At 50.9% G+C, this 70498-nt stretch overlaps 2 protein-coding genes and 1 long non-coding RNA gene across 4 annotated transcripts; all 3 read left to right on the forward strand.

The window, feature by feature from the left end:
• The first annotated feature begins 3814 nt into the window (after positions 1-3814).
• On the forward strand, positions 3815-15835 carry ndnf (neuron-derived neurotrophic factor). Its single transcript, XM_064334289.1, has 4 exons — positions 3815-4243; positions 10505-10693; positions 11656-11780; positions 14394-15835. The coding sequence occupies exons 2-4, from the start codon at positions 10506-10508 to the stop codon at positions 15782-15784; spliced, it is 1704 nt and encodes a 567-aa protein (XP_064190359.1). The 5' UTR covers positions 3815-4243; position 10505; the 3' UTR covers positions 15785-15835.
• Positions 15836-15987: 152 nt separating this feature from the next.
• Positions 15988-16872, forward strand: LOC135254257 (uncharacterized). Its single transcript, XR_010329787.1, has 2 exons — positions 15988-16394; positions 16500-16872. It is a non-coding gene; the product is annotated as an uncharacterized LOC135254257 (long non-coding RNA).
• Positions 16873-23593: 6721 nt separating this feature from the next.
• On the forward strand, positions 23594-59323 carry prdm5 (PR domain containing 5). Of its 2 annotated transcripts, XM_064334338.1 has the most exons (16): positions 23594-23948; positions 24856-24939; positions 25439-25561; positions 30199-30367; positions 30571-30751; positions 31506-31601; positions 32975-33096; positions 37703-37782; positions 40494-40578; positions 41507-41664; positions 43013-43106; positions 45442-45602; positions 47294-47387; positions 51560-51597; positions 54759-54813; positions 57140-59323. In XM_064334338.1, exons 1-16 carry the CDS (start codon positions 23850-23852, stop codon positions 57307-57309), a joined length of 1809 nt encoding a protein of 602 aa, XP_064190408.1. In that variant the 5' UTR covers positions 23594-23849; the 3' UTR covers positions 57310-59323. The 2 variants fall into 2 exon arrangements, 1 of the variants encoding a protein (XP_064190408.1); XR_010329780.1 differs by lacking the exon at positions 51560-51597 and having other exon boundaries at positions 23595-23948; positions 54735-54839; positions 57145-57287.
• The last annotated feature ends 11175 nt before the right edge of the window (positions 59324-70498 follow it).

The raw sequence follows: 70498 nt of genomic DNA on the forward strand, positions 1-70498 counted from the left end.
TTGACGTTGGGAATCTGAACTTGCCCCATGGAAAGGGCACAGATTTGGGTAGAGGGATGCTGGACATTAAAACTTCCACACAAAAGAGTCCATATGCAGTATATTATCCATTAAGTGCTGGTGAGTTTTTAAAGGACCAAGTCTCTAATCACAAGAGTGGTTACTTTAGCGTTACACCACACGCCCCCCCACACCTCCCCCCCTAAAGCCTGTACAGCTTCTGGCCCAGAATGAGCAGTGTGTCTGCTACAGAACTACAGAAACAAACATAAGTAAATAGAGGTTAAACGCACCTTGTTTTCCAGCAGAACTCCTCCTCATTACGATAATGCAGGATGTGCAGGATAATGCAGGATGTGCAGGATGTGCAGGATAATGCAGGATGTGCAGGATGTGCAGGATAATGCAGGATGTGCAGGACGTGCAGGATGTGCAGGATGTGCAGGATAATGCAGGATGTGCAGGATAATGCAGGATGTGCAAGACGTGCAGGATGTGCAGGATGTGCAGGGTGTGCAGGATGTGCAGGATAATGCAGGATGTGCAGGATGTGCAGGATAATGCAGGATGTGCAGCGGCGCATCGATCCTCCTGTGTTTCTGAGGGCCTCTGTGGCAGTAACTTAAGCCTCAGGCCTGGGCTAATATTAGCCTGGGTAATGGAGCGATGTAAGGTGCAGTAATGGGGGTAATCTAAGCCTTGCTAATGGGATACTATGAGCCAAATGAGAGCAGAATTACGCGGCTCTCACACAGACGGTTGTGTTTTTCCCAGCTCTTCCCAGTTTTCCCACAGCAGTGATCTGCTGCTGCTGCTGTGCTTCTACTGCGGCTTCCTGATTATTTTGGGAGCCATTTTGACTATTCTCTGCAACTTACTCTCACTTTCATTAGATCCCACAGTGACCAGTTACCTGCTTCCACTAGATCCCTCAGTGACCAGTTGCCTGCTTCTACTAGATCCCACAGTGATCTGTTCCCTGCTGCCACTAGATCCCATGGTGATCTGTTCCCTGCTGCCACTAGATCCTACAGTGATCTGTTCCCTGTTTCCACTAGATCCCATGGTGATCTGTTCCCTGCTGCCACTAGATCTCACAGTGATCTGTTCCGTGCTTCCACTAGATCTCAGTGATCTGTTCCCTGTTTCAACTGGATCTCACAGTGATCTGTTCCCTGTGTCTACTAGATCCCACAGTGATCTGTTCCCAGCTTCCACTAGATCCTACAGTGATCTGTTCCCTGCTGCCACTAGATCTCTCAGTGATCTGTTCCCTGCTTCCACTAGATCCCATGGTGATCTGTTCCCTGTTTCAACTGGATATCACAGTTATCTGTTCCCTGCTTCCACTGGATCCTGCAGTCATCTGTTCCCTGCTTTCACTGGATCTCACAGTAATCTATTCCTTAACTCTGATCAGATTCCATTGTGATCAACTTTGCGCCCCTCCATTCTGATAGGTCCAGAGGTGAATGTTTTGAACAGGAAAAGCAAGCAACTGCCTGGGGATTGGGGGCCCCTAAGGGCCGAGTTTTAGGAGTTTTGAGTAACGTGACCAATGGTGGAAGTTGGTCAGCATCCACCCCCCACACCCCCCCCCCCATCTCCAGAGTTAAGCCAGGATAGATCCTGCACTGCAGACCCGTCATTTTGGCGCGATCAGGTCTCTGGCTCCTGTAAGATCCCACAACGATCCGGTGTCGGCTAATTCATCCCAGCCTCTCAGTTTGGCTTCAGTGCCGGCGTAGTGTTACACTCCAAACAACTCAGTCAGATTATTCATACGTTTGTGTGCTACCATTTCATTGGCTTAGGAAAAAAAGAAATCTTATCAAAACTGTATAACAATGATAACCTGCTTCCATGGATAGAAAATGTGAAAAAGTGAATGTGTACAGTATCCATGTCTGTATTACTGTCTCAGACACAGATATTCCATTGCTGTGAATCTGACTGTTGGCTTTGGCCTTGCTTTTGGCAGTCAGAACATCTTGAAAAAAGTTATCTTTGGAAGAAAAAGCCTTCGTTTAGTGCCAGACCTCAGAGCTGTTGGAGCCCTGCTGTGTGTGCGTGTGTGTGCGTGTGTGTGCGTGTGCATGTATGTGTGTGTGTGTGCGTGCGAGAGAGAGAGAGAGAGATCCCACGCATAAAAACAAAACTCTCAAAGGAGGCCCAGGGTGACCTGCAGTACCTGACAGTCTGTAAGCGCACCCCCGGGGAAACGGTGCTTAGTGCCCACCACAGCGACGCCGCCAGCTGCGACTCCGGCTCGCGCTCGAGCTTCCGCACTCTGCACCCGGGAGAGATATCTGGTTCAGAACACGCGGCTGGCCGCGCTGTCTACGTATGACATAACAGGAGGCTTGAGGCCAATAAATCGTGCATTTGTGCAAGAACGACTCCCTGCAATGTCTCCGTAGCCGCGGAAAATGGGTTTCCAGTGGCGCGCGGGATATTTCCTGTTCTTTTCCTTCATCACAAGAAGCACGATCTACTGGGCGCTCTGTCGCATCCGCCAGATGGCGCTGGTGCACTTGCGTACCTGGGAAAATGAGGCCATTCTGTAAAAACCTAAATGAGTAAGTTATAAATGATCACAAAATAAGGGCAACAGAAATTCCGTGATAAAAAAAATCTAATTTAGGATGACAAGTGTTCATGGCACCCGTTCCACTTAGTTTTGAAATAATGAAGGCAACAATCAATTAAACCAGACGTGTTCCCACACGGTATATTAAGGAGGCAATAAAGGTGTTATTAAAACTATGCAAAACGTTTTTAAAATTTTTTTTTTTAAATATTTGTGTTTAGCTTAATTTTCAAAAGCAAATCAGAATCCCGTGCCCATTGTAGGCTATTATAATCTTGTGCGTCCGATGACGTACCCAAAGTATTTTGTTGTTGTCAAATCATACGTTTACGTGCAGTAACTTCCAATCACCGGCAGAATTTTGTCAACGGCTCTTATCAACACTAAATATTTACCTCCGCGGGTTACGGCCTCGGTCCAGACAAAAGCGGCGCTGTCCCGCGCGGGTTTTTCGCGCACATGCGGAATGGCTGCCTTTCGGGCTGAACAAACACGTCGATTGCAGTCCGCGGGGGCAAGACAAAACACACCCGAATAAACAAAAGTGGGAAAAGTCAACCTTTTCGCCTGTTTACATCAACGGGAACGGTGTCCCACTGCATTGTTCAAGAGGATCCGCTATTCATTTCACCCCCACCCCATCCCATTCAAGTCGCCAATCAGATAGGCCTAGGCTGTGGCGAAAAACTCTGCCCCCCGGAGATGCGTGACTTTGGGAAGGGGCTACCCAAGTTAAACGAAATCACACAGCCGACAAATAGCAAAAAAAAAAAAAAAAAAACATTTCCCAACAGGAAAAATATGTTGGGGGGTTCCCCGGCTTCAAAACGTGCGATCAAGCGTTCCTGCCTCCTCGGGACGAGTCCTCCAGTCGTTTACTAGAGAGAAAACACATCCAAAGCGTGTAGAAAGCTGGCGGTTTGGACTTTTTTTTTTTTTTAGAAAACTGTTAAATTGAACTACGATCCAGAATAAAAGTAGGCGCATTTCTTTGTATAATAAACAAACTAGGTACGTTTCTATTCCTGTCAGAGTTGTAGTTATTTTACTATTAAAATGTCTAATGCAGCCAGTTCCTTGATAAGCTGCTGCACGTATGTAAGTGTCTGTAATTGTTTTTCATTCATAAAGTGATGTCAGCTGAAGACCGATTCTCTGATAGGCCTCGTCTTCATCCAACCTGATTCCTGGTTGGTTTTTTTATGTTTTGTTTGCTGGGACTGGGTGTCCGGTACAAGTGGGCTGGGTTTGGAGTTAGTGTTGAGGAACGGAGAGGGAGAGACCGCACTAGTTCGCTGCGCAATTCCGTTGGAGTTTCAGTAGCACCAGCGCGGCAGGGGTGGAAGCCTCTTGACAAATTCGGGATACTCGACCGACTCGGGACAAACTAAATTCGCCTGATCAGCGACCAGCATCTCATCCATGATCCGACTGCTCGTAAACTCCTGGAATCTACCGGCCCCTGAAAAGGACAACTTTGTTTAGTTTGAATCCAGCCTCGGTGTTTTGTAACTTACGATTTAATTTAGTGTGCACTTGATTTCCCCGTTTTTTTTCTGCTTCGCTTTTTTTTTGCACCATTGTCTGCGGAAGCAAGGACAGGAACATTTCAAGTGTTTTCGTTTTTTTTGCTCAGTGTGATATTTCTGCAAGGTAAGTTTCCACGAAAGCACCGTAGATTCCTGAAAGTAGCCTTCTGCGTAGGCTACTGTGACATGTACACGGGACTTCACGAGGTACATGAGACAAATGTCATATCACGAAGCTAGAATCAGTTACTTTGTCCAAAAATTAATACGCGAATTTTGTATTTGGCGTGGACACAAATTTTGTATTTCCACGATGTTTGCTGAACGGTCGCGAAGCCAATATCTGTGGAAAATCGCTGTATTTAACATTGAGGAAAAATTAAGCGTAACTCGCAGAATAAAGAATAATTGCCTTTGAAATGGTTGCCAACGTAAGGGGATGGGGTTTTGTGGTTTACAACTCTAGGAAGCGACGGGTTTCAAACACATTTCAGTCAAGCTGGGGCTAGCAGGAGTTACAACTTAAGTTTTTTTTTTTTTTTTTTTTTTACTTTTCACGACCGCTTAATATAAAGGACAAACTTTTAAAGAAGTTTAAAAGTGGCCTACGAGCGTCAGAGAGTGTGAGCGGCCGCTGAGACGAAGCGTCTCGCTCGGCATTCTCGCAGGCGAGTTCCCATGCACCCTGGAGCGACCCACCGCGCTCCGGACCAGCCCGGACACAATTAGCATTTGTAGGCTGCTCCTTCCTCAGCGTTCGCATGCATTATTTATGGTTCTCTTTTTAAACCAGCCATCTACGCAAAGACGGCGGAGATTAATGATCTGATACAAAGGTAATGATCTGAATTATTGACGCGGGGTGGGGTGGGGGTTTGTCTGAATCTTCCGCAATTGAGCGGTATCCCAAGAAGCCCGCTGTCCGGGCACCTGCGCGAGCCGCTGGCCACCATCCCGTAAGTCCCCGAGCGCCGATGGGTCGTGTTCTTTATTTTGGAGTTGACAACCAAATTTTCTTTATCCAATTAGACAGTTTAAGAATAGGCAGTGATCGTTTAACTGACAGAACCCACTCCCTAATAAGCAGTTGCAATTACGAGCAGACAGCTTTACCTTCTATTGAAACATTGAAAACGTGTACACTCGCGCGGTTGTGTTGCTCGTGCGCTCGAAAGACGTATTTTTTATTTTTTGCGAGAAACTAAAAAGTGTCTCGGGCGTTCATCAAAACAAAAGTGAAATCACAAAACAATTAGTACTATTATCAAATTAACATAAGATTTTGTTTGTTTGCTTTGCGTTCGCTTCCTCTCAGATTTTGTGAAATTCAACAGCATAAGCATCCGAACAAGGTTAAATAGCCTGATACTTCGAAACCGACTGTTTCCGACAAAAAATAGAGTTTCGGGTGTTCTGTGTTGTGATTAGGAGCACAACCCTGCCTGGCAATTAGAATATGAATTTGAATCACTGAATATTGTAACAAAGTGAACCCGCACTACCTCTCTCGCTTTCTCACAGAGTCTCATTCCTGGACACTGGATAATGAACAAAAAAAAAAAAACTCTGAAAATGGGAATGTCTGTGTTGCATACCGTAACTAAACCTCGATTTGCATATGAAAACTCGAGCTGAAAGAATTCCACCAGTGTTGCTATAGCCATTTATACATCCTAAAAACGTCCTCCACTGGAAAGCGACAGTCCCCTGCGCGCAAACAGTTTACGTCGCCGAGCCTTTGTCCGGGCAGATGGGACATACAAACGCCCTGGAAGTTTTTTCCGTGAGCGCATCTCGACCGGAATATGACTTCAGTTAAGCAGCCACTCGCCTCAGCCCCGTCTGCACACGCTAACAGTAGACTAATGGTCTGGATGTGCCAGTTCTGGTATTTAATTAATAATAATTTAACGGGCAGTGAAAATAATATTTAAAAAATCGGGATAGCGTTTGTCCTCGTGAGTCCCCTCTGGCTCTTTGATTAATCAAATGCGAAGTGACCGAAACGTTGCCGTTATGACCGAAACGTTGCCGTTATGACCGAAACGTTGCCGTTATGACCTGTCCTGGACTTTAATCAGTGGAGTATCAACGGGGAGGCGTTGGGGTTCGCTCCCGTTGCTTTATTGGGGGGTGTTTGTCGTCTGTGCGGCGTTTCTCCTTTACAATGGGAGCAGTGAAGTGTCTGTCCGCTCGCAGCCGCCGTCGTGTGAATGCGTCGCTTGTACTTGAGCAGTAGAATGCGCTGCCCTACCGACCTGACCTAGCCCGCAAGTAACATTCCAGGGTGCTGTGCTAACTCCGCACTTAAAGATCACACCCCCAGCCTCGCACGCACACCACACACACACACACTCACAAGCGCACACACACACACACACACACACACACACACAAGCGCACACACACCCACACACACCCACACACACACACACACACACTCACAAGCGCACACACACCCATACACACACCCACACACACACACACACATACACACACACACACCCATACACACACACACACACACACTCACAAGCGCACACACACCCATACACACCCATACACACACACACATACACACACACACTCACACTCATACACACACACACACACACATACACACGCACAAATATACATACACACGCACACACACACACACACACACTCATACACACACACCCACGCACACATACACACACCCATACACACACACACACACACACGCACACTCATACTCCTAGCCTGTAGCTCGCTGTCTGTCACGGCCCCCCAGCGGGGGTTCTGGGGGTTCCTCTCGCCCTGCTCCTCGCCCCCTGTCCCGGGACGGCCCAGATAAGAGGGGGGCTGTGAGGCCAGGCGAGCAGGCTGCCGCCCCCCCCCAGTCTGAAACGGCCGTGTTTGTGCTGAAATTACAGCGTCCCTTTTCATGCTAATGCGCTCCATGTGGCCGTCTGGAGGGGCGCTGCCCCCCAAAGACCTTTTTTGAGGGGGGGGGGGCGGGGTGTTTGTGGGAATGACCGACCTGTATCTGGCCACCACCCCTGATCTGCTGTGTACACACACACACACTCACTCTCACACACACACACACACACACACACACACACTCCTTCTCTCACATGCACACACACACACACTCACTCTCTCACATGCACACACACACACACACTCTCACAGTCCATTTATACAGCTCAGAATTTCACTGAAGCATTTCAACCTGAGTGCTTTGCTGAAATGAACAGCAATGCCTCAGCTGGGAGGCAACCCCAGAGCTGTGAGCTCAGCATCCTGAGTGCTGTGCCACACTCACACCGCATGCTGCTGCTGTGCCACACTCTCACCGCTGCTGTGCCACACTCTCACCGCATGCTGCTGCTGTGCCACACTCTCACCGCTGCTGTGCCACACTCTCACCGCATGCCGCTGCTGTGCCACACTCTCACCGCATGCCACTGCTGTGCCACACTGTGCCACACTCGCCCCGCATGCCGCTGTCACTGCTGCCTCTCTTCATCCCTCCATCTCTCTCTCACAATCAAGAGTGCTTCAGTTTCCATCTAAACAAAAAATAAAATAAATAAATATAAAAATGAACATGTGAGACGGGATAAATGAGCTGACAGGCCTGTGGTGAGCCCAGCGTTCACATTTTCCCTCCCCAAATTACACTCACCCGTCCCCCTGCTCTGTAATTAAACATTAGGCTCGATTTGTTCCAGATGCCAACTTTTGAAGTTTAAAGCGTCAGGGTTTTATTTTGATGGGGACCCTGAGAACCTGTGCTTCTCCCCCGTGGGTGCGGTAAATCCAACCCATACCAGACCCAGCCCAGCCCAGCCCACACCAGAACCAGCCAGACCCAGCCCAACCCACACCAGAACCAGCCAGACCCAACCCAGCCCACACCAGAACCAGATTCTGGGAGATGAGGACAGGGTTGAGTTATTACGATGGGTAAATTCTGCTGGCAGTTCTTGTGCAAACCTCATGAAAACTAGTCTAATCCGGTCACTCAGTCAGCAGTGAGGATAGCACATACACCTGACCTGATAGGTCGCTCATACTCACAGACTCCACCCACTTAGCCTGACAGACTCCTCCTCTTCTGCCTGACACACTCCTCCCCCTCAGCCTGACAGACTCCTCCCCCTCAGCCTGACAGACTCCTCCCCCTCAGCCTGACAGGCTCCTCCCCCTAAGCGTGACAGGCTCCTATTTCTCCCACTCTGTGGAGTTAAGATAATGAAGACATCTTTGTTTACACTGAAGCTGCTTATATGCCTTTTTAACCACAGTCCAGAGAGAGAGCAACCAGTGGCTGTAACAGTGTCTACCCACCCAGCGCTGACTTTAAAAAAAGAGAGAATTTCACAGATTTAATCTAATAATTACTTTTATAAGTTCTCACTGAAGACCATTTATTTTCATGTTTGTTTTACTGTGAACTATAATTATATCTACAGTGTTTGTCTCTTACGTTTACTACTTTAACAGTAAACTGGATTTTTTCTGACACTGCTTGCATGTTTTACTTTGCTAATATTTGCCAATCGTACGTCATTTCAAGAAAGCTTGTCAGATTGAAATAAAAGCAGGAGTGAGAAAGGGAGATAGACAGTGAAAGGAGAAAGAGGAGAGAGTGAAAGGGCGAGAGGAGGGGGGAGGGAGAGAACGATAGAGAAAGGGAGAGGAGAGAGAGAGAGAGTGTAAGTGAATGAGTAAGAGAGCGAGCAATGCAGGTCCTTTTTCCGTAAGCGTTCCCCCCCCCTCCTCCCCCCGTCAGATAAAAGCATTTAGTCTGACTGTTTTATCTGTGTTTATATCACAAAGCTCAACACCACCAAAACACTGCTGAGAAGTCAAGAGGCACTAAGGGCTTCTTCCTGCTCTAAGTATTTTATTTTAAATAATAAATACAGACAGAAAGCACCCCCCCCCTCTACTCCTCCTCCCTCTGCAGCTTTCATTGCCTGCCCCCCCCACTTCCCCCCCTGCCCTGACCCCACAGCCCCCCCCCTTTCACACGGATCTAAAAGAGAGACACAAATTAGCCATTTCAATTTCCAAGAGATTACAATGAAATGCTCTCATCCTGGGAGGGGTGTTGGGGAGGGGGGGGGGCTGAACGTCTCTTTTGTAGGGGGTCATTAAAAGGACAGGCCTTGTTTCACTGGCGGTAAACGGCACTAAAGCAGTGGGATAATCGCCCATCATTACTCTGATTAAATCAGCAGGGATTTGCTTCCCCTAAACTGGCGATCGATGTGGCAGGATCGATTCAGCACAGGGGCTGTGTTCCGGGGATCTGCTCCTGCTGCGTCCGGCCGTCTGCTGACACACTGCGCTGCGCCGCTCACTGTGCACACACTGTCTCACACACTGTGCTCACTGCACAGTCTCACACACTGTGCTCACAGTCTCACACACTGCGCTCACTGTGCACAGTCTCACACACTGCACTGCGCTCACAGTCTCACACACTGCGCTCACTGTGCACAGTCTCACACACTGCACTGCGCTCACAGTCTCACACACTGCGCTCACAGTCTCACACACTGCGCTGTGCTCACAGTCCCACACACATTTGTCAGTTGTCTGAGTGTAGGTGTTGTCAGTTGTCAGAGTTTGGGTGTTGTCAGTTGTCAGAATGTAGGTGTTGTCAGTTGTCAGAGTTTGGGTGTTGTCAGTTGTCAGAGTTTGGGTGTTGTCAGTTGTCAGAGTGTGAGTGTTGTCAGCTGTCCGAGTGTAGGTGTTGTCAGCTGTCCGAGTGTGGGTGTTGTCAGTTGTCCGAGTGTAGGTGTTGTCAGTTGTCTGAGTGTAGGTGTTGTCAGTTGTCAGAGTTTGGGTGTTGTCAGTTGTCAGAATGTAGGTGTTGTCAGTTGTCAGAGTGTGGGTGTTGTCAGTTGTCAGAGTGTGAGTGTTGTCAGCTGTCCGAGTGTAGGTGTTGTCAGCTGTCCGAGTGTAGGTGTTGTCAGTTGTCCGAGTGTAGGTGCTGTCAGTTGTCCGAGTGTAGGTGTTGTCAGCTGTCCGAGTGTAGGTGCTGTCAGTTGTCCGAGTGTAGGTGTTGTCAGTTGACATCTTTGGTCACTTGGCTGTACGTTGCTGGTCATGTACTGTGGCTGAAGGGACCTGATCCCTGTGCCTTCTCTCAGCTGTCTGGGGGAGAACGGTCCGTTTCCTGAGGCTGCTCCTGGTTCTGACTGGGTTCACCTGGGTCTGTGTGTTTCAGGATGAGGCTGCTCCTGGTTCTGACCGGGTTCACCTGGGTCTGTGTGTTTCAGGATGAGGCTGCTCCTGGTTCTGACCGGGTTCACCTGGGTCTGTGTGTTTCAGGATGAGGCTGCTCCTGGTTCTGACCGGGTTCATCTGGGTCTGTGTGTTTCAGGATGAGGCTGCTCCTGGTTCTGGTTCCGGTCGTGTTTCTGGTGGGCGGTGTCAGGGCCCAGAAGCTCCCGACGCGAGACGAGGAGCTGTTCCAGATGCAGGTTCGGGACAAGGCCCTGTTCCACGACTCCTCAGTGGTCCCAGACGGGGCGGAGATCAGTGGCTACCTCTTCAGGGACACGCCAAAAAGGTATGTCCCATGCACCCCCCTGCAGGTACACCCCCCACCCCCCCGCCCCCACAGCACACCACAAAAAAACACCCTCTTTGTGCCAAGTAGACATGTTTTTAAAATACTTGAAGAAGTTGCATGATGGGATACCACCTTCCCGTGAGCAGGAATGTGGGTTTAATGAGGCTGGAGGGCAGTCCGTGCAGGAGAGGAGCGGAGAGTCTCATAATTGAATTAGCGTCTCTTTGACATAATGGTGCCCCCACACACTCGCAGCCTGCCGCACTTTCGCTCTGACCCCTGTCAGTCATCAGCGTAATGAGCCTGCCGGCCTGCTTCTGTCGGCACGGGAACCGGGGGGGCCGGGGGGGCTGCTAGAGTTAATGACTCAGAACCTGATGACGCACTCACTCTCTCACACACCCATACACTCACTCACTCATGCTCTCACTCACGCTACACTCTCACTTTATTATAATTTCATTGCTGTAGCTTAGCTGGGTATTTATATTGCCAGTTCTATAGCCTAGCTGGGTGTTTATATTGCCAGTGCTGTAGCCTAGCTGGGTGTTTATAACACCAGTGCTGTAGCCTAGCTGGGTGTTTATAATGCCAGTGCTGTAGCCTAGCTGGGTGTTTATAGTGCCAGTGCTGTAGCTGAGCTGGGTGTTTATAATGCCAGTGCTGTAGCCTAGCTGGGTGTTTATAGTGCCAGTGCTGTAGCTGAGCTGGGTGTTTATAATGCCAGTGCTGTAGCCTAGCTGGGTGTTTATAGTGCCAGTGCTGTAGCTGAGCTGGGTGTTTATAATGCCAGTGCTGTAGCTGAGCTGGGTGTTTATAATGCCAGTGCTGTAGCCTAGCTGGGTGTTTATAGTGCCAGTGCTGTAGCTGAGCTGGGAAAGGAGCAGCTTTCCTTCAGAGGTGGTACTTTTGGACGCAGCGGTCTGGGCCCTTATGCTGTGGCTGCCATCTTTTCTCAGGTACTACTTTGTGGTGGAAGAAGATAACACGCCCCTGTCCGTTACCGTGACGCCGTGCGATGCCCCCCTGGAGTGGAAGCTGACTCTGCAGGAGCTTCCGGAAGAGTCCAGCGGAGAGGGCTCAGGTGAGTAACGCTACATCCCGGAGAGGGAGGGGGGTGGAGGGGGGGGGGGGGGTGAGGGGCGGGGGGGCAGCTTGTGTTTAACTGGCCGTCAATCACTATTGAGGCTGAGAACGCGGTGCCTGCACAGCTCTGTGAGAGACACAGAGAAACAGGGAGAGAACTACAGAAACAGAGAGGATAGAGGGAGGGAGAGTGAGGAAGGATAGGGAGGGAGAGAGTAAGAGAGAGAGAGAGAGAGAGAAAGCTGGTAGATGGAGGCGATTGAGAATGAGGAAGAAGAGGGAGAGTAACCATTTTGGGGGAAGAGGATTCCCTCCAAGAAAGGAAAAAAAGGAAAGAATTCCCCCCAATAAAATGAGAGATTTGCTGAGAATGCTGTCTGCTCTTCCCCTGCGATCACAATCATCTCTCTGCATATTTGGATTGCAACGGTTGTGATCCTCTTACATTTCACCCCCCTCCCCCAGCCTTAAAACAGCCCTCTGCCCCCCGAAACCCCCGCCCCCCCCTCGCCCCCCCCACCATCTGGACCATCTCTCAAACACAGGAAGTGCATGTGTGTCCCCGCTCCCCCCGGAGCTGGCCTCTGTGCAGCTGAAAGCTGAGCTCCGTCTCGCCCCAGACGTATCCCACAATGCACTGCGCTCCAGTTCAGCCGCCGTATGCTGGGAGAGCAGTGACACGGTTACACACGCGGGCCGCCAAATTCACGTTTCCCCGTTTGCGTTCCCGTTCCCGGCGCTGTCTGGGCTGGGGAGAGCCGCCTGGCTCTGTCGGGGCGGCCCGCGTAGCGTGGCGCTCTGGCGAAAGGTCAGGGGACGTTTGCGAAACGTTACGGGGCTGTTGCGGAAGGTCAGGCGACGTTTGCGAAACGTTGCGGAGCTGTTGCGGTAAGGTTCGGGGCGCTGGTTGCCCCGGCAGCGGGGGCAGGCGAGGGTGTCTTTCAGCAGCTCTCTAAATTACACTCTGCTGATGAAAGCTAAACTTGCTCGCCCTCCCCAGGAAAGGGGGTCCCTCTCTCTCCCTCTTAGTCTCATACTCCCTCTTTCTCTCTCTCTCTCTCTCTCCCTCTTTCTCTCTCTCACTCTTAGTCTCATACTCCCTCTCTCTCACTCTTAGTCTCATTCTCCCTCTTTCTCTCTCTCTCTCTCTCTCCCTCTTTCTCTCTCTCACTCTTAGTCTCATACTCCCTCTCTCTCACTCTTAGTCTCATTCTCCCTCTTTCTCTCTCTCTCTCTCTCTCCCTCTTTCTCTCTCTCTCACTCTTAGTCTCATTCTCCCTCTCTCTTTCTTTTTCATACTTTAGGGCAGTGGCAGTGTGTTGAGTATAGGCAGGGGGGGTGTTGGGTAGGGGCAGTGCGGTGTGCTGGGTAGGGGCAGTGGGGTGTGTTGGGTAGGGGCAGTGGGGCTGTGTTGGGTAGGGGCAGTGCGGTGTGCTGGGTAGGGGCAGTGGGGGTGTGTTGGGTAGGGGCAGTGCGGTGTGCTGGGTAGGGGCAGTGGAGGTGTGTTGAGTACGGGCAGGGGGTGTGTTGGGTAGGCGCAGTGTGGTGTGCTGGGTAGGGGCAGTGGAGGTGTGTTGGGTAGGGGCAGTGGCAGTGGGCTCTGTTGGGTAGGGGCAGTGCAGTGTGCTGGGTAGGGGCAGTGGGGCTGTGTTGGGTAGGGGCAGTGTGGTGTGCTGGGTAGGGGCAGTGGAGGTGTGCTGAGTAGGGGCAGTGGAGGTGTGTTGGGTAGGGGCAGTGGGGGTTCTCTTTGGCTTGGCTCGTGATACTGTTTGCAGGGAATCGTTCTCCAGGCTGCAAACTCAATATTATTTTATCCCCAGTTTAAAAAAAATACAAATAAAAATACATTAAAAAAAATTCTGTTATGAAAACATGGTACGCAGGAAGGCGGCGGAGCTGTGCCAGGAGAAACAGCGGCCTGGACAGACTGACGGCTCCAGGCGTCGGCTCGTAAATGAGTAATCGCACCCGCGGCCAAACGTCTCTGTGACTTCATCAGAACCTGCAGGTCTGACCGGGTCTAAAAGCTGGCTTTATGAGCAGCACGGCCTGTGCACCTCGCAAATCCCGGGAAACCAGGGAGAAGGCCAGAGAGGGGAGAGCACAATCATCTGTTAAAGCACAAATAAATGCATTCATTTACAAAAAATGAATGAACTGCTTCTAAAAACCGGACTTGTCAGAGCTTAGTCGCACAACAAATTAGCTCCTGTTGCTGGTGCTGGAGTGTTTTCACAGATTTTTATTGATGGTTTTTGTGTGGGTGGAACTAAAGGCCTTGTGTTGTTTTTGCTTCTTTAATGGTGAAGTGTTGGAAATGCTATTAGCGATGATGGTAACAGAACTTCCCTTTCAGGAACAGGGCACTGTGTTGTGCTGCTTTCTGTGAGTGTTTCACGCGGTGTGTAAAAATCCACTCTGTGGCATCGCTACAAGGCCAACAACACTGAATTAATACAGAAGGAATGAATAGAGTCGTTTTTCCTGGATTGCAGGATATTTATGGGAAAATCCTCACGGGAAAATCCTCACGTTATGAAAATCCTCACGTTATGGCTTTTTGTGTGCGTGCGTGTGTGCGCGTGTGTGTGTGTGTGTGTGACTCCTGCAGGTCAGGCCGAGCCGCTGGATCAGCAGAAGCTGCAGGTGACGGCGGACGAGGGCACGGAGCTCTTCTCCTACAAGGGGAACGACGTGGAGTCCTACGTCTCGTCCAGCTCCCCGTCCGGCCTGTACCAGCTGGAGCTGCTGTCCACCGAGAAGGACAGCCACTTCCAGGCGTACGCCAGCACCACGCCGGAGTCGGACCAGCCGTACCCAGAGCTGCCGTACGACCCGCGCGTGGACGTCACCTCGCTGGGCCGCACCACGCTCACGCTGGCCTGGAAGCCCACGCCCACGGCTGCGCAGCTGGGGCAGCCGGTGCAGTACTGCGTGGTCGTCAGCCAGGAGCACAACTTCAAGAGCCTGTGCGCGGTGGAGGCCAAGCTGGGCGCGGACGAAGCCTTCATGAGCGTCCCCAAACCGGGCCGCGACTTCAGCCCCTTCGACTTCGCCCACTTCGGCTTCGCGCCCGAGCGCAACGACCTGGGCAGGGACCGCCCGGCGCCGGCGCCCCGCGCCCCCGCCTACTCCCCCCGGGCGGCGCGGCCCGACATCCGCAAGGTCTGCATCGGCAACAAGAACATCTTCACCGTGTCGGAGCTGAAGCCGGACACGCAGTACTACTTCGACGTGTTCGCCGTCAACGGCGCCACCAACATGAGCACCGCCTACGTGGGCACCTTCGCCCGCACCAAGGAGGAGGCCAAGCAGAAGACCCTGGAGCTGAAGGACGGCAAGGTCACCGACGTCTTCATCAAGAGGAAGGGCAGCAAGTTCCTCCGCTTCGCCCCCGTCTCGTCCCACCAGAAGGTGACCTTCTACCTGCACTCCTGCCTGGACTCCGTGCAGGTGCAGGTGCGGCGCGACGGGAAGCTGGTCCTGTCCCAGAATGCCGAGGGGGTGCGGCAGTTCCAGCTGAGGGGCAAGCCCAAGGCCAAGTACCTGATCCGGCTGCGGGGGAGCCGGAAGGGGGCCTCCATGCTGAAGGTCCTGGCCAGCACCCGGCCCAACAAGCAGCCGTTCCCCTCCCTGCCCGAGGACACCCGCATCAAAGCCTTCGACAAGCTGCGCACCTGCAGCTCGGTGACCGTGGCCTGGCTCGGCACGCAGGACCGCCACAAGTTCTGCGTGTACCGGCGCGAGGTGGACCCGGGCCAGGGCGAGGACCAGCGCCGGCGCGAGCAGAACCAGTGCGCCGGGCCCCAGGCCCGCAAGAAGTCCGACAAGGTCCTGTGCAAGTACTTCCACAGCCCCAACCTGCAGAAGGCCGTCACCACGGAAACGATAAGGGGCCTGCAGCCGGGGAAGGCCTACCTGCTGGACGTGTACGCCGTGGGTCACGGGGGACACTCCGTCAAGTACCAGAGCAAGGTCGTCAAGACCAGGAAGTTCTGTTAATGACTCCTGTACATAATAAATATATTATAAATATATATATATATATATAAATATATGGAGAAAAAAAAAGAAGATTATTTAACTCTGAGTGGCAGCGATATTCTACTTAAGAGCGTACAGTACATGCAGGCCGCAGCCTGGGGTGGGGGGGGGTGGGGAGGGGGTCTTATGGCAGCAGCCTGGGGGGGGGGTCTTGTGGCAGTGGTCGGGTTGTTTTTAGGGACATGTCAACGTTGTACATGTTTGTGTCACTCCTGGGATTTTAAGACTGCTTGGGTGTGGGGGTTTGGGGAGGGGCCTAGGCCAGGGGCGGGGTGCTGTCAGGGTCAAATGTGTCCTGAGAAGGATAGTCACGACACCACCCCTTTGCCAGGGGGATGGAGGGATTGTGGGGTGGGGAGGTTGGGGTGGAGGGGTTGGTGGTTGGGGGCGGAGGGGGTGCAGAATGCCATCTCGTCTGTCATCATTCTGTGTTTTTTCTTCACCAGTGCATGAACTTTGCATTTGTTGGTCGGCTGGTCGGTCGGTTGGCAGCTCATTTGGTCTGTCAGTCGGTTGGTCGGTCAGGCGGTCAGCTGGTCGGTCGGCAGATCGGCTGGTCGGCTGGTCGGTCGGTTGGCAGCTCATTTGGTCTGTCAGTCGGTTGGTCGGTCAGGCGGTCTGTTGGTCAGTGCGGCAGTCCAGCTGGTCGGCTGGTTGGTCGGTCGGTCAGCAGGTCGAAAGATCAGCAGGTCGGCTGGTCGGTTGGTCGATTGGCAGGTTGGTGGGTTCTGCAGTGAGTCCCTGGCTGGCCTGCATATGCAGCACTGCGTGTTAGAAGAGTTTTAAATTATTTTATACCTTTTTATTTTTTTTGTTTGTTTGTTTTTGTAATGATGATTATTAAAATTGTAAATGTATGAAGAAACGGATGTTCCATGGTGCTGTGCATCCACGTTCTCCCAAGATTCCTGTCTGCTCTCCTGGAAATGCTTTGTTCCCATGATGGAGGTCAGTGTGTTATGATCCTGTCTCCTGTGTACAGAGTTGTCCTACCAATATCCATGTACATAAAATCAACTAAATATATATAACAAGTAAAGACCACATGATCATTTGTGTGTGTGTCTATGTGCGTGTGTGGGTATATATGCGTGTGTGTATGTGTGTGTGTGTGTGTGTGGGTATATATGCGTGTGTGTGTGTGTGTGTGTGTGTTCGTGCACGTTTGATCTTTTTTTGGAGCTGTCATGGATATAACAACAGCTATCCAAAGGCTCCTTACTGTGTGCAAATTCAAAGCGGATATGCTGGATTAGACTGACTTGGCACAAAGTTCTTGGGAGGAATAAGCTTGGAATGTCTTGGAAGTACACTGGGAGATCAAGTCGGCTTTGCAGGCAGAATCAGGTACTGGTTCATTCCTTTATTGAAGTGCACTTGATACAGAATATATGTACTGTCTGAAGAGATGGTGCATCCAATCACCATATACCATAGACATAGTTATCAACCCCCCCCCGCCTCCCCACCCCACCCCGACTGCCTTACCCTTCCTTGGGAAGGGAGGTGCCCCCCCCTCCCCGAAGCCTAAGACCCTTACATGTTCGTCGTAGCTCTTAATAATTAAAGAGTGCAGCTAATAGCCAGTCCTTAAGGCCCCATTAGCATGTGTGCTTTGCTTAGCCTGTTAGCGCTGCTCCAGGAGGATTACAGGGGGACCAGAGAAAGGCGTTTACGAGACCTACGGGGGAGGGGGCAGGACTGGGTACCCCTCCAGCCTTGGCCTGCCTCTCTCTTTCTTCCCCGTATGGCAGTTTAGCCAAATTCAGTTCAATTCCACATCACTCACTGGCATGAAATACACTCGGGAAATATTGCCAAAGAAAACAGAAGTATTACAAACCCCTCTCCCCTGCTCTCTCTCTCTCTCCCTCTCTCGGTCACTGTCTCTCTCTCTCTCTCTCTTAGATGCACATACAAGCTTAGTATTTAGCAGTAGCTGCGGTTTAGCAGTAGACGTACCTACTGTACAGGTTTAGCATTTAGCAGTCACTGCAGATGCATGTTTAGCCTAAAGACACACATACAGGTTTAGCATTCAGCAGTAGCTGCAGATGCATGTTTAGCATTGGACACACATACAGCTTTAGCGCTGCAGATTTGGTTTAGTTGCAGGGGAACCCCCCTCCTCTCTCACACAGATCCCAGGCCAGGGTGTGCTGATACCCCTCTCTCCTCTCTCCTCTCTCCTCTGCATCAGAGTGCTCACATGTGGAAGGGTTTACTCAGCCACGGCTGTTTATAAACAGGCAGACCAAGCTCTCTGCATGCAGGACACGCACAGGAATACCCAACCAGCTGAGCTCATAAAACACTCTGTAACTGGCTAAAGTTCTGCTCTATATTATTATTATTATTATTATTATCATCACGTTTTATGTTGGTTTTGGGACTGTGACTGCTGATTATTTTTTATTTCATCTTTTGAGATCTGAAAGGGTTTCTGGAATCTGTGTTTTTTTTAGGGGGGGCGAGGGGAGTGGTGTTTAAGGTAGTCTCAGGGGGGAGGGTGGGGGGAGGGAGGGGGTCACCATCGGGGGGACAGGAAGTGGAGTGGGGGCCTTGATGGAGGTCTGCTGAAGGAGACAGACAGTGGAGCTGGTTCCCAGATGAACCTCCAGGTGTCCACGTTCCTGCACTAACCAAAACATGAACTCATGCAGTTTGGACGACTGTGCAAGGCAGCATTTGTGCAACATTTGGGGGGGGCGGGCGGGGGGGGGCAGGGGGACAACATGAAATATATACTTTTTCAGCCAAGTGAGCTTGGCAGACTGAGGCTTCTGACTCAGGGCAGCAGCAGCAGCCATTAGGAATGAAAATATTTGCTTTTTTGCTAGAAAAAAGTGAAGGAAAATGTAAAAGTATTTATGTGTGAGAAATGTTCTGGTGAGCTGGGAGAGTGGGAGGATGTGTGGCTTTCAAAGGCCACTGGCAGTCAGGGACACACAACTGATCCAAACCTACTGCTGATCTGTAGAACATGCACACACACACACACTTACAAACTCACTCACACACACACACATACGAACACACCAATCTCATCACAAATTATGCCATGCAATAACCTTTTAACCAATCACATAACAAATAAAGTCATGCAATAACCTTTCAACCAATCACATCGCAAATAAAGCATGTTGATCTGCTCACATGATGTTACTCAAATTCACCGCTTCTGTTTATGAATTATTTTTGTATTTTTGAGATGATTCTGTCGCCGCGCCGAGAGTTCATCCGATTTAGGCCGTGTCTGAGTTTCATTTTCGCCCATTCATGTTTCAAGTTACACGTTCGCGGTCAGCTTAAACTCATAAAAGTGAAAAGCCAAGTTCACCGAAATGGGGGTGGGGGGGGGGAGGAACCTGTGATACATGTGAGCCTTTTCCAGTTAAGCAAATTATGTTTGCCTTTACAAAAAGTAAATAGAATCGGTCCTTTTTTGATTCCCAGGATTTGCCCGGGGGCAAAGACATGGTATTAATCGTTTTGGAGGGGGTGGGGTTGGGGGGGGGGGATGTTTTTGTGATTTGTTGTGCGAGGGGTTGTGCGTTCCCTCGTCAGCGGCTGGACATGTGGTTTGCGTTGGGGGTCATGTCAGTGTGATTTGTTCCGGATTGGTTGTCACTAACTGCCCAGTGTCTGCCGGCCCGGCGTGGGGGGGGGGGGGCGCAGAAAGGTGGAAATTACCAGCCCATAATATGAGCGGCATGTGTAACCAGGCAACCGAGGTTTGGACACAGGCCCCGCCCCCAAGCCAGGATTAGCCGGATTGGACCAGACCGGCGTTGATATATCCGATGGACATGCAGTGATTTTACATAAACACCCGCACCAAGATCAACACAGTGTTTAAGTCAGGAAAAACACCCCACAAAAATGCTATACAACCTATAACTATAACTATAAAGTATAAAACTTCATCTCAAGCACGCCTGCGTGTAGGTCAGAGTTGTCATATTAAATTTTTCCAATTTTCAGGAAACCCTCCCCCCCAGTTTCTGCCCATGTTCACTGTCCTTTACAATCCCGACAATCCACTGTCGTATGTGTATGTTTATTTTTGAATGCATTCACTGCTCAAAGTCTGCTTTTATCACAGGGCTGCAAGTGGGGGAAATGTGACTTTAGTTTATAAGCTTATCAGTTAAAAACACATGAACATCTCTTTAAAAAAAAAAAAAAAAATATTTATATATATATATATATATATATATATATATATATATATGTATATGTATATGTTTTTCAAATTTAACCACATCAGCATTATGGAAATCTGCCGTAATGTATTTCACATGGAGTTTGCTGGGTTTCCGAAACCCTCCCCTCCACATGTTTTTGCATTTGATTTGAAAATTCAACCTTAACCTTACATGATGAGCCTGACCAGGCTGCTCATAACCTTACAGCACTATGAGCCTGACCAGGCTGCTCATAACCTTACAGCACTATGAGCCTGACCAGGCTGCTCATAACCTTACAGCACTATGAGCCTGACCAGGCTGCTCATAACCTGACAGCACTATGAGCCTGACCAGGCTGCTCATAACCTTACAGCACGATGAGCCTGACCAGGCTGCTCATAACCTTACAGCACGATGAGCCTGACCAGGCTGCTCATAACCTTACAGCACTATGAGCCTGACCAGGCTGCTCATAACCTTACATTATGAGCCTGACCAGGCTGCTCATAACCTTACATTATGAGCCTGACCAAGCTGCTCATTACCTTACATTATGAGTCTTACAGTACCTGGTGGAATCTATCCATTCATCATCCATCGTCTATACCTGTTTATTACTGGTCAGGGTTGGGTGAGGTGCTGGAGCCTATCCCAGTACGTGTAAGTGCTGTTACTGTGAAGTGGAAACGTCTGGGAGCAACAACAGCTCAGCCGTGAAGCAGTAGGCCACACAAGCTCACAGAACGAGACCGCAGAGTGCGTAGCACATAAAAATCATCTGTCCTCACTCGCAACACCAACTACAGAGTTAAAAACTACCTCTGGAAACAACATCAGCACAAGAACTGATTGTTCAGAGCTTTATGAAATGGGTTTCCACGGCCGAGCAGCCATGCACAAGCCCAAGATCATCATACGCAATGCCAAGCGTTGGCTGGATTGGTGTAAAGCACACCGCCATTGGACTCTGGAGCAGTGGAAAGGCGTGATGAATCACACGTCGCTATCTGGCGGTCTGACTGACAAATCTGGGTTTGGCGGAATGCACGGTGCCAACTGCAGTTTGGTGGAGGAGGAATAGTGGTCTTGGGCTCTTTTTCGTGGTTTGGGCTAGGCCCCTTAGTTCCAGTGAAGGGAAAGCATGCAATGACATTCTAGAGAATTGTTTGCTTCCAACTTTGTGGCAACAATTTGGGGAAGGCCTTTTCCTGTTTTAGCATGACAATGCTCCCGTGCACAAAGCAAGGTCCATAAAATAAACGGTTTGCTGAGTTTGGTGGGGAAGAAGTGGACTGGCCTGCACAGAGCCCGGACCTCAACCCCATAAAACACCTCTGGGGTGAATTGGAATGGCGACTGTGCGCCAGGCCTTATCGCCCAACATCAGTGCCCTAAACCTCACTGTGGCTGAATGGAAGTGATGCCCTGTAGCTATGTTCCAAAATCAAAACTGGAAAACCTTCCCAGAACAGTAGAGGTTGTTACAGCAGCAACGTGGGGGTGGGGGGGGTGGAGTCCAACTCCATAATAATGCCCATGGTTTTGGAATGGGATGCTCAACAAGAACTTATGGATGCGATGTTCAGGTGTCCACATACTTTTGTAAATGTAGTGCATCTCAACGGGTTCTGCAGATTCAGGGGTCTGTGCAGCATATTGTCTTAGAATGCCACCATGATTCACTGAGTCGGTGAGTCATAGCAATATGATCACATGGTCTGCATTCGACCAATCATGGGACATGTGAGCCCAGCTGGGTCTGTTAAGGCTTTGTTAAAATTGTGGGAGGAAGCCACAGAGGTAAACATAGAAAAACTCTGCAAACAACACACACACGCACACATGCACACACACACACACACACACACACACACACACACACACACACACACACACAAGCACGCACACACGCACACACAGCTCATGTGCAAGTGTTTATCATGTTATTGTACTAATGATTCTCACACAGAATGGGGTATTTTACAAAGCTAAAAAATCTGGACTCGCACAATCAAGCCAAGATTCATTTCCTCTGATTTTAGCCTTGAATTGGATTGGGCCTGTCAGATCTCTTGTGTGCCCGTACATGTGTCCCAGAGCTATTTTTAGATGCGTGTTAAACACCTGGAAGCTGACGCAGATGTTTCCGGCGTTGGGAACGACAGAATCACAACGTGCTAATCGCGCACCGATGCCAGCATGATGCCAGCATGCGCAAAACTCCACCTAAAGGGTGATTTAGAGCTCTGGTCAAGATTTGGGTTGCCAGATTTTTTTTTTCATTCAAGATGTCCTGGCTGAATTTGTATTCCCCCCCCCCCCACCCCCTTCAGATTTGCACTGATTTACGAAGTTGAATGGAACTGGCAGACTAGCCAAAGGAAACCGCATACCCCTTCAGCTGTGAAACTGTTTCTGGTTGAGTTTTAAATTCTACTTCGGCGAAACGTGCAAAAGATAATAAATCAACTGATCCGTGATCAGCAGTCCTCCCCCGAGGTGCTTCATGAACACGGACCTATAGCACAGGGACTCCGGGGCCAGAATCTTCTGAATGGAACAGAAAGCGAATTTCCCCCAGTGTTATGGCGGAATCGAAACATTGGGCTGGATTCAATCAAATTTTTTGTCCATAATTTTTCTCACTATTAAATGCAAGATTTTCCTTTTTCTTTAACTTCACCAAACACAGAATAGCGAGTTTAGTGATGGCCAGAATGAACTCGCCAAACTTCACTAATGAAGCGGAAAGACGCGCATTAAAAACATGTGTTTATAAGTTAAAATTAAGGACACGTACTGATTAATTGTAGGCCGTTGGCCCAGGAGGAGATGACTCTGGTGTTCTTCATCCAAAAACCCCCCAGGTGCATGTTAACCTAACGGGTGACGTAAGCTCTACCTGGCAGCGGAGATGACCAGTGAGATTACAGGGAGATAAGAGCCCGGATATGATAACGCTCCACGCACGAAGACATTTCCCATCCTGCTAACGGGACACCGCCGTATTTACGATTCCTGGCTGCACACAGTGCACGTGGACTCACACATTATGGTAATGAAGATGATAACGTCACGACGGCGAATAAAGCAGTAGGCTAAAATAAACTCAGCTGAACACAGATGTGTAATATGTAACATGTAAATAAATTACAAGTAAAACCGCAAAAAGACCAAAACAAAGCACAGAAAATCATAATGATAGTTAATATAATTCACAATGAATCAGACCAATGACTTTGTTTATTAGGATTGAATTACAGTTATTGTTCTGATTCATTGTGAATTATATTAATTATCACTACGATTATGTGATTTGTTTTGGTCTTTCTGCTGTTTTTTATTATTTATTTTTTACCTGTAATTGAAAAAACCTCAAGTTTACCACAATATGCACGCCATGCTTCATGACAGTGGTTAAATTGGCAACTTAACCATTGTAACTTTCAGCGCGACACTTTCCCACAATCGATTCAGAAAAAATCCAGCTTTATAAATCAGACGATAAAATGGTAAGTACAGAACAGTATGGATCAGTCTATTTTACGCAACCGCAGCGCGAGGTAGACTGGAGGAGCCTTCGGGGACTGTGGGAGGTCAGCGCGAGGAGCATCCCTAGAGCTCCCTGGAATGAGAGGCTCCAGGCTACAAACTTTCGACCAATCAGAGCGCTGCGCTGCTCGCACTGTAGCGAGAACAATATGGAAGTGGGACCAGGAGTGAAAGATCGAGAGAAAACCCCGCAGATTTTCAGCCACAGTGAATCCCAATGTCACACACTCGCTCTCTGTAAAATGATTATCTGCTGTCACGCTAGGAGCGCTTTCTGAGTAATGACAATGTTGGGTATGTACGTGCCGGACAGGTTCGTACTCAAGTCCTCTAAAGTCCAAGATGGAATCGGGCTTTACACCGCCAGACGGGTGAAAAAGGTTTGTTTTTATTTCAGCGGAACATGTGAACAGCTGTTTAAAAAGCATGAATTACGGGCGATGAACGTGCTGAAAATTGTTAATGTACTGGAGCGAAACGGTTGCTAACATGTTTTCGCGATTCGCTTATTTCACGCAGACAGACTACCTTGTGTCTGCTGACGTGAGGTGCCACGTAGCTGCTGCGGCTAACAAGCTCGGCGAGCGAGCTAAACTGCATTTCACACCACGGTTCTGTATCTGCCTGGCTATTCTGTGTCGCTCAGCTCTTAGACGCTAATGCCAGAATGGAGAATCTTAGCACACTAAACTTGTAGTTTCCTTTCCTTGCGAGTCTTTTGAGAACTTTCACTCTTGTACACGTAGTAAACACAAAAGCGCTGCCATAGCCTACATTTCGCATTTGGCTGTTTGTCTTGGATAAATTCAAGATTCAAGAGAGTTAGCTCGATGTCAACATTCTATTTGTTATATATATATATATATATAACGATAAAATACAACGAATGTATGAGAGCACGATTTTAGGCTCCATACATTGCTATGCGATGTTTTATAAAGTTTCGAGGGATTAGTTGCTAAATGTTCTCGCGGATAGCCTGCAGCTTTTCTACTGTGAGAGCAGGGCCTCCAACGTGACAAGTTAGAAGACAGTTTAATTATTTTAATTTTTGCGAGCCCGTGATTATAAAAAAAAAAACATGCTATATCAACGTTAGTCCAATTATCTAATTTCCACTATACGGCGACGGCACAAGACCCGGTAGCATGATGGAAGCTTCAACCGCCGCTTCTTCGAGTATAACGTGGTTAATTGATCGGCTCGGCTGATCCATTGATTTAATTCCTTTCCCTGAGTCATAACGAGCAGGGAGCGCTCCGACCTGACCTGTCGCTCTCTTTGCAGGGCGAGAAGTTCGGTCCGTTCGCTGGAGAGAAGAGGATGGCTAACGAGCTAGATGATAACATGGACCCCAGGCTGATGTGGGAGGTAGGGTTACCGCACAAGGCCAGCAAGCAGATCGCCTCAACAGAGGCAGGGTTCCGATCCGGCTTGTGACAGAGTTCTCCTAACACGGTTGACATTAATACTCCAATATTGTGTGTATGCGTGTGCGTCTGCGTCTGTGTGTATAACAATACTGCTCTGTGCTGCAGATGTGCGCGTGCGTGTGTATATAACAGTGTGCTCTGCTCTGTGTTGCAGGTGTGCGTGTGTATAGTGTGTGTGTGTGTGTGTGTGTGTGTATAGTGTGTGTGTAACAGTGTGCTGTGCTCTGTGCTGCAGATGTGCGCGTGCGTGTGTATATAACAGTGTGCTCTGCTCTGTGTTGCAGGTGTGCGTGTGTATAGTGTGTGTGTAGCGTGCGTGCGTGCATGTGTAGTGTGTGTGTGTGTGTGTAACAGTGTGCTCTGCTCTGTGTTGCAGGTGTGCGTGTGTAGTGTGTGTGTATAGTGTGTGTGTAACAGTGCTGTGCTCTCTCTCGCAGGTCAGAGGGAGTAAAGGTGACGTGCTCTATGTTCTGGATGCCAGTAACCCTCGCCATGCTAACTGGCTGCGCTTCATCCACCAGGCCCCATCTCAGGAGGAGAAGAACCTGGCGGCCATCCAGGTATGGGCTTCGCAGATACACCTGTCCATTACCTCTATACAACACACACCTGTAATGGGCCTCACAATGTACACCTGTCCATTATCTCTATACATCACACACCTGTATGAGCCTCACAGACACACCTGTCTATCTATATATGCTCGTCATCAACCATACACACACCTGTAATGAGCCTCACAGACACCTGTCATTATCTCTAAACACACACCTTGTATGAGCCTCACAGAACACACCTGCTTGTGTTAGTAATAAACACCTCCTTTAGTATGAATGCCTAGGTAATATGACACACACCTGCTTGTGTGTAGGTAATATGAACACCTGCCTGTGTGTAGGTAATATGAACACCTGCTTGTGTGTAGGTAATGTAAATACCTTGGTCTATTCAACACACTTCAGTACTGCATTGCCACAGTTTGGAATGAGATTTGGCATGCTTATTTGGTCTTATATGAAAACCTTGGAACTCAAATTTCACTTGTATCAGATCATTATTAAGGGAGATATGGGCTAACGAAGTTTGGGCAAATTAGCATGACTCCATGACTGCTTGACACATCTTCATTACTAAATGTCATAGAGAAATGGTTCTTATAGCATTTTAAATGTATTTTCCAGCTCTGTTTTCGACGTATGACAGAATATAATATTGGAAGTTGATCTGCGAAAAAAAAAAAAACTATTTCAAAATGATCAAATTTTCACTGAAGTTAGATTACAATGTCATCAACACCTCCAGAAAATTTGACCTTGGGTATTTGAGTCGTTGGCGAGATGACGTTACTGATCTGGAGTGGTGTCACTTCACTAATTCCTTACAGTGTTGTGGAACATGGACGGAGTGTAGCACAGTGGGTAAGGAACTGGGCTTGTAACCGGAAGGTCGCAGGTTCGATTCCCGGGTAGGACACTGCCGTTGTACCCTTGAGCAAGGTACTTAACCGAAATTGCTTCAGTATATATCCAGCTGTATAAATGGATACAATGTAAAATGCTGTGTAAAAGTTGTGTAAGTCGCTCTGGATAAGAGCGTCTGCTAAATGCCTGTAATGTAATGTAACATGAACAGTGCTAACAGACGTAGTCAGGCACATGCAATATTTCAACTTTGAAAATTCTCTCTAGTCCCCTAACGCTGGTGTAGGTACCCCCCCCCCCCCCTTCCTCACCCCAAAAGCAAACTCTAAATAAGTTAAGAATAATATCAGTAAAGTTCATTCAGAATAATGTGAGTATCAGTGTTTGGACTGTGTTTTCAGTCATGGTTTGGTTGGTTAACATATTGCATTAGTTTGCGAAGGTAAACCATTCTTCGTCCAAACCGACCAAGCCCCCCTTTACAAATAAATAAATAAATGAAATGTTCTCTTTTAGCAGATGTGCAGTTCTGCTGTGGACACCGCAGACAGCAGAAAGCTTGTTTTATTTCAAAAGAGCCGTCTCATGGGCTAAACCCCAACGCTATACATTCCTCACCACATGTGTAATCAACTGCAATGAAGTATACCCGCTAGAAATGATTCAAATCAGCTATGAAAATTCAATATCCTCTCAGAAGGCGGGCTGTCCGCACGGAATCTGAACGCTGGGAAGTTTCACCTTTGCATGGATGTGATTTGTCAAAAAAAGAGGGAAGTAAAAAAAAAGAAAAACTAAATGAAGAGAAACTGAAGACTGGTTCCCTGTGTCCTGGGCCTGTTCCAGCATGCAGCTGTGCTAAATGCTAAGTGTGAAGTGCTAAGTGCTGTTGGGCTTCTCAAAGGAGCTTCATCCACCGCGGAAGCTCTGCGTTCCATCCAGCCCTGACATTTATTGGGGTCATTTTGTTTCCTCAGGTAAATTAATATGTGATATAATCCCTCTCGCGAAAGTAGGAAAAAGAGGTACGGCACTTTAATTGCATCAGAACCCCCCCCCCCCCCCGACCTTGGTGGGCACTTGAGTTTGATGATGACGTATTTAGGGGTTTCCCGCTCGACCTTTGACCTTAATCAAGCCGGCACTGGGGAGCGTCTGTGCGTAATGGCCCCAGGTGTCCGGCGATGGAGTTGGCGATGATTTAATGCGCTGTGGAGGAGAGGGGACTGGGGGTTGTGTTGCCATGGTGATTCCACAAACTCCATCTTGCTGGCCTTCTGCCTGCAGCCCGCCGCCATGGCGACCAGTGGGACAGCATCACGTCTAAGTGCCGGTGATGTCACACTGTTGCCTCGCAAAGCGGGAGGTTCTGGGTTCCAGGCCCGGCTGGCCCGGGCCCTCTCTGTGTGGGGGTTCCATATTCTCCCCGTGTTCACATGGGTTTCTGCCCACAGCCAAAAACATGTAGTCAGACCAAAATTTATTAAAATTACCCGCAGACAGATGATTATAGAAATGTTATTCATTTGCATTGTCCCTGATAAATTAACTGATAAATTAAATTAAATCAGTTGGTGCTTTCCTAAACTGTGGGTGGTGTTTCTGGTGGGTGTGGCTTACCAGGTACAGAAAGGCACAAATAATGTATTCTGTACATTCTATATGGTGCTAGTTATGTTCACACATTCACATGGTTACATCCTCTACGCTGGTTACATTCACTGTTCTGGTTACGTTCGCTGTTCTGGTTACATTCGCTGTTCTGGTTACATTCACTGTTCTGGTTACGTTCGCTGTTCTGGTTACATTCGCTGTTCTGGTTACATTCACTGTTCTGGTTACATTCACTGATCTGGTTACGTTCGCTGATCTGGTTACGTTCGCTGTTCTGGTTACGTTCGCTGTTCTGGTTACATTCGCTGTTCTGGTTACATTCACTGATCTGGTTACATTCGCTGATCTGGTTACGTTCGCTGTTCTGGTTACGTTCGCTGTTCTGGTTACATTCGCTGATCTGGTTAGATTCGCTGATCTGGTTACATTCACTGTTCTGGTTACATTCGCTGTTCTGGTTACATTCGCTGTTCTGGTTACATTCGCTGTTCTGGTTACATTCGCTGATCTGGTTACATTCGCTGATCTGGTTACATTCACTGTTCTGGTTACATTCACTGTTCTGGTTACATTCGCTGATTCTAATTTAAAAATAGTTCAAATGCTTGGCGGCCCCTTGATCAAAGCTGGAGTCAGTTCAACTTCAGTTCAGTCAATGCAGGAAGTGAACTGAAATGGAAAAGAGGCTTGGTCTTTGCGTGTTGTCATGGTTTCCCTTCCCGCGATGTCCAGAGAGAGCCTTTGGCGTCTGCTGCCCTGCAATATTCTTTTTTTGGCTCTTGTTAAAATTCCGTGGTGTTTTTGATTCTCTTCCGTGATGTGTAGTTTTAAAGCTAAGTGGAATTGCTGGGGGATTGTGGGTAAAGAGCGGTCCCCTGAGGAAACTCCGCTGCGTTCTGCCCATAATGACCTGTTCACACGTCAGTAGCCAGAATTAGCCACACGGAAAATGAAAATGTTTACGCTTGCATACGCCGGATTCGCTGCTGTTCGAGCCTGGTGGTGGTGTAATTTCACCAGAACGGAGAGTACATTAGGAACTAAAATAATCTCTTTTTACGCTTTGAGCTCAGAGATGGGTTTTGTGAACGGACATCATGCGGTCGTCGAGTCTGTGGGAAAGAAGAACAGTCGTAGACAGCAGAAGAGTCCAGTTTTAGGAAATTATTTAGCCTCGCTTCTCTCTCATTGTGGCAGTTTGAGGGACTGATGTACAACTCACACTTACGTGCCACTGAAAAGCCAAGCTGTTGAGTAGTGTGTTGCGTTTAAGGACTGAGTGCGTTAATTAGCAGTTTGCGCTTGTAAGGAAGCGTCATCTGAAATGACACACTAACACTGCTGTGGTGTAGAGGGCCTGTGAGTGAGGGTAGCAGGTCCAGTAAGGGATGGGGTCGTCTGAAATGATACACTAACACTGCTGTGGTGTAGAGGGCCTGTGAGTGAGGGTAGCAGGTCCAGTAAGGGATGGGATCGTCTGAAATGATACACTAACACTGCTGTGGTGTAGAGGGTCTGGGAGTGAGGGTAGCAGGTCCAGTAAGGGATGGGGTCGTCTGAAATGACACACTAACACTGCTGTGGCGTAGAGGGTCTGGGAGTGAGGGTAGCAGGTCCAGTAAGGGATGGGATCGTCTGAAATGATACACTAACACTGCTCTAGTGTAGAGGGTCTGGGAGTGAGGGTAGCAGGTCCAGTAAGGGATGGGTCGTCTGAATGATACACTAACGCTGCTCTAGTGTAGAGGGTCTGGGAGTGAGGGTAGCAGGTCCAGTAAGGGATGGGATCGTCTGAAATGATACACTAACACTGCTCTAGTGTAGAGGGTCTGGGAGTGAGGGTAGCAGGGTCCAGTAAGGGATGGGGCCGTCTGAAATGATACACTAACACTGCTCTAATGTAGAGGGCCTGGGAGTGAGGGTAGCAGGTCCAGTAAGGGATGGTGCTTATGGGGTTTATTAGAGGTGAAAGTGTGTCAGAAGCATTAAGTCTGTTCTCCTGCGTCAGTGCTTTTCCCTTCAGGAGCCCGCTGAGGGGTATTGAATTGCTTTAACAAATAATGAAACCAAATCTAAAATTCAATACCAGCCGGATATTTTTGGAAATGTCGCAGACGCAGACTTTTATTTATTTAATTTATTTAATTTATTTAATTTTTCAGGATGGGGAAAATATCTTCTACCTGGCTGTGGACGACATTGAGACTGATACAGAACTGCTGATTGGCTACCTGGACAGTGACATGGAGGAAGAGGAGGACGTTGAGGAAGAGGAAGTTGTTAAAGATGAAGATGAAAACAGCAGAGAGGGCAAACATCTTGCTGAGAGCGGTACATGTTTTAGTCAGTGTGTGTGTGTGTGTGTGTGTGTGTGTGTAAGTATCTGCATGTGTGTTAATGCGTGTTCACATGTATGTATTAACGCTAACGTTTGTAAATGTGTTTGTGTATATGTGTATGTGTTAATGTGTGTATGTTTGGGTGTGTGTGTGTGTGTGTGTATGTATGTGTTAACATGTGAGTGTGTGTTTCAGAGCTGGTGGTGATTAAGAGAGAGGAGCACCCCTGCTTGCTGTGTGAGAGCAGTTTCCCCAGTGAGGAGATCCTGGCGGCTCACCTGCAGTCTCTGCACCAGCGCCCCAGCACCGAGGACAAGGAGTTCAAGTGCCGCAGCTGCGGGAAGAGGTTCCCTGTAAAACAGGCCCTGCAGCGCCAGTGAGTGCATGAACCTGTGCATACCTGTACCTCATATATACCTGTACATACCTGTACCTCATATATACCTCTACCGCCATATACCTGTACATACCTGTACCACATATATACCTGTACTGCCATATACCTGTACATACCTGTACCACATATATACCTGTACATACCTGTACCTCATATATACCTGTACATACCTGTACCTCATATATACCTCTACCGCCATATACCTGTACATACCTGTACCACATATATACCTGTACTGCCATATACCTGTACATACCTGTACCTCATATACCTGTACATACCTGTACCTCATGTACCTGTACATACCTGTACCTCATATATACCTCTACCGCCATATACCTGTACATACCTGTACCACATATATACCTGTACATACCTGTACCACATATATACCTCTACCGCCATATACCTGTACATACCTGTACCTCATATATACCTGTACATACCTGTACCACATATATACCTCTACTGCCATATACCTGTACATTCCTGTACTGGCATATATACCTCTACATACCTGTACCTCATATATACCTCCACCACCATATACCTGTACTACATATATACTTCTACCGACATATACTTGTATTACTTGTATAGACCTCTACCATATATATATATATATATACTTGTACCTGTATATATCTGTATACACACATGTATTATGCTGTGTGTGTGTGTGTGTGTGTTTGTGTGTGTGTGTGTGTTATTTAACCTGCTGTTGTATCTCCAGTGTTCTGCACTGCTCAGAGAACGTGGAGCCTGGCTGTGATTCCACCCACATTCACCAGTGCTCCCTGTGTCACATCAGCTTCAGCTCAGAGTCCAGGTACCTCTAATCTACCGCACACTACATATACCACATACAGCGTATACCACACATCGCATTTACCACACATAGCTTATACTACACACCACATATACCACACATAGATTATGCTACACGCCACATATACCATACATAGCTTATACTACACACCGCATATACCACATTCAGTATATACCACACGCAGAATATACCACACACCGCATATACCACACACCGCATATACTACACACCGCATATACTACACACCACATATACCACACACAGCATATACAAACACACCATATACCACACACATATTCAATAGATATACACACACCGCATATACCACACACAGCTTTATACTACACACAGCATATACCACAACAGCATACAACAAGCATATACCACACACACATGCTAACACAGCATTTACCACACACAGCATATCAAACACAGCATATACCACACACCGATATACCACACACAGCTATACTACACACGCATATACCACCACACATACTAAACAGCATATACCACACACAGCATGTAACACAGCATATACCACACACAGCATATACTGCAAACACCATATACCGCACACACAATATACTACACATTAAACACAGCATATACCACACACCGCATATACCACACACAGCTTATACTACACACAGCATATACCACACACAGCATACTAAACACAGCATATACCACACACAGCATGCTAAACACAGCATTTACCACACACAGCATATACAAACACACCATATACCGCACACACAATATACTACACATAGCATATACAAACACAGCATATACCACACACCGCATATACCACACACAGCTTATACTACACACAGCATATACCACACACAGCATGCTAAACACAGCATATACCACACACAGCATATACAAACACACCATATACCGCACACACAATATACTACACATAGCATATACAAACACAGCATATACCACACATAGCATATACCACACACAGCATACTACACACAGCATATACCACACAGCATACTACACACACAGCATACCATTACCAACACCAAGCATCTAAACACAGCATTTACACACACAGCATATCCCAAACACAAAACCAAGCTAACCGCACACACACAAAAACAATATACCACACATAGCATAGCTAAAACACAGCATTTACCACACACAGCATATACCACACATAGCTTATACTACACACAGCATATACCACACACAGCATGCTAAACACAGCATATACCACACACAGCATACTAAACACAGCATATACCACACACAGCATACTAAACACAGCATATACCACACACAGCATACTACACACAGCATATACCACACACAGCATATGCAAACGCAGTGTTGAATGTGTGTTTGTCCTGCAGCTTTGATCAGCATAAGGAGGCCTGTAAGGGGGACGCCAGGTTTATCTGTAAAGCAGAAAGCTGCGGGAAGAGGTTCAAAAGCAAGGATGCCCTGAAGAAACACAAAGGGAATGTCCATACAGGTGTGTGCGTGCAGGTGTGTCCATACAGGTGTGTGCGTGCAGGTGTGTCCATACAGGTGTGTGCGTGCAGGTGTGTCCATACAGCTGTGTGCGTGCAGGTGTGTCCATACAGCTGTGTGCGTGCAGGTGTGTCCATACAGGTGTGTGCGTGCAGGTGCAATACAGGTGTGTGCGTGCAGGTGTGCCATGCAGGTGTGTGCGTGCAGTGTGTCCATACTGGTGGGTGCAGGTGGTCCATACAGTGTGTGCGTGCAGGTGTGTCCATACTGCTGTGTGCGTCAGGTTGTCCATACAGGTGTGTGCGTGCAGGTGTGCCATATGCTGTGGGTGCAGGTGTCCACTACAGTTGGCGTGCAGGTGTGTCCATACAGTGTGTGCATGCAGGGTGTGCGTGCAGTGTGTCCATACAGGTGTGGCGTGCAGGTGTGTCATACTGCTGTGTGCGTGCAGTGTCATGCAGGTGTGTGCGTGAGGGTTGCGTGCAGTGTGTCAACAGGTGTGTGCTGCAGGTGTGTGCGTGCAGGTGTGTCCATGCAGGTGTTGCGTGCAGGTGTCCATACTGCTGTGGCGTGCAGGTGTGTCCATACAGGTGTGTGCGTGCAGGTGTGTCCATATGCGTGTGGTGCAGTGTGTCCATACAGGTGTGTGCGTGCAGGTGTGTCCATATGCTGTGTGCCGTGAAGTGTGTCCATACAGCTGGTGTGGCAGGTGTGTCCATACAGGTGTGTGCGTGCAGGTGTGTCCATACAGCTGTGTGCGTGCAGGTGTGTCCATACAGGTGTGTGCGTGCAGGTGTGTCCATACTGCTGTGTGCGTGCAGGTGTGTCCATACAGGTGTGTGCGTGCAGGTGTGTCCATACAGCTGTGTGCGTGCAGGTGTGTCATACAGGGTGGCGTGCAGGTGTGTCCATACAGGTGTGTGCGTGCAGGTGTGTCCATACAGGTGTGTGCGTGCAGGTGTGTCCATACAGGTGTGTGCGTGCAGGTGTGTGCGTGCAGGTGTGTCCATACAGGTGTGTGCGTGCAGGTGTGTCATACAGCTGTGTGCGTGCAGGTGTGTCCATACAGGTGTGTGCGTGCAGGTGTGTTCTCACAGGTGTGGGTGTACAGGTGTGTTCTCACAGGTGTGGGTGTACAGGTGTGTTCTCACAAGTGTGTCCACACAAGTGTGTTCTCACAGGTGATGTTCTGATTGGTCTGTTCACACGGGTGTGTTCTCACAGGTGTGTGTATATAGGTTTGTTCTCACAATTCTGTTCATGCAGATTTAACAGAGCTCTTCTGTTCTTATATATAAATGTATTTTCTCCAGGTCATTGAAGAAAATAACATCTAGAATGGAGAGACATGAGACCGTAAATCCAGTTAACAGTCCCTGGTTAATTTAAAAAGAATGAAAGACTGCCAGTGCAATAACCAGTCGTATATAAACAGTGACTCTAAGTCAAGCTTCGGACTCTTCCAGTCGAACCCGTGCTGTGCGTGTGAAGCTGCGGCTGGCAGCACGTTTTCAGGGGCCTATTTTAAGGGGAAATCAGGGTGGATTTAATGTGTTTATATCATTACTAACAGGAGAAGCTCTTGACCTCAGTTAATTAAAGTGACTCTCTTGCGCAGAGCTGAGGGCCTCTCCAATTACCTCCTGCATTAACGATGCTGTGGGGCGGGGGGGGGGGCTGAGATATCAGCACATCAGTCACTAACTCCGTTCCTCCCTACTGGCTGCGATGTGCTGCTTCTCTATCTTTCTCTCTCTCTCTCTCTCACACACACACATACACACACACTCTCTCTCTCTCACACACACACACACCTTGCTGTAGTTGTTGAATGAGGTGTGCTTTGTTAGGGTTGGAGTGAAACCTACAGGACAGTAGATCTCCAGGACCAGGGATGGGCAGCCCTGTGTTAGATAGTGGGCTCTGTTAGATGTGTGTGTTCGGTGATCTGCTGATACTCTGGATGGGAAGTGGCCGCTCTGCCCTGTCCCGGGTCTCTTCTCCGAGCTCAGGCCCTTTTCATGTTTCATTGCGGGGGTCTCCTCTCTGAGCTCCGAGCTCAGGCCCTTTCCTTGTTTCAGTGCCTGGGTCTCCTCTCCGAGCTCCGAGCTCAGGCCCTTTCCTTGTTTCAGTGCGGGGGTCTCCTCTCTGAGCTCCGAGCTCAGGCCCTTTCCTTGTTTCAGTGCCGGGGGTCTCCTCTCTGAGCTCCGAGCTCAGGCCCTTTTCATGTTTCAGTGCGGGGGTCTCCTCTCTGAGTTTCGAGCTCAGGCCCTTTTCATATTTCAATGCCGGGGGTCTCCTCTCTGAGCTCCAAGCTCAGGCCCTTTTCATGTTTCAGTGCAGGGGTCTCCTCTCTGAGCTCCGAGCTCAGGCCCTTTTCATGTTTCAGTGCAGGGGTCTCCTCTCTGAGCTCCGAGCTCAGGCCCTTTCCTTGTTTCAGTGCAGGGGTCTCCTCTCTGAGCTCCGAGCTCAGGCCCTTTTCATATTTCAGTCTCCAGCTGTGCGGCTGAGGAGATCAGGCCCTCCGCATTCCGCGAGCTGGCGGAGCGTGACTTCATCCTCTTATGAGTTCTGCGTTCCGCTCCCTCATTCCGAGCGAGCGAGAGCCTGCTGCTCTAGTTATGTCTGCTCGGCTAGCGGCTGATAAGGCTGGGATTATGAGCGCTGAGACCCACCGCGCTAATGACCTCAGTGTCCTGCTCATGCAGGGTCTTAAGGAGCTCAGAGTTGGGTGTGTGTGTGTGTGTGTGTGAGAGAGAGAGAGAGAGAGAGTGTGTGTGTGTGTGTGTGTGTGTGAGGGTGCGGTCTGAAAGCAGGGGAGCCATTTTGTGGGTACAGAAATGGATTGGTACACTGGGTGGGTTATTCAAGGACTGTAAGTCTTGTAAGAGTTGCAAAGTGTTTTGTTTTTATTCATATGTAATTGCCACAAATTTAATGATATGGACTAATATTGTTTCATAGTACAGTAAGGATGAGTACAGTATAGTTCACTAATATACTTAGTGTAAGAACAGTATAGTTCCAGAGTATAACTAGCCTGAGTATAGTGTAGTTTGATAGTCTAGTTAGTGAGAGTGTAGTATAGTTTCATTATATCATTAGTGTGAATGTAGGTAGACTATAAGTTATTGGTATATTGGCAGCAGTTAAATGAATGTATTCAGCTCATTGGTCTTGAGCAAAGGAGGCAGAAGCACTGTCAGTTTCAGTTGGTTGAACTCCATCTCCCTCTCTCTGCGGAGATGTCTAACGGAGGACATTATCTAAATTACTACCATCCCTTCCAAATTATACATACTTACAGATACTTTTCTGGACTATTTAGAAAATGTGAAAATGTTTCTGGAGTCTGGTTTATTCAGAGTGGCTGGAGGGGCAGGCAGCCCCCCCCCCCCCATATAGGACGCGAACCCGCATGACCCCCCCGCCATGACACGCTCCCACAGAGCAGACTCGCGTGCACTAACGGGGTGCAGCGCAATCACAACAAACTCGCACACGTCCTGGCCAGGACAGTCCCCTCTCAGAGCAACTAAAATTCAGCTCAAACCCGCCTGGCCCGTCCTGGTGTGAGTGGGTCGGGCCGTCCTGGTGTGAATGGGTCGGTCCGTCCTGGTGTGAGTGGGTCGGCCCGTCCTGGTGTGAATGGGTCGGGCCGTCCTGGTGTGAGTGGGTCGGCCCGTCCTGGTGTGAGTGGGTCGGCCCGTCCTGGTGTGAGTGGGTCGGTCCGTCCTGGTGTGAGTGGGTCGGCCCGTCCTGGTGTGAGTGGGTCGGCCCGTCCTGGTGTGAGTGGGTCGGCCCGTCCTGGTGTGAGTGGGTCGGCCCGTCCTGGTGTGAATGGGTCGGCCCGTCCTGGTGTGAATGGGTCGGTCCGTCCTGGTGTGAGTGGGTCGGCCCGTCCTGGTGGAGTGGGTCGGCCCGTCCTGGTGTGTATGGGTCGGTCCGTCCTGGTGTGAGTGGGTCAGGCCGTCCTGGTGTGAGTGGGTCGGGCCGTCCTGGTGTGAATGGGTCGGTCCGTCCTGGTGTGAGTGGGTCGGTCCGTCCTGGTGTGAATGGGTCGGCCCGTCCTGGTGTGAGTGGGTCGGGCCGTCCTGGTGTGAATGGGTCGGCCCGTCCTGGTGTGAGTGGGTCGGGCCGTCCTGGTGTGAGTGGGTCGGTCCGTCCTGGTGTGAGTGGGTCGGCCCGTCCTGGTGTGAGTGGGTGAATATGCGACTGCTCGGAGTGTTGCCTCAGCTTTCCGCCGTCACTCTGCTTGCGCGCTCGTGCGGCCCTGGAGGATCCAGAGCAGTGGAGCAGCAGCCTGTACTGTCCGTCAGTGCAGACATGTCCTTGCATTTTGAGCAGATCAATTAAAACCAAGTGTCCATGAGAGAGAAATCTGAAATTCGAGGTTGATGCTTGTGCTCTGACTTGGACAGTGTGATTGCTGTTTGTGCTCTGACTGTGATCTTGACTGCTATGATTCTGACACTGTGCTTTGACTCTGTGCTCTGACTGTGTGATCTTGACTGCTATGATTCTGACACTGTGCTTTGACTGTGTGCTCTGACTGTGTGCTGTCTGTGCTCTGATTCTGAATCCATGCTCCGACTCTCTGCTCTCAGGAAGTGGCCGTCGGAAGCTGATGTGCTCCATCTGCAGTAAGAAGTGCTCCTCAATGGCCAACCTGCAGGAGCATCGCAAGGTCAGAGGTCCCACACTGCTCTTACTGTCTCACTCATTCACCCTCTCTCCCTCCAGTTATTTCACTCACTGTTCTTTCTCTCTATTTATCTGCCTGCATCAGAGCTGCTCACTGTGGTATGTTCATTATTACATCTACACCGATAGAGTGCGCTGACAGAGAACATGTGATCTGCGTGTTACTGACATCACTGTAGGAGGTATGTGTGACATCACTATGGCAGGTGCAGTATGTGTGACATCACTGATGGAGGTACGTGTGATATCACTGTGGGAGGTGAAGTATGTGTGACATCACTGTGGGAGGCATGTGTGACATCACTATGGCAGGTGCAGTATGTGTGACATCACTGTGGGAGGTGCAGGCGTTTATGTGCACAGTGTAAAAGTCATGTGAGATGCTGCAGTTGGGCCTGGCATTGTGTTGCATGGGCGTTTCCCTGGAGACCCAGAGAAGGTTCCTGTTGAAACCGGAACCCTCTCAGGAACCTGACAAAGGGCACTACAACACAACATCAGGACTCTGAGCGATGAGCTGAAGGAAAGGATGTCTGAGTGTTGGGGCACAGGAAGTGTTGCTGCTGCTAACGGGCTAGCAGGCTGCTGTGTAATTCATGTGCTGCTAACGGGCTAGCAGGCTGCTGTGTAATTCATGTGCTGCTAACGGGCTAGCAGGCTGCTGTGTAATTCATGTGCTGCTAACAGGCTGACAGGCTCCTGGTGTAGTTCATATGCTGCTAACAGGCTCCTGTGTAGTTCATACACTGCTAACGGGCTAACAGGCTCCTGTGTAGTTCATACACTGCTAACGGGCTAACAGGCTCCTGTGTAGTTCATACGATGTTAACAGGCTCCTGGTGTAGTTCATACGCTGCTAACAGGCTAACAGGTGTAGTTCATGTGCCTCTAATGGGCTAACAGGCTCCTGTGTAGTCCATGCGCTGCTAACAGGCTAGCCGGCTGCTGTGTAGTTCATGTGCTGCTAACGGGCTAACAGGCTCCTGTGTAGTCCATGCGCTGCTAACAGGCTAGCCGGCTGCTGTGTAGTTCATACGCTGCTAACAGGCTAACAGGCTGCTGTGTAGTTCATACGCTGCTAACAGGCTAACAGGCTCCTGTGTAGTTCATACGCTGCTAACAGGCTCCTGTGTAGTTCATGCGCTGCTAACAGGCTCCTGGTGTAGTGCACACGCTGCTAACAGGCTAACAGGCTCCTGTGTAGTGCACACGCTGCTAACAGGCTGACAGGCTCCTGGTGTAGTTCATATGCTGCTAACAGGCTCCTGTGTAGTTAATGCGCTGCTAACAGGCTAACAGGCTCCTGTGCAGTGCACACGCACTGCCTGTTTGAGCGGGAGAGGTCTGATTGCGCCCCTGCATCACGCTGCCCGCACTGGAGCCTTCGCCCTGCATTATTATTTACGCTCCCCTCGTGACACGCTGTGGATTCACTGTCCCCACATTCCTCTGCCTGCCCGCAGGCCCAAATTAAACCCTCAGCAGTGCGCAGGGCACGCCCAACCGCGGGAGGGGCGGGGGGGGCAGCTATTAAAAACTCCACTCTGAGCTTAATTGCATTTGCATTTCCTCCTTTTCATGAGCTGATCAAACGTGTGCTGCGGCAGACTGGCACTCTTAATGCGCTTTCTACCGCCATCAGAGAGAGGGAAAGAGAGAGAGAGGGGGAGAGAGAGAGGGAGAGAGAGAGAGAGAGAGGGAGGGGGAGAGAGAGAGAGAGGGAGAGAGAGAAGGAGAGAGATGGAGATGGAGAGAGAGAGAGAGAGAGGGAGGGGTAGATATCGTGAGAGAGATGGAGCATGGAGAGAGAGGAGAGGTGGCCCGGGTATTCTTACCGTGCGCTTAATCTCTGGTCTCCTTCTCATTGGAGATTTGGTGGTTATCCGCGGCGCTGGCAGAGGCTTCTGTGAGCGCTGTGGAGCGCTGTCTCCGTTATCCAGCCAGGCCCCATTCAGAGACGCTGGCAGAGGCTTCTGTGAGCGCTGTGAAGCGCTGTGGAGCGCTGTCTCCGTTATCCAGCCAGGCCCCATTCAGAGACGCTGGCAGAGGCTTCTGTGAGCGCTGTGAGCGCTGTGGAGCGCTGTCTCCGTTATCCAGCCAGGCCCCATTCAGAGACGCTGGCAGAGCGGGATTAGCGCTGTTCTGTCCTACATGACAACCGGCTTTCTGCTGTCATGGAATTTGAACAAAAATATTGCTTCATCTGTTTTTCCTCTGCTTCTCTCTGCTTCCTGCTGCTCCTCTCTGCTTCTCTCTGCTCCTCTCTGCTTCCTGCTGCTTCTCTCTGCTTCCTGCTGCTCCTCTCTGCTTCCTGCTGCTTCTCTCTGCTCCTCTATGCTTCCTGCTGCTTCTCTCTGCTCCTCTCTGCTTCTTGCTGCTCCTCTCTGCTCCTCTCTGCTTCCAGCTGCTCCTCTCTGCTTCTCTCCTGCTCTCTGCTTCTGCTGCTCTCTGCATCTCTCTGCTTCTCGTCTCTGCATCCTGCTGCTCCTCTCTGCTTCCTGCTCTGCCAGGCCTGCTAGTTTCCCATCAGTGCCCCAGTGATAGTTTGCAGTGCTCACAGTGCTGTGAGGTCAGAGGGGCCCGAGAGTTCTGAGTGTGGGGGCGCTTTTGGCTTCCCCTGCGCCAGTCAGTCTGTAATTTCAGTTCCTCTCGGGGTGTCTGTCTGTGCTCGAGCGCTCTGCTCCTGTCTCTCAGATCCACGAGGTGTTCGACTGCCCTGCCTGTGACAAGAAGTTCATCTCCTCCAATCAGCTCAAGCGTCACATGATCACCCATTCAGGTACGGCTCTGCAACATCGCAACCACGCATTCGTCACTTCCTGTCAGGGTCTGCATTCCTGCATACATCATTTCCTGTCAGGGGCATGTCTGTGTACATCACTTCCTGTCAAGGGCATGCCCTTGTGTTCCGATTTCTGGGGGGCTGTTTTAAAGAAGGCGCTGCTGTGTGATTGGCTCTCTTCATCCCTTGCTCTCACCCCCATACCCTGCCAGCGAATCACGTCCGCCAGTGTAGGAGGCCTTGTGTGTGCTACCTCATCACAGGGTACACACAGTGTGTTTTACACAGGGCCCCTGAGGATGAGGGCACTGCTGGACAGGGGGGGACTTCTCTCTCTCCATCTGCTGTTCCTCTCTCTCTCTGACTCTTTCTCTCTTCATCTCGCTCCATCCTTCACTAGACCCCCCCCCCGATCTGAGAGTGTTGCTGATTTCCCAGGGATAAACAAATGGCCTTCTCTATTTCAGTGTCAGTGGAGGGCATTAGGGGCTGTTTAATTACTCAGATCTTAATTACACTGCAGTTAATCTCTGCATCTCCCACAGAGGGCCTGTTCCACCCTGTCTGTCTGCCTGTCTCCCAGTCTCTCACCCTGTCTGTCTCCCAGTCTCTCACCCTGTCTGTCTGCCTGTCTGTCTCCCAGTCTGTCTGTCTGTCTCCCAGTCTCTCACCCTGTCTGTCTGCCTGTCTGTCTCCCAGTCTCTCACCCTGTCTGTCTGCCTGTGTGTCTCCCAGTCTGTCTGTCTGTCTCTCAGTCTCTCACCCTGTCTGTCTGCCTGTGTGTCTCCCAGTCCCTCACCCTGTCTGTCTCCCAGTCTCTCACCCTGTCTGTCGGTCTGATTGCCTGTCTGTCTGTCTGTCCCCCAGTCTCTCACCCTGTCTGTCGGTCTGATTGCCTGTCTGTCTGTCTGTCTGACCTGTGCAGAGAAGCGCCCCTACACCTGTGAGGTGTGCAGTCGCTCCTTTAAGCGGCTGGACCAGGTGACAGCGCACAAGATCATCCACAGCGAGGACAAGCCCTACAAGTGCAAGCTGTGCGGGAAGGAGTTTGCCCACCGGAACGTCTACAAGAACCACAAGAAGGTCAGTCTCTTACACTCTGAGCACAGCTGAGTCTCTTACACACTGAGCACAGATGAGTCTCTTACAGACTGAGCACAGCTGAGTCTCTTACACACTGAGCACAGCTGAGTCTCTTACAGACTGAGCACAGCTGAGTCTCTTACAGACTGAGCACAGCTGAGTCTCTTAAACTCTGAGCACAGCTGCTCAGTGTACAGGGAGAGGCTAAGTGAACAGGCACATTAATGCACACACACACACACACACACACGCACGCACACACACACACACGCACGCACACACTCAAATGAACGCAGTCTCTAACAGAGATTAGGAAGATATATGCATGACTGATTATAAGTAGGCAGAACTGGCACTAATGCTTGATCCTTTTCACACAGTTAACAGCTCTTTCAAAAACAGTGATCCCCATAAACCACATCTGAATCATTTGGAAACTGTCTTACTTTTCTAGTGAACTGAAGTGGCTTTGTGTGTGCGTGTGCGTGTGCGTGCGTGCGTGCGTGTGTGTGGGTGTGGGTGTGTGTGTGTGTGTGTGATCCTTAGCATGCTGGTTCTTTCCCCTGCTGAACATTCAGCTGTTGTCCTGATGCACCCTTATAGTAGTGTTAATACGTCTGTGTGGCCCATGGATATTAAAGGGTGGGGTGTGTGTTCCTCCCAGGGTCTGTGGGGACACTGTGTTTACACTGGGCTTTAGCGGGGTCACGGGGAGGGGGGGGGGGGGGACCCCACAGTGCTGTTATCTGCTTCCTGCCAATGAGAGAGCTGCTCTGCTGCCGTCTGGGCAGATCAGAGCCGGAGATGGAGACCAAGAAACTTAAACCCCCCCCCCACCGCTCTTCCTCTTCTCTTCTTTCCTCCCTTCTCTAATCCCTTTCTCGCCTCTTCCCTCATCTTCCTCTCTTCCCTCTTCTCCTCTCCTTTACTCTTTTCTGCTCTGCTGTCCCCTCCCTCATTCTCTTGCTCTGATCTCTGGTTATGTCTGTAGATGCAGTGTAGAGTTATGTCTGTAGATGCAGTGCAATAATTATGTCTGTAGATTCAGTGCAGAATTATGTCTGTAGATGCAGTGCAGTAGTTATATCTGTAGATGCAGTAGAGAGTTGTGTCTGTAGATGCAGTGCAGTAGTTATGTCTGTAGATGCAGTGCTGTTATGTCTGTAGACGCAGTGCAGTAGTTATGTCTGTAGATGCAGTGCAGATCCACGAGACTTCCCTTGAGACACTGCATTTCCTGTGTGTGATGTAATGAGCTTTTTTGAGGGCCCCATAAGGCACTGAATGTCATGGGGCCCTGTTTTTCCCATGAGACACTACATTACCCAGCATACCCTGCTTCCTGCAGACCCACTCAGAGGAGAGGCCCTTCCAGTGTGAGGAGTGCAAAGCGCTGTTCCGCACACCTTTCTCCCTGCAGAGACACCTGCTTATACACAACAGTGAGTATCTGTGTGTGTGTGTGTGTGTGTGTGCGCGTGCGTGTGAGTATCTGTGTGTGTGTGTGTGAGTATCTGTGCGTGTGTGCGCGCGTGCATGTGTGTGTGTGCGTGTGTGTGCGTGCGTGCGTGCGTGCGTGTGTGTGTGAGTATCTGTGTGTGCGTGCATGTGTGTGTGTGTGTGCGTGCATGCGTGCGTGCGTGTGTGTGAGTATCTGTGTGCGCGTGCATGTGTGTGTGTGTGTGTGTGCGTGCATGCGTGCGTGTGTGTGTGTGTGCGTGCGCCTGCGCGCGTGTGTGTGTGTGCGTGCGCGCGCGTGTGTGTGTGGTGTACGCTCTTCCTGGGGTCTGTGTGAAACGTGAGCGTGTGTGTGTGTGAGTATCTCTGTGCGTGCGTGTGTGTGTGTGAGTATCTGTGTGCGTGTGTGTGTGAAACGTGAGCGTGTGTGTGTGTGAGTATCTCTGTGCGTGCATGTGTGTGTGTGTGTGTGTGTGCGTGCGTGCGTGCGTGTGTGTGTGTGTGCGTGCGCCTGCGTGTGTGTGTGTGTGTGTGTGCGTGCGTGCGTGTGTAACACTCTTCCTGGCGGTCCCTCGTGTGAAACGTGAGCGTGTGTGTGTGTGAGTATCTGTGTGCGTGTGTGTGTGAAACGTGAGCGTGCTGTTTGTAATAAAACCGCGCGGCAGGCACGGCGTTTGGGCGCTGACATCACCTCCCCTCGCGCGGAGCGAGGCCTGGCGCGGGCGGTAATGGTGTAATTGTTTTTTGAGGAGCGCTCTCTCGCTCTCTCGCTCGCCCGCCCGTCTGTGGGCTGTCACGCGACGCTGCTCTGGAGGGATGGCGGGGAACTGAAGAGTCCGGCGTGGGCGGAGTCTGCCCCATGATGCACCAGGGTTGACCTGGGCCTGGAGGGACCTGAACCTGCAGTCTTCTGCCAGGTCCAGAAAAAGTGTGTGTGTGTGTGTGTGTGTGTGCGCGCACGTGTGAGTGTGTGTGTGTGTGCGTGTGTGACTGTGAGTGTGTGTGCGTGTGTGTGTGTGTGTGCGCGTGTGTGCGCGTGTGTGCGCGTGTGTGTGCGTGTGTGTGCGTGTGTGTGTGTGTGCGTGTGTGTGTGTGTGTACATGCTCGTATTGGGGTGTGTTTGGGCCTGTACGGCTGAGAGAGAGCTGGATGATGCTTGTTTACGAGCAGGATGACATCTTCAAGAAAAACACAAAAAAACCACAATGAAAGGAGGAGAAGCACAATAGGAGATGGAAGGAAACAGGCTTTATTCTGCAGAGAGCTGGAGAGTGTGTGAGACCTCCTGCTGGGACATTCTCCTGTGACAGTGTGTCTGGGGGGGAGGTTTTTGTTGGCCTTGCGTGCTCTGAAACACACTGCGCTCTGAAACACAGTGTACTGAAACACACTGCTCGAACAGGTAACGCGCTCTGACCAGTCGACACCGCTCTGAACACGCGCCTGAACCGCTTGAACACTGCGCCGAAACAGGCTCGAAAAGGACTGAAAACACTGCGCTCTAACACTGTCGAACCACGCGCGAACACGGTACTGACACACTGGCCTGAAACCACCGCTCAAAATCGCTCGAACAGTCCTGAACGTGTATGAACAATGCGTCTGAAGCGGTATGAAACCTGGCCTAACACGGTAGAACCTGCTCTGAAACACTGCGCTCTGAACACTCCTCGAACAGTGCGCTCTGAAACACGTGTCTGAAGGCTGAAACACAGTGTACTGAAACACACTGCGCTCTGAAACACAGTGTACTGAAACACACTGCGCTCTGAAACACAGTGTACTGAAACACACTGCGCTCTGAAACACACTGCGCTCTGAAACACTGCGCTCTGAAACACTGCGCTCTGAAACACAGTGCTCTGAAACACTGCGCTCTGAAACACTGTGCTCTGAAACACACTGCGCTCTGAAACACTGCGCTCTGAAACACAGTGCGCTCTGAAACACTGTGCTCTGAAACACTGCGCTCTGAAACACAGTGCTCTGAAACACTGCGCTCTGAAACACAGTGCGCTCCGGAACACTGCGCTCTGAAACACAGTGCTCTGAAACACTGTGCTCTGAAACACTGTGCTCTGAAACACAGTGCGCTCTGAAACACTGCGCTCCGAAACACAGTGCGCTCTGAAACACAGTGCTCTGAAACACAGTGCTCTGAAACACTGCTCTGAAACACAGTGCGCTCTGAAACACTGCTCTAAAACACTGCGCTGAAACACTGCTCTGAAACAGTGCGCTCTGAAACACAGTGTGCACTGAAACACTGCGCTCTGAAACACACTGCGCTCTGAAACACCACATGCTCTCTCCCTCCAGGCGAGAGGACCTTTAAATGCGATCAGTGTGACGCCACTTTCAAGCGCAAGGACACGCTGAACGTGCACATACAGGTGGTGCACGACGGACACAAGAAGTACAAGTGTGACCTTTGTGAGAAGGCCTTCGTCACACCGTCTGTGCTCAAGAGTCACAAAAAGGTGGGATCCCTCTTTCTCCCTCTCTCTCTCTCTCTCTCTCTCTCTCAGTGTGTCTTTTCTGTCTCTCTCTCAGTCCTCCGTCTCTCTCTCTGTCTCTCTCTCTCCCTCTCTCTCAGTGCTCTGTCTCTCTCTCTGTCTCTCTTTCTCTCAGTGCTCCATCTCTATCTCAAACACTCTGTCTGTTAGTCTGTCTCTTTCTCTCTGTCTGTCTTGCTCTTTATCTCTCCTCCTCTCTCTCTCTGTCTCTCACTTCAGTCACATGGTCTTCAGTAACTGAAACACTGGCCGTCTTTTACAGTTTGATGGGAATGAATAGAAACTGGAGGCTGGAGTTATTAATTATTAAAAAGTAATTAAAAGAAGTCATTAATGATTATTAGGGTTACTGGTAAAACTTGTCCTGTATTTTAGTGTTTGTTGACTGATCTTTAATACGACTGCAGGGAGACCTGTGCACTCGCTGTGATTAAAGAACAGTCTTCAAGCAGTCTCACACAGCAATGCTCCCCTCTCCATCCGCACGTGGGACAGAAATTAAGGACACAGTTCTGGAGGCTGTGGCCTGTATATGGGTTTGAGTCGTGAATGTCCAAAGGGAGGTCTTGGGGTTTGGGTAGACCTGAACACGTAATTGGCCTGAGCGCGCTTCATTAGACGTAAAACAGTACGCATGGGTAGCGTTACACTGGTGCTTCGGTGTCTGATTTCCTGTTTGTTCTCCACACCATGCAGTTCTCCCGCTGCGCTTTCTCTCCTGCTCGGGACTGTAAAACCCTGGAAGTGTATTTTGCGTTATGATTTGAAATGGCCTTCAGTCAGCCCAGCCTCCCAGGGACCAATCAGAGAGCAGGCTGCCTCGCAGGGGCCTCCAATCAGAGAGCGGGTCCCAGAGCGGGCTCTAAGGCACGGACCCACACGTCTGGCTTAATCACGCTTTTCGGCTGAAACCAAAACCCCTTCTTGGCTCAGGACAAAACAAATAGGCCCAAAACGCTACCTTCTGACCTTCAGCAGGCCCACTGAACTCTGCAGGGAGCGCCCCCCCCCCTACCCCCCCCTCCCCCACGCTGCGATTCCAAAGATTAGTTTGGGTCTTTGCGGGTGAAATCAAAACATGAGCACTGAATGGAGCTATAGAATAAAACGCCATCATTAAGGGCAATTTACCCTCAAGTCTGGAAAGGGGAGAGAGAGAGAGGGAGGCAGAGGGCAAGAGAGGGAGAGAGGGAGGGAGGAGGGAGAGGGGCAGGGGGATAGAGGGAGAAATAGAGCATGCTAGGAGGGGGAGAGAGAGGGGCATTAGGTATTTCATAAATGTAGAATGGTTTTGTGGCCGTTGCTGATAATGAATAAAAGCACAAGCCTGCACCCCTCATTCTCTACCCTACAACCTACACCCTTCATCATATATCCTAAACCCTGTTCCCCACCCCTACTCTATAACATATACTCTACACCCTACACTCTCCATCTTACACTCTATACCTCCTCTGGGCTGCGTGGTCTTTACGTTCTCTAATGTTCTCTCAGCCCTCCTCCTCTAAGCAGAGGTGTTTTTCATCTCTCAGTCCTCCTCCTCCTCTAAGCAGAGGTGTTTTTCATCTCTCAGTCCTCCTCCTCCTCTAACCAGAGGTGTTTTTCATCTCTCAGTCCTCCTCCTCCTCTAACCAGAGGTGTTTTTCATCTCTCAGACCCACACAGGTGAGAAGGAGAAGGTGTGTCCGTACTGCGGCCAGAAGTTCGCCAGCAACGGCACTCTACGGGTACACATCCGCAGCCACACAGGTAAGCCCCGCCCCCAGCCGCCCCGCCCGGAGAACTCGCCTTTCCCCCGCCCATCTCCACACCGCACATCTCCACCGTCAGAAAAACATCGCTGAAGAGCGGCTGGTTTTTAAAGTAAACCCCAAGTCTGGTTTTGGTAAAGCTTGCAGAAGGTTTGTAAAATGGTGGAATGCTCTGAGCCTTTGTGAGCAGGTTGCCTCTGAGGCCAGATGCAGCTCATAAATCACAGCTGTGTCAGTGCACCTGCGTCTCACCTGCGGAGCAGAGCTGCTGCTGCGGCACTGGGAGATAGGCCGCTTGGCTGAGGGTTCGATTTCTGAGAGGATGAGCACTTTGGAATGTCCCCGGCTCAGAGCTCGGCTACAGGAAGCTCTGATAAGGGCCTGCTGCTCCTAAGTGCTCTGTCAGATAAGGATGTGCTATGTGTGTTTTACTGCGCTGATAAGGAGCCAGGTGTGTGTGTGTATGTGTGTGTGTGTGTGTGTGTGTGTGTGTGCGCGCGCGCCGCGCATGTGTGTGTGTGTGTGTGTGTGATTGTGAGTGAGTGTGTGTGTGTGTGTGTGATTGTGAGTGAGTGTGTGTGTGTGCGCGTACGTGTGCGTGTGCGCGCGAGTGTGTATGTGCGTGCGCGCGCTGTGTGTGTGTGCGTGTGTGAGGACAGACTCATTTCTAAACTGCCCAGTAAAAAGTCACATTGGCGCAGTTCATGGCTGTTTATCACGGTGACAGTGACGGTGGGTCTAATTTAAGGCGGGACACAAGGTTGCCATGCGTCAGTGCTGCCGTATCTCCTGGTGATGAACACCCCTGTGTGCCGTGCAGTCACTTCACAGGCCATCAGCCCACTATCGGGGCGCAGCGCCCTGGCCTCTCTGCTCTTAAATCCCCCTGTGAGCTGACAGGCTGCCCGTGAAGGAGGGATACAGGCCAGAGATGGAGAAGAGAAAGAGAGAGAGGGAAAGAGTGTGTGTGTGTGTGTGTGTGTTTATCCAGGCAGAGGGGGTTATGGGTAATGTGTGTGTGTGAGTGCACTTGTGTGAGTGCATGTGAGTGTGAGTGCACGTGTGTGTGTGTTTGAGTGCATGTGTGTGTGTGTGTGTGTGTGTGTGTGAGTGCACGTGTGTGTGTGTGTGTGTGCGTGTGTGTTTGTACAGGCAGAGGGGGTTCTGGGTAATGTGTGGGGGGCACAGAATGAAAGAAAGGAGCAGTTGAAATGAACATAGCGATGACCCTGCTGGCCTTCTCTGGCTGTAAATCTCTTCCTTTCTGAGGAACTCGCAAACACCCTGCTCTCTGCTTCCCTCAGCTCCTCGAAATAAGATAATACACCTCCCTCCCCCTCCTCCCCTCTGCCCCCTCTTCCTCCCTCTCTCTTTCTCTCCCACACTATCCCCCCTCTACCCCCTCTTCCTCCCTCACTGCCTGTTTTCCTCTCCCTCTCTGCACCTCTCTATCTCTCCTTTCTCCACCCTTTCTCGCTCTGCCCCCACTCTCTCTCTCTCTTCCTCTCTCTCTCTGACCCCCACACTCTCTCTCTCTCTCTCTCTCTCTCGACCCCACACTCTCTCTCTCTCTCTCTCCCTGCCCAAACGAGAGCTGCACACACAGTTCTGATGGCTGCCGTGTCTCCGTGGCGATGCCTGAGTTGTTTGTTTGTTTGTTTGTTTGTTTGTCAGCTGTGTGGCTTTGCCCTCTCTAACGAACCCAGAGGGCATTTACAGGCATTCCACACCACCGGACTGCAGGGGTGCGGCTCACATGGTACAGCCCACACATATTCCCCATACTGAGCACGTGAATGGTGCGGTCCGTGTATGCTGATCAGAGGAAGTACGTGAGGTGGTACAGTCCTTGTGCTTTACTCAGGCGCTGTCTGCGATGGTTTAGTCCACAGTGTGTAATAACAGGAAGTACGTGAGATGGTACGATTCGTATGATTTTATCGCAGTAAATGTAAGATTTTGCAGGCCGTTAGGTTTAAATACAGGGACTATGTCAGGTGGTATAGTCCATATGCACATTCAGGGTTTAATAAAATGAAATCAAAATGACTATATTTTTATCTTTGGTTAACTACTTCTGTTAGTCACACCTACACACACACACAGAACTCTGCTACTCACACACAACTCTGTTACTCACACCTACACACACAGAGAAGTCTGTTACTCACACACGCACATACAACTCTGTTATACACACACATGCGCACACACACAGCTCTGTTGCTCACACACACACACACACACACACGCACGCACACACAGCTCTGTTGCACACACACTGAGTGGAGCTTAATGGGGTTAAATAGATAAGCGCGGTTGTCATGGTCACACACTGAAGGGTAGGTGTGAGCTGATCAGAAGCAGGGGTTTATGGGGGATAATGGGTCCGTATCGCATTACATGGCTGGGATGCCACAGGGAGGGGGGCGGGGCTCATTTTTGATGGACAGGGCTAATGCCCTTCAGGCAGATCCCTGCAAGGCTACAAAGTGCTCTCCCTTACACACCCCCCCATCTCCCTGACTGACCTGTACTCCACACTGCCCCTCCATCTCACTGACTGACCTGTACCCCACACACCGCCATCTCCCTGACTGACCTGTACCCCACACCCCCCCATCTCCCTGACTGACCTGTACCCCACACCGCCCCCCTATCTCACTGACCAACCTCTGTACCCCCCCCACCTCACTGACTGACCTGTACCCCACACCCCCCCATCTCCCTGACTGACCTGTACCCCACACCGCCCCCCTATCTCACTGACCAACCTCTGTACCCCCCCACCTCACTGACTGACCTGTACCCCACACCCCCCATCTCCCTGACTGACCTGTACCCCACACCGCCCCCTATCTCACTGACCAACCTCTGTACCCCCCCACCTCACTGACTGACCTGTACCCCACACCCCCATCTCCCTGACTGACCTGTACCCCACACCGCCCCCTATCTCACTGACCAACCTCTGTACCCCCCCCCCACCTCACTCATGGAACCGGTCTGGGGATGCTCATGAATAGCCGTGTTGTTACATCTGGAGAGAGACATTTCTGCTGAGTTTTTCAACTGTAACTTTCTAAAGTGTTTTTGGGTGAGCTGCCCCTTTGAAGCAGACCCTGCCTGCTCACACCTGGGGGTGAAAGGGATGCCTGTAGGTGGGCGAGCGGCGCAGGTAGGGTGTGGAGCTCATGGAGAGAGGGGTCCAGCTCGCCTCTTGGAGAGGATATTAAACCCCCTGCTCTTGGCCTTAAAGGCCTTTTTCTGCTCTGTGTTGTAGGGCTGTGTGCCCAGATCTGTCCCGCTGATAACCCTCACAGCGCTTTAAGAGTGCATTCAGATGCCCAGAAGGAAGGGGGGCACCCCCCACCTCCCCCCCCCATGCCCTCCCCCCCTCCCCGGCCCGTTCTAACTTGCGTGGCGCGTGAAAAAAATCACCTTCCAAACTCAAAGCAGGCCTGGCCCCGCCGAGCTGCTCCGGAACGTTCCGCGGAACCCTCCGGATCGCCGGGAGGTCCGGAACACCGCGCTGCACTGCGGAACATTCCGGTGCAGAACACTCCAGAACACTGCTGGAGACAGAGAGCACGCAGACCTCCCCGGAACCCTTCCGGAACATTCCCTTAGGCGCTGGAGCGATGGGTGTCCTGCCCTGCCCCGTCCGGCTGCTGTGGGCTGGGGGGGGGAGAGAGCTGGTTTGGGATGCTGGTAAATGGTTTGGGGTGCTGGTCGCTGGTTTGGGGTGCTGGTCGCTGGTTTGGGGTGCTGGTCGCTGGTTTGGGGTGCTGGTCGCTGGTCCTGTTTTGGGGCACCCTCCTGGAGAGAGAGAGCTTTGATGCCCCTGTGCCATCATCTCGAGGAGCGGAGGTTTTTCCCTCCTCTTCATGCTTATAAGTCCTGAAAGCTCAGATCTGGTTTGTTTGAAGTAAAAATTAACAGGAGACCTCAGGAATTCTCTCCTGCTTTCCACAGCCACATGGTCATACCTTTCAGTGTGCAGACACGCGTTTTCTGTGTGTGTGTGTGTGTGTGCGTGTGCGTGTGCGTGTGCGTGTGCGTGTGCGTGTGCATACGTGTGTGGGTGTGTGCGCGTGTGTGTGTGCATACGTGTGTGGGTGTGTGTGTGTGTGTGTGTGTATTCTGTACTAATGCTACTCTCCTGTGCAGGTGAGCGCCCGTACCAGTGCCCATACTGGCATGACAAAGTCACAGACTCACAAGATGCACAGTACCACACACTATCTCTCACACACCCCACCGCACCACACACATACACACATCACATGCCACATCAGCATACACACTCACACACACACACACTCTCGCACTCTCACACACACACACACTCTGTTTGCTGTGCTTGCTCCCCTGCTGTGATTGTCCCTGGGTGATAAGAAGGTGAGTGTAAGCTGTGGCTTGAGTTTGTTGAGGGTGTTGAGGCTCAGATCCTCTTCCTCTGAGGTGGAAGTGCGGTGTACCTTTCCTTAAGTACAGTGTGTGTGACAGATGAGCGTCTGCTGGAGTGTGTTTGCAGGGCTTTGGGTAGATATTTGTTTTGATTGGGTGGCTTTGTCTGCTTGGATGCGTGTGCGCAGCCTGAGGGTGGATTTCACCTGAAAGAGCTGGTGCAGATTGGGCGGTTTCCCCCGAGTCTCTCTCAGGCCTGAGCATGCCCACAGCCGCTCTTACCTACTGTGCGCTTGTACTGCAAACACAGCTTTTTATTATTACCATGTCTGAGGCTTGGACGAGTGTGTGTGTGTGTGTGTGTGTGTGTGCGTGTGCGTGTGCGTGTGTATTATGTGTGCGTGTCGCTCAGCCTAATTAATTCTGAAACACACTGGGCTTCTGCTGACGGAGTACAGGAGAATGGGGAGGCAATACAGTGTAGCAGTTAGGGGACAAGGGCCTGTAGCCCAGAGGTTGCAGGTTTGCTTCCCAGGTTTGATTCTCTGTCTGAATTGACCTGAATTGCTTCAGTACATGTCCAGAAGTATGAAATTATAGGATGTTAAAATGTAAACTGCATAAGTCGCTCTGGATAACTGCTGAGTGGGCTCCCCCCCCTCTCTCTCTCTCTCTGCTGGAGTGTTTTTCGTGTTTATTATTCCTGGAGTATGAACTGTAAAAACAGAAACTATAGTTGGGTCGCTCCCTCCCGCAGATATAAAGGTCTCCATGGTGACCGTGCAGTGTGTGTGTGTGTGCGTGTGTGCGCGTGTGTGTGCACGTGTGCGCGTGTAAAGGTCTCCATGGTGGCCGTGCAGTGTGCGTGTGTGTGTGTGTGTGCGCGTGTAAAGGTCTCCATGGTGACCGTGCAGTGCGTGTGTATGCGTGTGTGTGTGCGTGCGTGTCTGTGTGTGTGCAAGTGTAAAGGTCTCCATGGTAACCGTGCAGTTGAGCGTGATTTGATGTGAGCGGCATGAGGCCAGGCAGGGGGGCGGGGCTGAATCCTCAGGGGGCGGGGTCAATTACAGAGGTTATGTTTGGGTGACATGCGGCCCGGGACGTGTGTTGGCACAGCTGGGAGACTGACACCCCAAAGACACGGGGTCAGCCCCCCGCCCCCCTCCCCAAACCGCCCCCCCCCCCCCCAGCCCAGCCCCAGCTCTCACGCCGAACGCGCGTCCCACGCTGCTGCAGTGCTCTGGAATGCACCGCCACAGTTTGGTTTGAATTGTGTTTAAATCGGCTGCGTTGTGTGTATGTGTGTGTGTCAGTCACCCCCACACGTGCACCAGGAGAACAGCACCTCCCCTGTGGATAGGACCGGTACTGCAACCAAGAACGCACTGCGTGTCCTTTAACATGGGAGGCAATCACATCGCACATTTGCAGTCCTGTTTATCACACAGGAACCAGTGAAATTACTGATTCTCAGGTGTTTTCAATGCACAGGAGCCAATCCAGTCACAGATGTGCAGATGGTTAATAGAGGCAGAGCCCCCCCCCCGCAGAACGTCCCTCTCTCCAGTTTGTTTTGTAAAAGTACTCAGTGTGGAAAAGCCATGGCAGATTAAATACAGCCTCTTTTATTTATTTGCTTTTGTCAGGAAACTGAAGATGGGTGGGGTCAAAGGTCAAGCAGCTGTAGGGGGTCAGGAGGGGTCAGGAGGTGTAGATTAGGGACTCAACTACCGGAGTCAGTTTTTACTGCTATAGAAACAAAGGTTGCAATGCATTGTGGGCCTGCCAACCCCAGTGTCCCGTGATCAATGGCTTTTCTGTGCCACTGTGGTCTGCCTCCCACCCAGCCTGACTGCATCAGAGCTTCCCATGGGATTACCACAGGGCTATGCCCCCCCCGATAGCGAGCTCTGGGAATGAGACAGGGATAATCAGTTCAGTGGTCAGCATTACAAACTGAAATGGGTGTGAAGTGAGTGAACAGAGCTGGAATGTTCCGGAGGGGCTGGTTATTTGGGGTTAGTGTCGGGGATACGCTTCCCGTGATGGGACCTCTCTGGGGGGGAGGGGGGGAGTACTCCTCCCGTTCTGCCCTGGCCCCGCCCTCAGATAGCCATTTTCCCAGGTTCCGCGCTTCCTGTTCCCATGGCGACCGCGCCGGGTTATCAGCTAGCGAACGTCCTGCTGTCACTCCACTCCCCCCCGCGCTCTCTCATCCCCCCCCTCCCCAAAAACCGCTGCCCCGCTCGCATGGCGTTCATGCCTGAGTGCCATTTCCTGTTCCATGGGCGCAGCAGCGCAGGACGTCCTGTTTGAAGCTGCCCACCCTGCGGGTGCCCCTCCCCCCCCCCCGTCCCCTTCATCCCTGACAGCTCCGAGGTGTCCCACGGGAGTATTGCACAGAATTCCCTCTCAGATCCGACTCTGAAGTGTCCCGTGGGAATGTCGAATAGAATTCCCTCACACAGCTGGATTGGATCTCAGAAAAGCCCTATAAGTGTACTGAGTGTAACTGTCTCTGTCTGTCTCAGGAAAAGCCCTATAAGTGTATGATGTAAGCATAGTGTACTAGTCTGTCTCTGTCTGCCCAGGAAAAGCCCTATAAGTGTACTGAGTGTAACAGTGTCTCTGTCTGTCTCAGGAAAAGCCCTATAAGTGTACTGAGTGTAACTGTCTCTGTCTGTCTCAGGAAAAGCCCTATAAGTGTACTGAGTGTAACTGTCTCTGTCTGTCTCAGGAAAAGCCCTATAAGTGTACAGAGTGTAACAGTGTCTCTGTCTGTCTCAGGAAAAGCCCTATAAGTGTACTGAGTGTAACTGTCTCCGTCTGTCTCAGGAAAAGCCCTATAAGTGTACTGAGTGTAACAGTGTCTCTGTCTGTCTCAAGAAAAGCCCTATAAGTGTACTGAGTGTAACAGTGTCTCTGTCTGTCTCAGGAAAAGCCCTATAAGTGTACTGAGTGTAACAAAGCCTTCAGCCAGAAGAGGGGTTTGGATGAGCACATGAGGACCCACACTGGAGAGAAGCCCTTCCAGTGCGACGTGAGTAAATCCATCGATCCATCTATCAGCCAATCAATCAATCCATCAGTCAGTCTGTCAGCCAATCCATCAATCCATCAATCCGTCTATCAGTCAATCAATCCATCAATCAGTCTATCAGTCAATCAATCCATCAATCCATCTATCAGTCAGTCAATGGGGGGATGAGGGGATGAGAGGGATGAGGGGGATGAGAGGATGAGAGGGATGGGGGCATGGTGTTTGGGGGTAGTCTCCTCACGCCCTGGTTCAGTACTTCGCTCTCTTCACCGCAGAGTATATCCCATCATGCACTGCTCTGTCTTGGCAGGAAATGAGTCTTTTCGGGTCGGGCCTGAGCAGTGTTCTTTCTCTGCTCGCAGATTTTCTTTGACCGCACTGGGAAATTGAAAACAGCCCGTTGTTATTTTGTTGGGTTCTGTAGAGAAGAAGACGTGTGTTTGTTTGTGTTCGGCTGAGCGTGCTCTGAAGCCCGTAAGTGGCAGAATTAGCCGCTTCCTCCAGCTCTCAGTATGAGCAGTTCTGTTCTGAACGGCGAGGCCAATTCAGGGTAGTTTGGGCAGTTAACTTTAAGTTTTTTAAAACTCTGTTTACCTGTCCAGAGAACAATCGCCCTTCCATTCTGTCAGAGGAGGGCCGATGGCACTCAGTGGGGGTGTGCTTTCAGGCTTTGTGTGTCTCTGTGTGTGTGTGTGTGTGTCTGTGTGTGTCTGTGTGTGTGTCTCTGTGTGTGTGTCTCTGTGTGTCTGTGTGTGTCTCTGTGTGTCTGTGTGTGTCTGTGTGTGTGTGTCTGTGTGTGTCTCTGTGTGCGTCTGTGTGTATGTCTCTGTGTGTGTGTGTCTGTGTGTGTGTGTCTCTGTGTGTCTGTGTGTGTCTCTGTGTGCGTCTGTGTGTATGTCTCTGTGTGTGTGTCTGTGTGTGTGTGTGTCTCTGTGTGTTTCTGTGTGTGTGTGTCTCTGTGTGTCTCTTTGTGCGTCTGTGTGTATGTCTCTGTGTGTGTGTGTCTCTGTGTGTGTCTGTGTGTGGGGTGGGGGAGGGGGGGGTGGGTGTGGGGGCCCATGGGGGGAAGGGTGGGGGGGCAGGTGTTTGGCACCCATAGCCCCCGGTGTGAGGACAGACATGGAAAGTGTGAGGTCACGCGCGTGTGGTCACGCTCATCCCAGTCATGCGGCTGGGGGGGGGGGGGTGAAGGGGGTTTATGAGGTCCCCCTGCAGGCGCTGGAGCTCACAGAATAGCCTAGGTACTGGACAGTGTTTGGCAGTGTTAAGGTTGTTACTGGACAGTGTTTGGGAGTGTTAAGATTGTTCCTAGACAGTGTTTGGCAGTGTTAAGGTTGTTACTGGACAGTGTTTGGCAGTGTTAAGGTTGTTACTGGACAGTGTTTGGGAGTGTTAAGATTGTTCCTAGACAGTGTTTGGCAGTGTTAAGGTTGTTACTGGACAGTGTTTGGCGGTGTTAAAGTTGTTACTGGACAGTGTTTGGCAGTGTTAAAGTTGGTACTGGACAGCGTTTGGCAGTGTTAAGATTGTTACTGGACAGTGTTTGGCAGTGTTAAGATTGTTACTGGACAGTGTTTGGCAGTGTTAAGGTTGTTACTGGACAGTGTTTGGCAGTGTTAAGGTTGGTACTGGACAGTGTTTGGCAGTGTTAAGGTTGGTACTGGACAGTGTTTGGCAGTGTTAAGGTTGTTACTGGACAGTGTTTGGCAGTGTTAAAGTTGGTACTGGACAGTGTTTGGCAGTGTTAAGGTTGTTACTGGACAGTGTTTGGCAGTGTTAAGGTTGTTACTGGACAGTGTTTGGCAGTGTTAAGGTTGTTACTGGACAGTGTTTGGCAGTGTTAAGGTTGTTACTGGACAGCGTTTGGCAGTGTTAAAGTTGGTACTGGACAGTGTTTGGCAGTGTTAAGGTTGTCACTGGACAGTGTTTGGCAGTGTTAAAGTTGGTACTGGACAGTGTTTGGCAGCGTTAAGGTTGTTCCTGGACAGTGTTTGGTGGTGTTACGCTCTCTCACTCTCTCTCCCCCTCTCTTTCTGTCTCTGTCTTTGTCTCGTTGGGTATAATTAATGGGTGTGGTCAGGGCAGGGCTGGGTCAGGCGGGGCGGGGCCTACTGGCTGGCTGCCTGTGTTGGGCGCGTTTGATTGACGCTGTGGCCGGAGATGATTTTTAGTGACGTACGTGTGGCCCCTCCCTCCCTCCGTCCCTCCCTTCTTCTCTCCCTCTCCCACAGGTATGTGATCTCTCCAACTCGACCCTCCTCCACCCTTAAGACTCCCTCTCTTTCTTTCTCTCCATCTCCCTCAGGTGTGCGATCTCTCCTTCAGCCTGAAGAAGATGCTTATTCGGCACAAACTGACGCACAACCCCAACCGTCCAATGGCGGAGTGCCAGCGCTGTCATAAGAAGTTCACCCGTAACGATTACCTGAAGGTGCACATGGAGAACGTGCACGGGGAGACGGACGCTTAGCCAGGGGGCGGGGCCAACAGCACAGCCAATCCGCAAGCTCTCGCAGCTGATGGAAGGCTTCTCTGGATGAGCTCAACTGAGGAACAGCTTTCAAATGAGTGGCGGGTGCAGCCTCAACCACACTGATCTCGGACACTGATCTCTGCTGATCTCAGATCTCCCACCTCTGATCACTGATCTCTGCTGATCTCAGATCTGTCTCTGATTGCTGATCTCTGCTGATCTCAGATCTCCTTTTTATGATCGCAGATCTTTGCTCTGTGATCGCTGATCTCTGCTGATCTGAAATCTCCTGTCTCTGTTCACTGATCACCGCTGATCTGAAATCTCCCACCTCTGAAATATGATTGGTCGATTTGATACGATCACTGTGAGAAATCCTGTGATGGTATGACGAGTAACACGGGTGATTTGCGTGTAACGCACACGTGTTTGGCAATCGCATCTAGCCTTTTGTTATGGGGGCGGAGCTTCCTGTTCAAATGCTTTGTGGTGCTGGACTGAGATCAGTGTTACTGAATGACTGGGATCAGTCTTCCTAGATGACTGAGATCATTGTTACTTAATGACTGGGATCAGTGTTACTGAATGACTGAGATCAGTATTACTGAATGACTGTGATCAGTCTTGCAAGATGACTGAGATCAGTGTTACTTAATGACTGGGATCAGTGTTACTGAATGCCTGAGATCAGTGTTCGTGAATGACTGAGATCAGTGTTCGTGAATGACTGAGATCTGTGTTAGTGAATGGCTGAGATCAGTGTTACTGAATGACTGAGATCCGTGTTAGTGAATGGCTGAGATCAGTGTTACTGAATGACTGGGATCAGTGTTACCGAATGACTGAGATCAGTGTTACTGAATGACTGAGATCAGTATTGGTGAATGACTGAGATCAGTGTTACTGAATGGCTGGGATCAGTGTTACTGAATGACTGGGATCAGTGTTGGTGAATGGCTGAGATCAGTGTTACCGAATGACTGGGATCAGTGTTACCGAATGACTGAGATCTGTGTTACTGAATGACTGGGATTAGTGTTACTGAATGACTGAGATCAGTGTTGGTGAATGACTGAGATCAGTGTTACTGAATGGCTGGGATCAGTGTTACTGAATGACTGGGATCAGTGTTTGTGAATGGCTGGGATCAGTGTTACTGAATGACTGAGATCAGTGTTGGTGAAGGGCGTGGGTTGGAATGCAGCCTTGGTCAGTCCAAGCATTGGCTTTTCCAGAGTTTCCATGAGCAGTCCGGACCCAGACCCTGGTTCTGATATGATCAGCAGCTCTCAAAGTGGTTTACATAAGGAGCACAGAAACAACTCTTCCTGTTTCAGAGCAAAGCCATCTGCTACCCAAACAGACATTGTGTGTGTCAGATTCTGCTACCCAAAGAGACATCTGTGTGTGTGTGTGTGTGTGTGAGGTTCTGCTACCCAAAGAGACATCAGTGTGTGTGTGTGTGTGTGTGTGTGTGAGGTTCTGCTACCCAAAGAGACATCAGTGTGTGTGTGTGTGTGTGTCAGAGTGTCAGATTCTGCTACCCAAAGAGACATCAGTGTGTGTGTTTCAGATTTTGCTACCCAAAGAGACATCAGTGTGTGTGTGTGTGTGTCAGGTTCTGCTGCCCAAAGAGAGACAGCATTGTCCTTGTTGCAGTGCTATTGCACTGTTCTTTGACTGGACACTTGACACAAACGTTTATGCAGTTACCTTCAGCCTTAAGTCAGTTACAGCTGACGTTTTTTACCGTCTGCCTAGTGTTCTGCCATATTTAATGTTGTAATACCGGCTTTACATGACCATAATGCCTCTTTGTTCCATAATATTTTATATTGAGAAATATATTTGCATTATTTTTTAAATCTTCCTAGTTGTTTTTGTGTATTGTTGTTTTTGTTATGTTCGTTGGCGTTTTGTGTATTAAAAATGATGGTGTCCTTCCTGCTATTATGTCTGTATGTTTTCAGGAGTGTTTGAATATGATGTGGGAATAAAGTGGAAAATGCTGGCTGTGTGTGTGTGTGTGTGTGTGTGTGTGTGTGTGTGTGCGAGCGTGCTTGCGCGTATGTGTGTCTGTGTTTTGCCTGTATAACATGTGCTTCTCATAAGAACATTTCCAGAATTTAAATCAGCTCATTTTACCCAATGACCTGAACTATACAAGCACAACACATGTCTCTCTCTCTCTCCCTCTCTCTCTCTCCTCCACTTCTTCTCTCCTCTCCCTCTCTCTCTCCTCCCCCTCTCTTCTCTATCTGTCTCGCACCACATCTGCTTATTCTCCACCCCCATTGTTTTTCTTTGTTCTAGCTCGCTACTCTCTGCTTCATGCTCTCTCGTCTCTGTTATTAAATGGTGCTGTGAGCACCATGTTAGTTTAGCACATGTGCTGATTTTGGGTTTGAGGTCTGCTGTGACTCTGTACGGGCGCTGTCAACGCTTCGACATGCTGTTTTAAATGTGCTGCTGTAGGCCTTGTTAATTGAGCCCCGTCCTGTTGGAGGTTTGAGGCCCTGTTTTGCACTCTGTCCACGGGGCTATATCGGCCTGACTGGTGGCTGGTGTTCAGGCCCGCTCCCTGTGTGCTGGTTTCAGCCCTCCCGAGGCGCTGGTGTTCAGCCCCCTCCCCTGTGTGCTGGTGTTCAGGCCTGCTCCCTGTGTGCTGGTGTTCAGGCCTGCTCCCTGAGGCTCTGGTGTTCAGGCCTGCTCCCTGTGCGCTGGTGTTCAGGCCTGCTCCCTGTGTGCTGGTGTTCAGGCCTGCTCCCTGAGGCTCTGTTGTCAGGCCTGCTCCTGTGTGCTGGTGTTCAGGCCTGCTCCTGAGCCTGGTGTTCAGGCCTGCTCCCTGAGGCTCTGGTGTTCAGGCGTGCTGCCTGAGGCTCTGGTGTTCAGGCCTGCTGCCTGAGGCTCTGGTGTTCAGGCCTGCTCCCTGTGCGCTGGTGTTCAGGCCTGCTCCCTGAGGCTCTGGTGTTCAGGCCTGCTCCCTGAGGCTCTGGTGTTCAGGCCTGCTCCCTGTGCGCTGGTGTTCAGGCGTGCTGCCTGAGGCTCTGGTGTTCAGGCCTGCTCCCTGAGGCTCTGGTGTTCAGGCCTGCTCCCTGTGTGCTGGTGTTCAGGCCTGCTCCCTGTGCGCTGGTGTTCAGGCCTGCTCCCTGTGCGCTGGTGTTCAGGCCTGCTCCCTGAGGCTCTGGTGTTCAGGCCTGCTCCCTGTGCGCTGGTGTTCAGGCCTGCTCCCTGAGGCTCTGGTGTTCAGGCCTGCTCCCTGAGGCTCTGGTGTTCAGGCCTGCTCCCTGTGTGCTGGTGTTCAGGCCTGCTCCCTGTGCGCTGGTGTTCAGGCCTGCTCCCTGTGCGCTGGTGTTCAGGCCTGCTCCCTGAGGCTCTGGTGTTCAGGCCTGCTCCCTGAGGCTCTGGTGTTCAGGCCTGCTCCCTGAGGCTCTGGTGTTCAGGCCTGCTCCCTGAGGCTCTGGTGTTCAGGCCTGCTCCCTGTGTGCTGGTGTTCAGGCCTGCTCCCTGAGGCTCTGCGCCCCTGTGCTTGCTGACGCGGCGGGAAGCTTGGCTGCGTTGGCGTGTTCTGCGCTGAGCTCCTGAACCCGGTGATCTCTCGGCACGTTCCTGAGCGCGGGCAGACGTACCCACAACCACACCAGAGGCGTGGCAACCGGCAGGGCCGTCGCCATGACAACTCTGTCTCTCATCGTGTCCTCAGCTGGATGCTGCCTGTCATGCTGGGCCTTCCTTGTGAACACTCTGGAACACGCCTTCTAGAAAGTTCTGCTGTGTGAACCGAGTTACTCTGTGACCCTGGCAGCCTTTGGAATGCCGTACTCGGAACGTTCTGGAGCAGGCAGAGGGCCAGGCGGAGGGCCAGGCGGAGGGCCAGGCGTGGGGGCCAGGCGGAAGGCCAGGCGGAGGGCCAGGCGGAGGGCCAGGCGTGGGGGCCAGGCGGAGGGCCAGGCAGAGGGCCAGGCGTGGGGGCCAGGCGTGAGGGCCAGGCGTGAGGGCCAGGCAGAGGGCCAGGCGTGGGGGCCAGGCGTGAGGGCCAGGCGGAAGGCCAGGCGGAGGGCCAGGCGTGGGGGCCAGGCGTGGGGCCGGCAGTCTCTCTGGCGTTCCCAGCTAAGGATGCAGCAGGGCTGTAATTAGACCGCTGGGTTTCTTAAATGCGTCTCGGCCCGGCCCGGCCCGGCCCTGCCCCGCCCCGCCCCGCCCCGCCCAGGCCCCGCCCCGCCCCGGATCAGCGGTCAGCCTCCCAACAAACCGCCGTCACGACAGGAATGCCAGCGAAGGTCACCTCGCCAGCGTGTTTGGCGGGGGTTACCCTGGTAACGGGGGGGGGGGGGCTGAATTGCAGTTGTCCCGCTGCAGTATAAGGAAATTACACGGTGCTGGCACCCAAAGCATTTTTATGGGTGGAGGGGAGGACGTGCGTGTGCTCCTCACGTTCCGTCTGCCCACTGTCACACCCAGGCCGGGCAGAGAGGGAGAGAGAGGGAGCGAGGGAGGGGGATTGGGAGGGGGTGAAAGGGAGGTGAGGTAAGGAGGCGCGGTACCTGTAGGGAATTGGGTTTGGCATGGTTGTCAGGGCAACCCTCCACTCTGCTGTAAGTTCAGAGGTGAGCCTGGACCTGTGATCTGGAAAATGGGAATAAGGGCTGTGTGCTGTGGGTTCTGTGAGCAGATCATCTCTCTCTCTCTCTCGCTGTGTGTGTCTGTGTGTCTGTGTGTCTGTGTGTGTGTTTGAGTACAGGTGTGTGCGTGTGTCACCTGTCCCTTTGTACAGCTCACCTGTCCCCACCAGCTATCCTTGGCCAATACTTCCTGCCTGCAAACAGATGTGAAACAGGTAAACAGAAATGTGAGCGTATGCAAACACACTTGTACTCAAACACACACATGCTCACACACACACACACAGTGATCAGTCCTGCAGACAGGAAGTCTCAGAGCCCTGTGTAGGGGTAATGGGGGGTATGCAGTCCTGATGAATAATGCAGTTCTCCTGGGCGCTGTATTCCACTAATGGACCGTGTCAGCTCTGCAGCCGTTAGCCGCAGCTAGCTGCCGTAGCGGCGCTGCTGTATCGCTGTCTGCCGCTTAATAATTTACTGCGTTAAGCTGCTTGTTAATGCGATCCTTACATTATTCATTTAATCTGAGAGTGTGACCAGGCCGGAGTGCCGGGCGGGATGGCCACTGATGCTCTGCACGCGGCTCCAGCGCAGTGAATAATTCATCAGTAAATAAACGTGCGCTTGTAATGGCTGCTGTGGCGGGAATGGGTGAGGCGCAGTGTGCGGAGGAAGCCGCCGTCCTGCTCCAGCCCCCCCCCCCCCCCCACCGGAGTGCATTTAACCAAGTGCAGGTGCGGTTCAGAACCACACCTTCAGAGGGTTACTGAACACCGTCTCCACCTGAACATCAAAGACGTTAAGCAGAAACACTTTAGCTCATCCACCCAATGGGACGGTAGCTCATCCACCCAATGGGACGGTAGCTCATCCACCCAATGGGACGGTAGCACATCCACCCAATGGGGCTGCGGCTCATTGACCCAATGTGGGGGTTGTAGGCTGTGGGGGTTGTGGGGTCTGTAGGTTGTGGGGATTGTAGGCTGTGGGGGTTGTGGGGGCTGTAGGCTGTGGGGGTTGTGGGGGCTGTAGGCTGTGGGGGTTGTGGGGGTTGTAGGCTGTGGGCGTTGTGCAGGCTGTGGGGGCTGTGGGGGTTGTGTTGTCTGTAGGGTCTGTGTGTGCGTGCGTGCGTGCGTGTGTGGTGTGTGTGTGTGTGTGTGTGTGTGTGTGAGATACACAGGTGCAGACTGCTGTTTGATTAATTGTTCCACCGGTTCAGGCTCTTTGTTTTAAACGGACCATCACCGTGAGGTCTGCTCGTGAGGTCATTCAGAGATCACAGCGATGTGGGCCGTATGAAAACAGCAGTATGGAATATCATAGCTGCGCACATAATTAAATAATTCAGACAGTATTCCACTGTACAGAGAGAGGAACGGGGCTGTTTCTCATTCCAAGGACCAAAATAAAAAACATTTACGGGAAGATGAAAGGCCAAAGGGAACAGGGACGTACAGCATGTCTCCGTCTCCACGGCGATGCCGGTAAATATGTGAGCGAGGTACCCTCAGTATTCGCGTCGTCTTCGCCGAGGGACGGCAAACACCTGGCCGTTTCAGACAGGCACGTTGGCGGGCAGCTGCAGGGCCTGAGGACCCCGGTCTCTCTGTGGCGACGGCCGTTTCTGCCTCATTCAGACAGGCACGTTGGCGGGCAGCTGCAGGGCCTAAGGACCCCGGTCTCTCTGTGGCGACGGCCGTTTCTGCCTCATTCAGACAGGCACATTCAGACAGGCACGTTGGCGGGCAGCTGCAGGGCCTGAGGACCCCGGTCTCTCTGTGGCGACGGCCGTTTCTGCCTCATTCAGACAGGCACATTCAGACAGGCACGTTGGCGGGCAGCTGCTGGGCCTGAGGACCCCGGTCTCTCTGTGGCGACGGCCGTTTCTGCCTCATTCAGACAGGCACATTCAGACAGGCACGTTGGCGGGCAGCTGCTGGGCCTGAGGACCCCGGTCTCTCTGTGGCGACGGCCGTTTCTGCCTCATTCAGACAGGCACATTCAGACAGGCACGTTGGCGGGCAGCTGCTGGGCCTGAGGACCCCGGTCTCTCTGTGGCGACGGCCGTTTCTGCCTCATTCAGACAGGCACATTCAGACAGGCACGTTGGCGGGCAGCTGCGGGGCCTGAGGACCCCGGCCTCTCTGTGGCGACGGCCGTTTCTGCCTCATTCAGACAGGCACATTCAGACAGGCACGTTGGCGGGCAGCTGCAGGGCCTGAGGACCCCGGTCTCTCTGTGGCGACGGCCGTTTCTGCCTCATTCAGACAGGCACATTCAGACAGGCACGTTGGCGGGCAGCTGCGGGGCCTGCGGGTGGCCTGCCTGTCGTGCGAGCGCCAGTCAGCCGGATGTTTACTCGAGCGCGGGCGCCACGGCGGACGGCACAAACAAACAGCGCTCTGGCCTTTCAGGGGCTTCCTGGTTTACTGAATTCAGGTCTTTCTGATTGTACAGAGTGTCACGGAAAACTCCGCCCCCAGCTGTGAGGTGGGCCTCGTGATTGGTCTCTCTGAGCCGGCGACGGTGCAGATCCAGATGAGAAGGTCCGCGACGCGAGCGTTTTAGGAAGCTGCGGAGCGGATGAGGGGGCAGGACCACGTGGCGCCGCTCTGAGCGCCCGGTGCCGGAGCTTGGCGGGGGCGGGGGGTTCAGCTGGTCCGGCCGCGGGCGGGGAGCTTCAGAGCTCGGCAGAGTCACCGGCTGCAGCGTCTCCTCATTAATCCTTAGGTCTGAACCGGGCTTTTACACTCGTGGTCCAGCAACCGTTCTCTCTCTCTCTCTCTCTCTCTCTCTCTCTCTCTCTCTCTCTTCTCTCTCTCTCTCTCTCTCTCTCTCTCACTTCTCTCTCCCCCTCTCCTCTCGCTCTCTCCCACTTCCTCCGCTTCCCTCCCTCTCTCCCCACTGTCCTGTCCAGTAAAGCAGACCCTGAGCCCTAGTGATATATAGAGATCCCTTCCCTCGCCCTTTCGGCCATTTTGACCGAGGGATTTACGCCCCCCCCCCCCCCCCGAAGGACGGATTCCTGGTCCCGCGCCCGCCGTCCGGGCCATCCTCTCCCATCCCATAATTCAGCGGGACTTGGCCTTGTCAGGGGTGACGGGCGGAGCAGGTGGGGGACGGGGCGGGTGGGGGGCAGGGGGCGGGCGGGTGCGGGGGCAGGGGCGGCGGGCAGGGGCAGGTCAGAAGAGCAGCGCTAAGATGCGGGGCGATCCTCCCGCTCCTCCTGAGTTATCTTCCCGCCATAAACAACGCGGCCTTCCCGCACCGGACAGCTCACGGACCGCCCCGGGGGGGGCGGGGGGGGGGGGGGGGGCGCGGCGGGGGCTCGTAAAAGCGGGGAGGATGTATGGTCTTACGGGGGGAGGGGGGGGTTAACGCACTGGAGCGACGGGGTCATATCTCCACAGACCAGATCCACACAGGACACTTAACCTGTCATACGCGTCATTCATAGAGAGAGAGAGAGAGAGAGAGAGAGAGATAGAAAGAGGGAGGGAGGGAGGGAGAGAGAAAGAGGGAGAGAGGTTTTGTTCAGATATCCTTCCCCTAAAGTATCATTCAATTGAGAGATGAAAATTTCTACAAAATATTTATGTAGCTGCTGCTATCGAATTTACTTGTTCATTCATTTTACTGTTACGCTAAGTAAATAGTTTATTGCGGTTTTATTATTATAATTACTGCTGTGTTCATCTCTGCATGTCTTTCTGTTACACAATTCAGTTACAGCTATGTCTTATGCGTCATAATTTGGCTGCTCTGTTGCCTGGTGTGTAGGGCTCTGTCTTCAACTGTACACCCTGATGCACCCTGTGAGTCAAGTACACACACACACACACCTATTCACACACGTGCACACACACACACATGTACACTCACGTGTACACACACACACACACACACACACACGTGCACATACACACACACACACACGTGTACACACACACACACACACACTCTCTCTCTCTCACACACACACAACCCTGGATTTTCTGTCCCAGTCAGCCGGTGTGCTAGGCTGGGCAGCGCTGGCAGTCTCTGTGCAGACCGTTGTGTCTTGTAGATCCTGTTTGGAAAGTGCTTGCTGGATTTAGGTCTTGTAGATCCTGTTTGGAAAGTGCTTGCTGGATTTAGGTCTTGTAGATCCTGTTTGGAAAGTGCTTGCTGGATTAGGTCTTGTAGATCCTGTTTGGAAAGTGCTTGCTGGATTTAGGTCTTGTAGATCCTGTTTGGAAAGTGCTTGCTGGATTTAGGTCTTGTAGATCCTGTTTGGAAAGTGCTTGCTGGATTTAGGTCTTGTAGATCCTGTTTGGAAAGTGCTTGCTGGATTTAGGTCTTGTAGATCCTGTTTGGAAAGTGCTTGCTGGATTTAGGTCTTGTAGATCCTGTTTGGAAAGTGCTTGCTGGATTTAGCCGCGCGCTAAACCTCCGGGATGGAGATTAATTAGCTGTTTATTCTTCATGTGCCTAATGCTGAAATCCATCAAATAGGAATCTTATCATTTAATTTGTTTCAAGATGAAGTTCATAATGAACCAAGTTAATTGGGTTCTCTGTGCAGAAGACCCTGTAGGGGGTGGGCTGGGTAATTACCTTCTGCAAAGATATTTCATTTCCAGCAAACATTTCACTCGGTCTTTTTCCGACAGCATTTGAAGTCGGTTTGAACTTGACCTGTAGGCCTTTCAAAGCTTTCAAAGCTCGGTAAGTCATAGTTTATTATCGGGTGTACATATTGTTCCATTTGCTTTATATATGATTCATCTGTCTGCCACTCATAACAATTCTGCGCAAATGTCATGGAAGACATTTGTTTGAGATTACTGTGCCTTTTTAGCGGATTTAAAAGGTCGTTTTTTCATCTTCAAAAGCCGTTTCAGTTTTCAGCAGTCTGTCTCTCCTCTTTTGCTACTCTGGAAGTCATAACCATTATAATTATAGTTTATGTTTGTGTCTTGCAGGTAGAACCAATGTGTAATTCAAGATACCAACAATAAACCCTTCGGCTTTCATTTTTCACCTGTTTGGGGTGCATGAGGGGAACTGGATGCTGCGCAGGGGGTGAGTTTTGGGGTTTGGGAGGGCCCTTCTCCTGCCACCTCCCATTCAGGACGCGGAACTCTTTGTGTTCTCCGCTGGAAACACGTTTACGTTCCGTCGTCTTTTCATAGCGCACATTCGTGTATGCGCGAGAATGTGTGGCACTAATCTGAGGATAGCACTTGGCTAATAATGGGCTAATGATAGGCTAATGGTAGGCTAATGGTAGGCTGGTGCTCAGGTGATGATACTTGTCTTGTCCTGGGCTAGTGCTTGGCTAATGTTAGGGTAATGGTGGTTTGATTCTGGGTTAATGCTAGGCTAATGGTGGATTAAAACTAAGTTAATGGCAGGCTAATGTCGGGCTAATGCTAAGCTAATTGCAGAGTAATGCTGGGCCAATGATAAGCTCATGGCGGGCTAGTGCTTAGCGAAAGACAGGCTAATGCTAGGCTAATGATAAGCTAATCACGATGTAAGGCTGGGCTAATGCTAAGCTAATGGCGGAGTAATGCTGGGCTAATGCTAAGCTAATGGCGGAGTAATGCTGGGCTAATGCTAAGCTAATGGCTGGCTAATAAGTGAATGGAGCTTTGTGGTGTGTGTTCTGCTGTCAGTGACTCATCCAGTCATCAGGCTAATGCTGGTAAAATGTTGTGATTTATCTCCCAGATCTGCCGTGGAGATGAGTAATCTCAAGGCCCAGCCGCACCAGACCCCCCCCTCCCCTCGCCTCCCCTCCCCTCGCCTCCCCCCTCATTGTTCATCAGGAGCTAATGACAGCCGCTACTGTGCTCCAGCACAAAAACAACAACAACAACAACAACAAGAGCAGCAGCAGCGGCTGCACAAATATGGGAGATGACATCACAGTCCTCTCATGGAATATGGGAAATGACATCACAGTCCTCGCAGTCTCCCGCCCGCACAGCGTTTCAGTGGAGGAGGTTATCTTTCCTGGGGATCGGAGCAGATAAGACCCACGAGGGAGGGAGGGAGGGAGAGAGGGAGATGAAGAGAGAGATGTGGAAAGGGCAGTGAACAGTGTTCTTATTGTGCCTTACAATCCCCTTTCCCGTCAAACAGCTGCGGGACGTGACTCAAGTGTGGGCCGTACAGACGGCCTGATCTGCGCCGCTGAGCCTCTGTTAAAGCATCAGCAGACCACAGGCTAGCAGCCTCTACAGGAAATGACATCACAATCTACCTGTCGATTGGTCCTGTTTTAGGCTGGTCCTGTCTGTGCTGTAGGTCTTTAGGCTGGTCCTGTCTGTACTGCAGGAGAACCGTATGGCTTTAGGCTGGTCCTGTCTGTGCTGCAGGAGAACCGTATGACTTTAGACTGGTCCTGTCTGTACTGCAGGAGATCATGTGACACTAAACACGATCAGCTGCCCTGTAACAGTAGTGCCACACGTGGCGCTCGATATGCTCCTGTGTGTCAGCTGATGTGACATCAGACACCTGTGCGGTGAGAGATGGGCTGTGTGAGGCAGAGGACTGTGCAGTCCAGCTCTAACTGCAAGGCGTGGCGTAAGAGCAAACACAGCTGCTCTGCTCTGTGTGAGGAGCAGGAGGCGATAGATTAATAGACTAAACGTGACTGCGTTATTACAGCAGCGTATGACGGACATGCCCCCCCGCCCCGCCCCCCCTGCACAGCCAGGGAAAGGCAGCCTAACTCTCACCCTGGTCCAAGTCCAGTGGGTAAAAACACCATGGCCGTTCTTCCATCAGAGGAAACGTTACAGTGTTAGTGTGTTACAGTGTGTTACAGAGTGTTACAGTGTTACAGAGTTACAGTGTTACAGAGTGTTACAGTGTTTTACAGAGTTTTACAGTGTGTTACAGAGTGTTACAGTGTTACAGAGTTACAGTGTGTTACAGTGTTACAGAGTGTTACAGTGTTACAGTGTTTTACAGAGTTTTACAGTGTGTTACAGAGTGTTACAGTGTTACAGAGTTACAGTGTTACAGAGTGTTACATAGTGTTATAGACTGTTACAGTGTTACAGAGTGTTACATAGTGTTACAGAGTGTTACATAGTGTTACAGAGTGTTACAGTGTGTTTCAGAGTGTTGCAGGAACCTTACAGGCAAGTTACAGGGGCATTGTAGGGGCGTTCATGTGCGTTCATGGGTTATTGGTGTGTGTGTGTGTGTGTGTAATTGGGGTTGAGGCAGACTGATCAGCTGTAGGGGAGGATTGCTGAGTGTGTCAGCACCCTTTCTCTGGGGACAGTGTGCAGTGCGCTGGAGAGGGGGTGTTTTTGGGAGAGCTTTGATCCCCCGTCCCACACCACGTGCGCGACATCCGCTAAGCTCGTCCGCGCCAGCCTGGCCACCGGCCCCCAGTCTCTGCGCACAAATCACTCCTTTGTGTTTTTATAGCGCTTGTCATCGAGGCTAATCTGCATAAATTGGTGGCTGTGCCCGGTCGGGATCGTTTCCACCACTGCGAGACGTGTTGCTTATTTACCCTGAGCCAATCACAGAGGCTGTAGTGCTGAAAGAGTTAAGCCTGTAAGCCTGTACCTTATAGAATCTGCACCGCAGAACGTCCTTCGGGCATGCGGTCTGACACAAATACAGCGGAGCGGAAAGCCTTTTCCATCTCAACATCCAGCAAGCTGGCTAATCTGTTTATGGGGTTTGACGGGTCCAGGCCAATGTTGACATTTTTAATCTGGATTTTATTTGAATTAATTTAGACATTTGTTTGTGGTTTCCATAAACTATGCAGGAAGAGTGATAAGACGATGAATGTATGAATTTTTTTCTTTTTTTTTTTACTGTTGTAGGATGCCATCGCCCTCTTGAGTTTTAGGCTGAGTTTTGAGTTTAACGTCATGGACCTGGAGAGCAGGGTCTGGCTGGCATGGATGTTACTGCCTTTGAGAGCCTCGATTGCAGCTCTGTGACCTTGGAGGAGGGCCGTTCACACTGGGAGCACAAGTGTTTTCACACTCACCAGGCTTACTTTGCCAGGCGCCTGCATTACGACTCAAAGACATGTGAGGACAGAGCTCCATTATGGCTCTAATGCAGCAGGGAGGACAGATCACCATTACGGCTCAAAGACATGTGAGGACAGAGCTCCATTACAGCTCAAAGACTGTTGAGGACGGAGCTCCATTATGGCTCAAAAGCATGAGGGGGGAGGGATTTCCACTATGGCTACAAGCATGAGTGAGGCATTGTACGGCAGATTGGAGCAGTCCCCATCCCTACCGTGGGCAGAGGCAAGCATGTGTCAGCCAGATGCTGCTGCCTTCGCCTCTCCTTCAAAGGAACAATTAGGGCCGATTATCGGAACGTATAAATGAATTTCATCCATGATTAGACCGTGTGGGACGGGCCTGGTCCTACGACAGCAGGTGGTAGCAATCTGCATCTGGAATTGGGTCCAAAACACACAAAAAAATGAGAAGAAAGGAAAAAAACACAGCAGAAGAAAGGAAAACCTGCTGGCCTGTTTGTTCAGGCCCTTGTGCTCACGGTCAAGTGCTGCTCCCCAGCCC

The sequence above is a fragment of the Anguilla rostrata genome, chromosome 4 (assembly GCF_018555375.3).
Source record: "Anguilla rostrata isolate EN2019 chromosome 4, ASM1855537v3, whole genome shotgun sequence".
Lineage (NCBI taxonomy): Eukaryota > Metazoa > Chordata > Actinopteri > Anguilliformes > Anguillidae > Anguilla > Anguilla rostrata.

What these genes read in the sequence shown, in the direction of transcription:
- ndnf (XM_064334289.1), top strand. Translation starts at nt 10,506, where the DNA reads ATGAGGCTGCTCCTGGTTCTGGTTCCGGTCGTGTTTCTGGTGGGCGGT. An exon ending in TTCAGGGACACGCCAAAAAG is followed by an intron (nt 10,694 to 11,655) that starts GTATGTCCCATG and finishes ATCTTTTCTCAG; the next exon opens with GTACTACTTTGTGGTGGAAG. An exon ending in GTCCAGCGGAGAGGGCTCAG is followed by an intron (nt 11,781 to 14,393) that starts GTGAGTAACGCT and finishes TGACTCCTGCAG; the next exon opens with GTCAGGCCGAGCCGCTGGAT.
- prdm5 (XM_064334338.1), top strand. Translation starts at nt 23,850, where the DNA reads ATGACAATGTTGGGTATGTACGTGCCGGACAGGTTCGTACTCAAGTCC. An exon ending in CCGCCAGACGGGTGAAAAAG is followed by an intron (nt 23,949 to 24,855) that starts GTTTGTTTTTAT and finishes CTCTCTTTGCAG; the next exon opens with GGCGAGAAGTTCGGTCCGTT. An exon ending in TGAGCACATGAGGACCCACA is followed by an intron (nt 54,814 to 57,139) that starts CTGGAGAGAAGC and finishes CTCTCCATCTCC; the next exon opens with CTCAGGTGTGCGATCTCTCC.